Below are 54422 nucleotides of genomic sequence, written 5' to 3'. Positions count from 1 at the left end.
TAAATATATACATATATATAATAAAAATTACATTTAAGTTTACCAAAATGATCCAAGGTAGTAAAATTAAAGTATATTATAAATCTTAAAGAATTAATATTTATAAAGTAATCTCAACCAGATGTAAAAGCTCGATAAAACCAAATATGATATAGAGCTTATAATAAGAGCAAATAGTTAATAAAACATGTTAAAAAACACTTTAAAAAAGAGTTTCAAACATATTTAATCTGAAAAGGAAACACTTAATAAGTGGATAGTCCTTAATCCGCGGAGTTTCGAAGAAATACTTCCCTTCTCATCAGAGGGTAGGAATTAGCAAAATGCGGGATCGGATTTTGCATACAAAAGTATTTGATGAAACTGCAAGTAAGTCAAAGATCTTACTTGATAACAAAAAGTATTTCGGAAATTTAATTGTAATTTTTATTTTTATTTTATCTCAATATATATATATATATATATATATATATATATATATATATATATATATATATATATATATATATATATATATATATATGTTTTGAGAAAAATAGAAAAACCGAATGAAATTATTAAAATAATCAACGTTTCGTTCTTATTTCAAAGGACATCTTCAGGATATTGAAGTAAAAATGCAAGAAAAGAAAAAGTCATAGACCATACGAAAAAGAGAATAGTTTTTGAATCCTACCCATGTCGGGAAGGACACATGTGTGCGTAGGATTCAAAAACTATTCTCTTTTTCGTATGATCTATGACTTTTTCTTTTCTTGCATTTTTACTTCAATATCCTGAAGATGTCCTCTGAAATAAGAACGAAACGTTGATTATTTTAATAATTTCATTCGGTTTTTCTATTTTTCTCAAAACATACCGTAAACCTCCGCTGGTATGTACAGAAGGTCAGAAAAACATTGGCACCGTCGGTTTCAAGCCTTTTAGTTTTCAGAAAACAGCATGGCTGACGAGAGCCTAACATTATTTACCATTAACTGGTCCCCTTATGTTAGGCTTGAAACCGACGGTACCAATGTTGTTTTTGACCTTCTGTACAATTTTAAATATATATATATATATATATATATATATATATATATATATATATATATATATATATAAGAGCAAATAGTTAATAAAATATGTTAAAAAACACTTTGAAAAAGAGTTTCAAACATATTTAATCTGAAAAGGAAACACTAAATAAGTGGATAGTCCTTAATCCGCGGAGTTTCAAAGAAATACTTTCCTTCTCATCAGAGGATAGGAATTAGTAAAATGCGGGATTGGATTTTGCATACAAAAGTATTTGATGAAACTGCAAGTAAGTCAAAGATCTTACTTGATAACAAAAAGTGAAGCAGAGGGAATATATTGAAGAAAAATGTGATTTCACGTGAATGGAGAGTCTGGTGAAAGGTAAATTATCCAATGACTGTAAAATCCAAAAATGTAAATCCAAGAAAGTTAATTAAATTTCCATTCGCACAAGTAAAATCCAAGGAAATCACGTAATTGGAAGATGGTCCAAAATAATCCAAAAGGCCGAAATCTATGGAATAATTCACAAATATCTATAAGGAAAAGGGGGGAAATTCTAATAATATTAATAAAAGAAAAATAAGATATGCGTTTGACACGGCTGCCGAGACAAAAAGTAATTAAGAAAAATCAGTGAAAAAAAAGATAAAAAAAGTCAGTGAAGAAGAAGAAAAAAATTAAATGGTGATAGACTTAAATATAAAATAGAAAAGCAAATGTCAAAATGACCCAGACAAAATAACGTTAAAAGGCGCAAAAAATATAGGGCAAAAAAAGAGGACAGCTGATATGTAGATGTCATTACTTAAGAAAATGTCAGCAAGAGTTATTAAAAGACACTAAATGGAAATGAATAAATAAATAAATTAATTAATAAATATAATATAAAATAAAAAATAAAAACATTTATATTATTTATATATATATATATATATATATATATATATATATATATATATATATATATATATATATATATATATATAGATATTACTAAAATTATTTTAATACCTGCAAACACTAATGTTTCATTCGTTCGAGAATCGTCAGTGCAGGAAGTTACGATTACAGCCAGTTGGGTGATTCAGACCCGCCCATGAAGCCATTGCTGACTCCATTAGCATGGAATAGACCACATGGCCAATATTAACCGTGAGAAATACAGTTGAAATTAACATTTATATAAACATACATGTGAAGACAACGAGAGTGATCTTATGACTATAATATCATGATCTGCGAACGTGAGCTTAAGTGAGTAACATTACATTTCAACTTTAAAGTGCTCAACAATAAAAACTAAGTTCTTAAAATGGACTGACACAATTATTATGGGCAATGTTTAATCATTCTAATTTCACATACCCATCTTAGCAACCGTCAAATAATGTAACAGTTAGAATCCTAGGTAAAAAAAAAATCTTAGCTTTAGACAGTTGCTAGTTTTTTTATAGCTGAATTTATCACCAGTTTAATAGAAGTAGGGGCACGAGTGAAGGTAGGATTGTTGACTGTGCTTTCTGGATCCTCACCATTTTAATCTCCATCATTCCCGTCTTGAGTGCTGGCAACTATTTTGTCTTGTGTCTGATGTACTTTGTTAGTGGAGATGTTGCGCGTTTCATGTGTTGTCTCTCCTGCGGAAGGCATCTAAGTCAGGCCTTCTGGAACTGAACATATTTGGGTTAGAATGTTGGTTCTTAGTCGTCTTCATATGTGTGAGAAATTTTCCACGAACAACCACCATATTGTTTGTGGCCGCCAAGATTATACCTTCATGGAAACCAAACAGAAGGTGAACAGAGGATATTTCTCTAAATACAGAGACAACCTATTAGCTGAACCTATTCTAACCAAGGAAGATTTTCTACAAAGGTTCGGCATGTTATCATTCTGATTATTGGAACTAATCTTATTTCTTCTTGAGGCCCATGGGGCTCGCTTTATGCCTGAATATAGGCGCCATCATTCCAGCCGTGTCCTCTATCAACAACATGCATCCTTCTAAAGGAAAACGAACTAACATTCCCACAGAGAAATCAAACTAAAGGCTCCATGTGTATGGATAGCAAATTCAGCCAGTTTTTGCAAGGACTTACCGTGACCAAACAACTTTCATTTCTGATACATTGTGAATAAAATTTGAGTTTAAAGATATGACTTTGCTTGTGGAATTTCATTTGCTTTATGCAGGGAGGTAATTGGGCGTGTGTAAAAGAAATTTCTTACATATGAGCAGTTGGGTTTGTATTACTGTACACATAGATTCAAAAAAGTTGTCAAAAAACAAATATATAACAAATAAATGTTATCAAAGGCAAGATAAGTTACTTTTCTACCTAACTGGATATATTATTCGTGTTTTTATTCAATGTAACATGTTTATTCAGCTCGAAAAGCATACAGTGTTTACCGATGTATTGGAAAATTCAAGATGGCGCCCGACTCTCTCTTTAACACGATAAGTTCAGGAAAAGATGTTATAAATAATAAACTAGACAAAATACTGTTAGAAATTCGCTCAATATATGTTATCGTGACATAAGTTGACATATATTTGGTGTTTTTTTAATAGTATTTTGTCTAGTTTATTATTTATAACACCTTTTCCCAAATTTACCATGTTAAAGAGAGTGTCGGGCGCCATTTTGAATTTTCCAATACATCGATAAACACTGCATGTTTTTCGAGCTGAATAAACATGTTACATTGAACAAAAACACAAAAAAATGTATCCAGTTTGGTAGAAAAGTAACTTATATTTGATAATATTTATTTGTTATATATTTGTTTTTTGACAACTTTTTCGAATCTATGTGTACAGTAATACAAACCCGAGCAGTTCATTGGTATTGTTCTGCATGTGTTCAATAAAAGTATGGGTTCATTTTTCATCAGGTTTTTGTGATTTTCATGCAGGTCTCGTTGCTCCCTGACTTTGGGAATAACGCGGACTGTTTGTGACATGCTGGAGCCCCATTCAGATATGAACTTGATGAATTTCATGGAGGTGTACTGGGTTTGGGAGTCTGTTCTCAGGATAGCTGGTATTTCATGTTCGGCAAATATAGATTTCAGTATTTTTATCACAGTTTTCAAATTGACGGACGTTAGCAGTTTAACATCTGCATACCTGGTGAATTAATCGATAGCTATTGTGTAGGGTCGATATTTTAGTTGGAAAAGGTCAGAGGCGAATGTGGTCCAGGTCTTAGTGGTTGCTTCGTTATCATTCTGCTGGTTTGTTCTTAACTCTAGTGCACGTTGTGATGTTTTCCGCTGTGGCTTTTATTTGGTTGGATAGGTCTGGTGACGAGATTGATTGGCAGGCTCTTTTTCCATATCTAGTAGTCCCTTAATGGCCGATGTGAATTTTTTTAATTATGTATTATCTGTATAACATGAAGACCAGGATGAGTGTGCCAAAGATGAGCAGTCTGTTTTCAGCGGTGATGTAACCATGGTGAATCTAATATGGTTTTATTAAATTATGGATGTTGGTTTTGAGAGGCTATCCATTCCTTATGCAGTTAGAGATATATTTCCATATTTCGTCGACTTGTTGGCAATAATCAGTTGTTTTAGGTGTTTATCTCTGGCAAGTAGGGAGCTTATTATGACATCGACAAATGCTTCAGAGTCTTTTTTGAGGACTCTATACTATTTGGTTTGACCTTTCTCCTCTACAGTGGCTTTTGACAGGTCATCAGTTGTGTATAGGTCTTTGCCTGGGACATAACGAATAGTGTAGTCATAGCGCATTAGGCATATGTGAAGTCTCTTCATTCTTGCTGGTAGTCTGCTGATGTCTTTGCTAACCAGTAGAGGTACAAGTGGCTTGTGGTCCGTTTAAATTTGGCAATTTAGCTCAACGAGGTAGTCTGCGAATTCATCACATGCCCCTGTTATTGCCAAGGTTTGTTTTGTGTGTGTAGTGCATTTCGGTTTCTTACCTGGCCTGTGATGCACACACAGTAAGATGCATTTGGTTATTATCCTACATTTTTAATAGTACACTGCCAAGACCATGAGAGGATGCATTCACTGATACTGTGATTCTTCACCACAGGCTGTATTATGACAACACAGGCTCTGCAGGAAGACTAAAGTGTTTTTTAGAAATTTACCTGTAAAGTCTGATGTTTAAAACCTCTTTTTTTTTTTTTAAAACAACGTTGTTTTTTTTTTGTTCGTTTTTTTTTTTAAATGAAACCTTGGTCCTTGGTCATTTAATTGAAAAAAAAATTAGGGATTGAATTAAATTTTCGAGTAGTTATAAGCTTGGAAAGACAGGGGGTCGAATTATTCAATATTTTTTCTTGCATTCGTAAGGTCAGTTTCTGACACACCTAAGTGTTGCATTATTTTTACTATTAAATGAGGTGAAAACTTTTTATTTTCTGAAAAATGTTTTTAGTCATTTAAAATGTATTCATGCACTTTGTTAAACATCAACTAACTACGTGCATCTGCGCGCGCATGTACATTTCAGTAAGAAATCGATCACACATAGCATAAACAAAGGCGGTGAAATGGGCCAAAGTAGTCCCAGGTTCAAGGGGTTCATACCATGCAAAGGGTAAATTTGCGATGGGTTTGATTATCAGATTCATTGTCAGCGACCTCGAATACCTCGAGAAAAGCAAATTAGTGTGGTCAGTTCTGTTGTAGCGTCAGGTAATATTTACCAAAATATATAATATAACAACTTCCTCTTTCTTGCTTGGAACTCGTTTTCTTTCTCATTACTGGATTTTAATGTCAGAAAACATTCAGTCAAAAAATTGTGCGATCTAAATATTACATAGAATAGTTACATCAGAACTATAATGTCTTGTTCGTCAGCCCCAAAAGAATGAGAAAATATGTTACTGTGCAATTTTCTGCTTCCAACATGTTGATCGCAATAAAACAAAGAGATTCCAGGTAGAAAGATATCCAAAAATTAGGATTTTTTTTACACGGTGGTCACCACTTATCAAGGCCGGGAAGCCACTCAAGGATAAGGGTTATTGCAAGTACAGTACGTTAGTGTGGAGAGTTAATGAAGTGTTTACTTCAGGGGGCGGTTCATTAGCAATTTGTAAACGTTGAACTTGAAGACATCCAAGTTGTAGTCAGGTGGGAAGCAGGCAGACGGAACAGAGTTCCACAGGCGTGCAGTTCTAAGAAAGAAACTTTGTTCATGAAATCTACATTTTGATTTAGGCACAAAGAGTGGGGAAAGTTTTTCACAGTGGATTCAGCTAGACGGGTGTTTTTCGTGAAAGATTGGCGAGGGGGGACCAGAGATTGAAGTTCAGACGAGCACCTGCCATGGAAATAACGATAAAACAAGGATAGGCTCGCAACGTCTCTTCTGTGGGAGAGAGGTTGCAGGGTAGAGAAAAGGGCATTCCCCACTAAGCCACGAAGTCTATTTTGTACTCTGTCAAGGCAGGATAGGCTGTTTTTAGCAGCTCCTGCCAAGATATGGCAGCAGTATTCCATCCTTGGACGTACTTGGCTTTTATATAGATAGAGAATTGCATCAGTAGTAAGATATCTTCTGGAGCGGTAGAAGGATCCCACCATCTTTCCAGCAACCTTGGCAACAGACTTGATGTACGTGTTCCATTTAAGATCAGGAGTAAAGGACAAACCCAGAAGCTTGTCAAACATGGGGCTTCTCCTAGACGAGAGCCATCCATTTCAATAGATGCCAGGATTAATCGAATTTTAACAAGGGTCGTTGATAGTGCTCAATCAAATAGAGCAAATTATATTTTATTATTCTTTATGTAAATACAATAACATGACTTAAATTGTAATATGGTTAATATCATCGTCCGACACCATGCCAACTTTTTTCACACCTCCTTTCTCCTTTTTCTTCCCCTTAGTGTACTCATACCTCCCCTCTACATATCATTATATCACCTCTCTCTTCTTATCACTCTCTCTAACTTTTCCCTAAAAACTTCCTTTTTAAACCGTCCCGGAAATTTGATTTTTGTAATTTACTTAAACTCATAAGAACTATAATTTTGCTTCATGCCATTTCTTCTCTCCTCAAAATTTTAAAAGGTCTAGAAATTAAAAAGATTTTTTAAAATTTTTCTTGATGAAATCCCCCATGCTTCTGTTTATTCTCGAAAGACAAAGGATACCCCTTAGGGGCAGTAGCGTGTGTAAATGTAAGGCAAGGGTTGCGCAATCCCAAGCATACCTCTCCTGAATCGGCACTGTTTTAGTTCAGTGGCAAGAAGAAGACCAGGATGAATGAAAACACTGCGGAGATAAGCGGAGAGCACATACAGCACCTGAAAGTCCCAAATGGTCACCAATTTAGTACTGACCAGGTTCAACATTGCTTAACTTTGGTGATCCAGTGGGAACCGATGTGTCAACGTGATTATACCGTATAGCAAGATATGATTGTATTTACATAAAGAATAATATATATATATATATATATATATATATATATATATATATATATATATATATATATATATATATATATATATTAAAATTGAGTTTCACTCAAGTGTGAGAAAATTCAAGACAGCAATGCTTAAGATGTCGATCATGAACCCGTACTAATGTACGGGTTCATGATCATTGCAACTAAATTAATAATAGGTGGACAACTCTCATACGGTTGTATAACATTTTGTAATGTAATCCTTAAGTTAAAATCATTGTAACTTGCGCTCTCAAAGAATAAAATGTGATTCTCTTTCCTCTCTCTTTTACACAATAATGACTAACTTCAAAGTGCACTTGTTAAATTGTGTGGTGACCTAGTTAAAACATATTCGCTATGTTTGTAGGCATAGTAATTTTGTTTGCACATGTAAAATTAGAAGTTGGAATAACAATAATAGTTTATGTGTTTTCATTTATTTTTATTTTCACAAGCTCACATGCTTTAACTTATGCCGTGGTCATTCATTTCTAGTGTTCATGAATTCCAGTAATAGGTTGAAAGATCACCGCTGATGTATAAAGTAAGGTAACGCTGTAATAGTGAGTTATTTAGTAGGCGAACCTTTGTTGAAAACAGTGTGCTAACTTGGAATTTCATTTCATCTGGCGACTTCAGGCAGCATACGAAAACAGAATAGTACATCTTCACTTGAGGATATCTATTTCAGATCTACACAGTTATATGAGGTAAGCGATTATTACGCATATGGCAGGCCAAACAAGTAATCATAACATAAGATGCATACAAACAAAATAAATCCGTTATGCATCTGATAAGAATTTGACTTTTCCTTCAGACAATAAAATTTCCTAACTCGCTTTATCTTCCAAGTCTCCAAATGAAGTCGGTAATTACCTAATTGTTTATATTGTAAATATCATGTTGTCTATGTCATATTAAAAACCAACAAATGCTTTTATGGTAATTACCTAATTGTTTATATTGTAAATATCATGTTGTCTATGTCATAATAAAAACCAACAAATGTTTTTATGGTAATTACCTAATTGTTAATATCAGGAAAACCGTAATCAAAATTTCTCTGCTCATTTATATAAATTATAAGAGTTAATGTTCATTTGATTTCATATTTGGAAGAAAGTTCAGTGAGAACGATTGGAAATATTTAAATAATGTTTATAAAGATTGACAGACGATAATAAGTCAATGAATTGTGTGTTTGTGTATTCGTTAATGTTTGTGTGTGTGAAGTAGTGGAGAAAGATGTCGCAGAGATAAGCGCCAAGCGTTCAGTGACACCGATCAGTGGTCTTGGTTTAACTGTGCTCCATTGGTTTAATCTGGGTTTTTTTTTTTTAATAATTGAAGTGGCTCTCAGAAAAAACAAATTTCGAATAAATTCAGAAAGTTCTCTCATCGGTTCAAAATATAATTTTTATTTTTATTTAGGATACTGTATGCACAGATGATATGTGTACAAACGCGTACAAATGCATTTTGATTTTCGATGCTGTGGTGTCTATGTCATATTAAAAACTGTATAATATTTTTATGGTTGTCTTCCCAATTTTAGAATAAGGGCAGAGTAGTCATGATAACGCATGTGGCAGGTCAAACAACAAGTAATCATAACGTAAGATGCATACAAACAAAATAAATCCGTTATGCATCTGATAAGAATTTGAGAGGGAGTCCAGTCCAGCCAATTCATAAAACGTATTTCACTTTTCCTTCAGACAATAAAATTTCCTAACTCGCTTTACCTAATAAGTCTCCAAATGAAGTCGGTAATTGCCTAATTGTTTATATTGTAAATATCATGTTGTCTACGTGATATTAAAAACCGAAATATATTTTTATGTTTTACTTCGCAATCTTAGAATAAAGGCAGAGTAGTTACTTTTTCTTTAAAGGAATTTTCAGTTTTGTAAACATTTCCTCCACTTCAATATGCTTACTTGTTCATATTACAAATACAATTTTGTCTAAAACATGTTATAACAGAAAATAATTTCCATGTTTTAAAAGCTTCTTCTATTCTCCCAATTCTAATTGTTGCTTTAAATATTTTTCTCTTCAATCTATTTTTCAATCTTCTTCTTGACTTCAATGCTACTAGTTATTTCTTAGAGTGTAATATTTTCATTTTATATTAACCATTTCTGACATTTCAGCAAATAATATGCCTTCTTCAAAACGTCAATTTCCAAATAACATTATGAGTTCGGAATAATTATTTTTTCCTAACTAACCAATTCTGACAACAAATTTCACTAAGTAATATTCCTTCTTTCCATTGCGGCATGAGTTCGGAGTTATTACATTTTTCCTGCAACGATTTTAGTTTAATTTTCCTAAAGAATTTCACAAAAACATGCAATAAAATGTTTATGCAGAGCAAAAATAATTTTAATGGTTTAAAAAATGAACATAAAAACGCAGATTTAGTTTTTGCATTTAGCAAAACTGTAGAGTCGAAGAAAATGAAGGGAGGAAGCGCCCACGTGTCTGCGCGTCATGCCTTACCTTGGAACGCTCCTACGGTGTGCGTACGTGCATGGCCGAAACATGAAAGAAATTCCAAAATGGCGCCGTCCTCATCTTGTAGATTGTGCGATCATCACTGGGCCCCACGTGACCGTTCTTTGGCTGCTGATTGGCCGAGGACGAACGCCGGAAGGATAAAGGGAGTGTGGTTGGAACATGGGGGGGGGTCTTTTCTAGGATCGACGTCAGTGTGATCGTATCGGTGAACTGCTGCAGCTTTAAGAGTACCTTAGTGTGTGTGTGATTTTTTGGGACTTGCTCGTCTGCTGACTTTACAGGACTTTCTTTTCTGCTGATTCTACAGGACCTGCCCTTCTGCAGAACTTGGAACAAAACTTCAAGCCTCTTCTTTCTTTTCACACGTAGTCGCCTAAAAAGGTAGAATCCGACTTACTTGTGAAACGGCTTTACCTACCTAGTAGAAAAGGAAAATCAATGCGCTATAACTGAATTTCTCAAAAATGGCAAAATAGATCACTGATGTCATCTTTGTAAAAACTAATAAAAAAACCATAATTTATAAACCAATCATTGAATCAGCTGTAAATTAAGTATTTTTATTATTCTGTGAATGTGTTTAACAGGCTGGTATGTTCAAATCGATTTTTCAGTCGGGTAAGACTATTAATATCTGAAAGGAAAAAATCATATAGCAATAAAAAAAAACTGTATTTGTGGAGATATTGTATTTTTGCATTCAATTATAAAGTATGATCAGGATATGATTTCAGAATCATCTTTTCTTCTCAAAAAATGAGGTTCTGATATATAAGTACCAAAGTATGACTAAGAAATATTATTTCAAAAATCATCTTTTTGATTAAATATATTTAATTTCTGATAGAAAAGTATAAACGTACAATACAGAAATGATTTCAAAAGTCAGTTCTTTACAATATCTGTTTGCATACAACATATCAGATTTCATTGAAATAAAATTACACAAATACTAAACAAAAACATCGTTCTTTTTCTTCAGTCTTCTCAGTTTGCTCAAGCTGAGGATTGGGCCTCCTACCAGATACCAGGCATTAATCCACTAATATACTCCAACCTAGAGATCTTTTCAAGATTGAAATCGTCTCTTTAGCTGCAACTATTTGAATCTGTTTTGTACCAAGTTTTTCAAGCTATATTTGTCAAGTAATTTTTAAAAATATTTTAAAGAGTATAGTTGTTTCTATAAAGCCATTAGATTTCTTTTCATTTATTATTTTGTTATCTTTATTATTTTCATTTTTTGTAGTATTTGCTTGCATATGTCGTGACATAGGTTGTTTGCTTGTAAAAGTAGAACCACATAATTCATAAAATATGGTTTCCCTCTGTTTAATTTATAGGAACAGGCCTTTTTAATGTAACATGCATTTAAGCAAACCGCACACACATCCATGCATACACCTTTTAACCAACGCATCAGTTGTCGCCCCTGTGGTAATCTCCACTTTCCCCAACAGGTGGTGCTTCCTTTTTCCTCTTCCGTTTTCTCTCTGTCTTCTTTCTCTTTCCACTCGAGACATAGAGCTGACAACACGTGTTTGCCTTCAATTCAAACCTCAAATGTGAGTAGCATGCAAGTTACGTCCATGCCTCGACAGGGCATTCATCTTTTCTCAAGATAGGTTTCGTACAAACTCTTACACACACAATGAACTTCCAAGGTATGCTTCTACGAACTCTCACGTACATTCACACATGCATTCACACAACGAACGTTTATCTACATGCATGCTAGTTATAAACACACAAACACTCTGTAACGTTCATAACCTTTCTGTGTTGATAAATATCCTTTGTACATATGTAAATATATGATCCTGTTTCAGCGTGATTCATTTCAATGTCTTTAATGTACTCATAACATGTGCCATTATTGTTGATTGTGTTCTTTATTATGCTGTCCCAGCAACGATGACCTCCGACAATCCAGCTTATTGAACACACAGCCTACAACGAGGAGATCCAGCTATACAACCAGTATACTAACTGCACACCGGCTCCCCCACAAATTTTACTTCAGTTGAAGTTCTCAGAAATCAGGTGGTTTCTTTCTAGGACTAACCCATAGATATTCTGATATTCCATTAAAGTTATCCTTAACCACTCAAACACTGAGTAAATAAAGAAGTTATGAATATAGTTTTCTCTCTCTAATTGACTATATAAATAAATTATACTTTTCCTGTAGTTTTTGTCTAACTGGATTCCAGGACAACAATTCCCTTTGTTTGGTGGAGTATTCTGCTTTGTTTTCTTGACAAATTCTTGTACTGAGTGAGATTACACACTCGAATATAGTCAATGTTCAAGTTCTGGCTTTTTTTAAAAATCTTCTTCCTTTGAAGATTGCAACGCTGGGTATGGGGCAGCAAAACCAGCTGCCAACATTGATTTTTATTGAAACCAAGCAAGAGTTCTTTTTAGTATTCTCGTTGTTCCCTTAAGTGCAATTGTCTGGATCTCTTTTGCACTTGGTTCCCCAGGAATATTAGTTAGGTTGGACTTCAGGTTCTTCTTCATAAGCCCTGTGGCACCTATAACTGGTATGATTGATATCTAAGATTCCAGTTTCTTTTCATATCATACATGAGACCTTGATATTTGGTCTGTTTAAGCTCTGTTAAGACCTCCATCATTAGAAATACTCGCTTCAAACAAGGCTGCAACTCTCTCTGACTTATTCCATATAACTATATCAGGTTTCACAGCAGTAAGGTAAATGGCTGTAAGGATTACATGGTTTTAATGTATGGTATATAAGTTGATTCCAACTGTTCTTTCAGGTTAATTTTCCCAAGATTTTCTGCTACATTGGATGTTTAATTTTTTACAGATGGTCAAGTGGATGTATTTACATACTCCATCATGTCTCGTTGTGTAGTAGCCATCCCCTAAAAGAACCTGGCAACTTGATACTAGATGACTCACACTTTTCAATTCCGTGTGGCAGAATCTACATTTGTTGTCATTAGTTAGAACTGCCATCTTCTTGAATGCATTGGTCATAAATACCTGGTCTTAAGCAGCCATGATAATCATTTCCTGATCGTGGTGGAGGGATCCCCCTTTGAAACAATCAAAGGAACTTTCTTTGTCTATGTATTCCTGGGGACAGTGTGTGTTTTAATGTGTCTGTTTAAATGAGATTTGGTTGAAAACGCTGCTACACATACCTCACAAGAATATGGTTTCTCCCCAGTATGTGTTCGCATATGTTGCACCATATTTGATTTACTTGTAAAAGAAGAGCCACATACTTCACAAGAATATGGTTTCTCTCCAGTATGTGTTCGCATATGAATGACCAAGTTTTGTTTTTGTGTGAAAGAAGAGTCACATACTTCACAGGAATATGGTCTCTCTCCAGTATGTGTTCGCATATGTTGTGACATATGATGCTTCATTGTAAAAGAAGAGCCACATACTTCACAAAAATATGGTTTATCTCCTATATGTGTTCGCATATGAATGATCAAATTTTGTTTCATTGTAAAAGAATAAGTACACATTTCACAAGAATATGGTTTTTCTCCAGTATGTGTTCGCATATGTTGCAACTTAAATTGTTTACTTGTAAAAGACGAACCACATACTTCACAAGAATATGGTTTCTCTCCAGTATGCGTTTGAATATGTCTAAACATATTTTGTTTCTGTGTAAAAGAAGAGCCACATACTTCGCAAGAATATGGTTTCTCTCCAGTATGGGTTTGCATATGTCTAAACATGTTTTGTTTCTGTGTAAAAGAAGAGCCACATACTACACAAGAATATGGTTTCTCTCTAGTATGGGTTTGCATATGTCGCAACAAATTTCGTTTTTCTGTGAAAGAAGAATCACATACTTCACAAAAATATGGTTTCTTTCCAGTATGCATTTGGATATGTTGCAATATACTTCGTTTTATTGGAAAATATATAGGGTTGTCACAAAAATATTCTTCATGTATTATCATAAATTCGTTTTAGGACAGATAAAACTCGTATAGTTCCAAAGGATATGATTTCTTTTGTTTCCAGCTTTTCATTTTATGCAATGTCAATTTCTTTTTCTTTGTACTGATTTCTAGATATTCTGCAAGATTAAAAAAAATTTTTTTTTAATAATGTTCATTTTATACATGTTCGTAGCAAACAATATTATGATACTAATGAGTAGTTACATTTTTTTAATAAGTGATGAGCTGTTGCATTGTGTACTAAATGAAAAATTGAAATAATTATGCCAAATTTTGTAAGATTGATGATTGATTATATTTTAAATATAATGAAGATATTTGTTGCAAGATTTACCCATTGATAAAATTTATTATCTTTATAAATAATATTAAACTAAATATCGATAAAATCTTCATTAATAATTCTAAAATATAACAGAGTTGTTTTTTTTGTTTACAGGTTTTCATAGTTTATAAGGAAAGGAATTCTTCCAAATAAGTTTTTTTCTGAAGCATTAATACGTTATTGCTAGTCTTGATAAACAGTTATAATAATTCTGTTTATTTACAACACGTTTTGACTAATGTTTTTCTTAATGCATGTAAAAAAATTGAGCACTTTGGTTCAACAATTTAAATATTTAAAGAAAGTAAGAATATATTAAAGTCACCAAAATTATCAACAAATAATTAATATCTACAAAAGATAACCAAATCTAATTTATTTCATTATTTCATATCTTTAATTGTACTAAATAAGATTATTTTGTTGCAAATGTTTTTACGTCAATAAAAAGTAAAATGTTTTTTTATAAAAAAAAGCAATGTATACATATCTCAAATTTTAGTTCAATCCTTATTCACAAAACAACATTAAATGGAAGGTAAAAAATGTGATTATATATTTGAAAATGAAATATCAAAGGTGTTGAAATATTACTTCCGTATCTGCTAGTTAAAAACGAAAACAATATTTGAATGAAATTTAAAATATATTTTCTAGGAAAAAATCATAATTTATGTGGCTAGCATATGTGCATGCTTAAAGGGTCGGTTGCGTAACAAAAAAGAAAGAAAGGCTAGAATGGCGACAACCATATAATAATTTCTTAATATATAATAATATTAATTAGTTGACTGCTGGAAAACTGCTTCTGTCGTACCAGTGTTCAAAATTCTAGCGAAAGAACTGGCCCATTAAATTATCATTCCATTAGCCTCCTACTATTTTTGCCAAAGTATTTGAGTCCGTAATTAACTAAGCTCTAGTCCATCACCTTACAGCTGCTAAACTTCTGACAGACTGACAATATTTGTTTAGGCAAGCCTGTTCTACTGCAGATATCCTAACTGTAATCTCTGAACGTATATACCATACACTGGGCAATGCAGGGGAAGGTAGAGTGGTAGCCATAGATATATCTAAGGCTTTTGACAGGGTATATCACTGTGGTCTTCTCAGGAAAATCAGATCATATGGTATCACTGGATGAATACTTTATATAATTAAATCCTTAAGAGAATAATACATGCCCTAGACGATCGCACATCTAAACTATGCATATGATATAAATGCAGTTCTACCCTGTGACCTTTATTATTCCTAATATACATAAATGACCTCCCTGATAAAATTGTCTCTGAGATGGGTATATTTGCTGATGACACCATGCTCTATAACAGGCACAAGGGTAAAACAAAGGAACACATATCTAAGGAAATGGCAGAAGCACTTGAGGATGACCTCTAATCTGTAGTGGAATGAGGACATAAATGGATGGTCACATTCATTGCTATCAAGACTAAGCTTGTATCCTTTAATAATTACAAGAAACCTTCGCAACTACCAATTGCTATGGATAACGATAAACCACAAATAGCAATAGCTAATGATAAATTATCTGAAAGTACTATGTTCAAACTCCTTGACTTAACATTCACAGGGAACATGAGTTGGAACAGATACATTGAGAGCATTGCCAAGGTCGCTGTGAAAAAGGCGGGCTCTCTCTATCATGCTAGAAAGCTACTAATGCCTGAAAGTATCCCGAACCTCTATGAGGCCACCATTCGCCCATGTATGGAGTATTGTGGTCACATTTGGGCTGGTGTATCTGCTACTAGTCTCTCACTCCTGGACCTGGTTCAAAAGAGAGTCGCTAACCTGACAGGTCCTGAACTGTCATCTAAGCTTCAACCTCTATCCCACTGATGAAATGGAGAGATCCCTAGATGTAAGAAAGTCTTTGACTCCAGTAGTTTCTTCCCCAGAACTGCTAGACTTTGGAACTCCCTTTCAGGATTCTGTTTTCCCAAAGGTACTGACATGCAGAAGTTCAAGTATAATGTGAACAGACATTTTGCTGCTCATCTCCCTACATAGCATCCCTGCAACTTATGGCACTGATAGTAACCCCCTACATCAAAGTGACACTGTGCCTTGTTAGGGGTGAAAATGGAAAAACAATTTATGCAACTATCTTTGTATCCAATATTTGTTAGTAAAAGTTATACTTATTTACATCTAAATAAAGAAATAAATTGGATAAAATATTATATTTTTAAAATTTCAAATGGCTAAGGACCGCTATCCACTCATGGCTGACAGAACAAGATCATGCTACCCCTGTGATGTAAATAAAGGATTCTGCTTGAAATTCCGTCCAAATTCCCGAGTTCAACAATAACAAGCCCGAGTTCGACAAGATACACCTGAAAAAGGTTGGAGGTTACATCAACCGAAACGTTGTGAAAATGACACTCAAGATGAGAAACATAGTCCGATGAATCTAATAAATATAAATAACCAATCTTCATCTCAAAAATTCAGAAATTAAGACATTTGTTACCAAATCCAAATTCATCCAATATTTTCTCATGTGCAATCTATCAAGGCATTGATTATTATTTTAATACTCAACGCTCATATATTTATTTGTCTCCTTTTTTTTTTTTCATTTTTCTTAAACTTTTTCTTCTAGGGGATGGGACATCCAACCAGATGTCTGACATTTACCCCTATTTTAGTGAGTCCAACCAAGAGATCTTTTCAGGATTCTAGCCGTCCCTTTCAGTGCAATCGTTTGTATTTCACTTGCACTTGGTTCACCGGGTATGCTTGCTATGTACTTTTTAAAGTTCTTTTTCATAAGCCCAGTTGCTCCTATGATGACTGGTATAATTGAAACGTCTTTTAATTTCCAATTTCGTTTCATATCATACATAAGTCCTTGATACTTTGTTATCTTTTCCCTCTCAACTCTGTTAAGCCCTGTATCATTGGGTACACTGACCTCTATTACGGTCGTTTTTTTGTTTGCTCTGTCCCAAATCACTATATCTGGTTTAACAGCTGTGTTTTCAAGATATGTAGCAGTAGGGATTATGTAGTCATAGTGAATAGTGTAGTTGTCATTCCCAACTGTTCGTTCGGGTATATGTTCCCAGGAGTTTTTACTACACTGAATGTTGAGTTTCTTACATATCTTTCAGTGAAGGTATTTGCAAACTCCGTTATGGCGATCTGTATAATAACCGTCTCCAAGTAGGACTTTGCAACCAGAAATCAGGTGGCCCACACTCTCAACCTCAGTGCTACAGAACCTGCATTTATTATTGTTGCTTAGACCACACATCTTTTTGAAGGCGTTTGTCATGAGGCCCTGGTCTTGTGCAGCCAATATCAACATCTCTTGGTCGTAATGGAGGGATCCTCTTTTGAGCCAGTCCAGGGATTAGGTTCATTTTCAATTATGATTGTTTGCTGATATTTTCAAAACAATGGTGGAAGAAGTCATTTGATTTTTTGACGATGATGAAGACAAATATTGGCATTTTAGTGCAAAGCTTTTTTCTAAGAACTGTGCACCTGTAGAACTGTCTTCCGTTTTCCTGCTTTCCATCTGACTACAATATGGTCGTCTTCAAGTCCAATGTAAACAAGTTCTTGATGAGCCGTTCACCTATGTAATCCAATTTTACAATATTTACACTTCTAACGATTACTATGATATTGTCCCATTGACTACTGTACACTCTTTAACCCTTATCCTCGAGTGGCCTCTGGGCCTTGATAAGTGGTGATTTCTTTTGTAAAAAAAAAAGAAAAAACATGTAAAATTAAAAGGAAAAACGTTAAAATACAGGGGAAGTTAGTCTTTAGATGTTTTTGTTTTGTAAAATTTGAATAACGATTGGTACTGGTTAGTGGGTGGGGGTTAAAATCGCATTGGTTTATATATTTTTTCAAATCATCGTTAGTAGAAATCACATGATTTTTAAAAATTCTTTTTAAATTCTATTTTTTTATTAAAAACACAAAAAATCTTCAACTGTTGTTTATGACCACAAAGAATATAATAAAATATCGCATTTAAACATTCCCGGCAACTATTATCATTAAAATTACATGAAATATTGGTACTCTTGCATAATTTGACCTGAATTCTCATGAATTCCCGTCAAGTATGAATCGGGCGAGACCAGCCAGCAATCATCGGTGTCAGCTGAGCATTGTTCAAATGTTGAAATGCTAACTCTATTTTTTTTTTTTATTCATTTAATTTTTTTTTTCTGTCATGTTTTTAGTAATTTTTAAGGTGATATTAAGAGGGCGGAGGTGACTTTTTAAAAAATGAGGTGCAACAACAAATGCAAACACAAATGTTTACTTAAAAAAACGTGTGTAAAGGATGGTTTCTCCTGGAGATGTACAAATGGACAGTGCCACCAAAAGTACTGAACAAGTCTTGAAAATAAAAAAAAAAACAGAAAAAAAAATACGAAAAAGAAAAGAAAACAAAAAAACTTGTACTTACACCTAACAATTATACAGTTAAAAAATATTTTCTTGGTGAAAAAAACAAACTTTTTGTTGATATTTTGAAAAAGAAAAAAGTTAAATACTAAAATGAAATAAACATATTTTTATTTTTCAAGGTAGTTTTTTTGTTATTTTTGATTATTTGCATTTTAATTTTTTCCGGTTTGTTTTGTTTTTTTTTCTATTAGTCTGCATCTGTTATGACGCTCGCATGACACCGATGATTGCCGGTCTCGCCCAATCCATACTTGATGGGAATTCACGAGAATTCAGGTCAAATTATGCAAGAGTACCAAAATATTTTTTGTAATCCTAATATTTTATTTTTGTAAAAAATACTGAATAATCAATCCCTAATTCAATGATGATACTTTCTAGCAGCTCCTAGCCAGATGTGACAACAAACTTCCATCCTTAGACGTACCTATTTAACCTGAATCATAACCTCTCGTCTCCAAACCGTTTTTCTTATGCATTTTTGCCAGTTAGAGTTTGGGTTTGGGTATGTGCCATGTTTTTTTATTATCGATATTTATAGCAAATAAATAAATAAATAAATAAAAATGTAAAAAAAGAAATTATGCAAGAGTATCAAAATATTTTTTTTAATCCTAATATTTTATTTTTGTAAAAATACTGAATAATCAATCCCTAATTCAATGATGATACTGTTAATTCGATAAATTACTTTTGTTTACATCATATTGATTTTCTTAAACACAAACTTATTCGTAATACATAAAAAAATATTTTAAAGGAAAATTTTAGCTGTTAATATTACCGATTTTTTATTTTCATAAGATAGTAAAAGTAAATTAATCTGTTTTTATTACATAAAGAAATAATTTAGTAAAGGTGTTTTGTTTACAAAAAAAACAATATATTTTCATAAGGGTGTAAAAATTATATTCCGTTATCATCAATTAATAAATATTAAAAACGTCATGAAAACTTTAGGAGGGCAGCTATGTACTTGAAAAGGAAATAAAGTCACAATAGAAGGAAAAGTTTACCAAAAATTTTCAAGTAAATGGATAATCTTTAAATGAGCAGCTGTGCGCCTGAAAGGAGAGTAAATTAACAACAAAACAAACATGAGAATAGTGACATTTCATAGAATACTTTATTAAAAAAAATATTGGTTCATATATACGAGCAGTATCCCTCCTTATAATTTTTTTATTTTCATGGTTTTTAACATTTTTTCAGTGGATTAAATGGACACTAGTCTACTAGATTATAAAAAGAATAAAAAAGAAGTCAATGTTGAAATATTTGTAAGAATACTCAGTTTCTAACGCAACAGCGCAACACTGTATGAAATCGGTCACCATTTTAGAACCACACAACGTTTTAGGTCAATTTTTTCGAATTTAGCATTTTTAAAGCAGTTCGCACTTTTTCGATTATTTTATATACATTTTTTTTTTTTTACACGGTGATCACCACTTATCAAGGCCCGGAAGCCACTCAGGGATAAGGGTTATTGCAAGTACATTACGTTAGTGTGGGGATTTGATGAAGTGTTTACTTAAGGGGGCGGTTCATTAGGAATTTGTTAACATTGGACTTGAACACATCCAAGTTGTAGTCCGGTGGGAAGCAGGCAGACGGAACAGAGTTCCACAGGCGTGCAGTTCTAAGAAAGAAGCTTTGTTCATGGAATCCACGTTTTGTTCTAGGCACAGATAAAGAGTGGGAGAAATTTTTCACAGTGGATTCTGCTAGACGGGTGTTTTTCGTGAAAGATTGGCGAGGGGGGGGACCAGAGATTGGAGTTCAGACGAGCACCTTTAAGTTTCATCATACGATATTTACAAAGGCTTTTCCCAGAAAATTTTTTTTGTTTTGAATTTTTGCTTTTTAAATATGCAATTTTCAAGTTTAAATTAACAGGAACACTCTTTGGTATACTTACGTGTATGCACAGTTTCTAATTCAAGATGAGCAGTTGCCATGAAAATAACAATAGAGAAGAAACAGGCTTGCAACGCCTCTTCTGTGAGAGAGAGGTTGCAGGGAGGAAAAAATGGCATGCCCTATAATAGGTGTATCAGAATTTGGGGGGGGGATTTTTGACACCCCTAACACGAAACTGTGAATAAAATATAAAAAAATTCTCTTTTAAAAGTGGGTTGTTTATTTTCTTTATGGAATATACTTCAAAATACACTATTAAAGTTGTTTAAAAAATAGAAATATTATTTTTTTTTTTAAAAGAGTGTTTACAAAGTGCCGGCATGCCTTCATGCAGCCATTTTTTTACGTAATGAAATCAATTGAATTTTACGAGTTAATTTTTTTCAATTTTTAAACTTAAAAAATCTATCAAAATTTTTCTATTGGTTAAATTTTTACAATATTTTCAGTATCAATGTGAAATTTTATTCTCTTTCCAATAAACCGAATATAATATTTTAGACAAAGTGTTTTTAAATCCCACCGCCATTTTGAAATGTCTATTAACATTTTAATAATTAATTTATGTATCAAAGTTTTATATATCAGAAATTGAAGATAAAAGATAAATAAATAATATATTGTAAATTAAAACAAAAAAGAAGTGTTTTTTTTTGGAAATTTACCTGTAAAGTCCAAAGTGTAAAACTTTTCTTTTTTTTTTTAAACCACGTTAATTCTTTTTTTTTTTTTTTTTTGTTAATTGGAAGCCTATGTTCTGCTTATATTGTCCAGTAAGAAATGGACGATAACAACAATTTTTTCTATTTCATTCAATATTTTCTTTTTTTAGATATTTTTTTAAAAAATTTCACTCAACAAAAAAGAATAAAAATATAATAAATCAAAAATTTCTTGGAGAATAGGAAAAAAAAATTCCTGGAGTGTTTTTTTTTTTTAAAGGAATAATCTTATGAGGAAAATTTGACTATTTTAAAACTATTTCTATTAAAATATTCCTCCAGGTAAAAGGCTACACGCCTAACGCGAACGTGTAGTTTTTATGTCCTTTTGTTCATCCATCGTTCGAAACAAGGAGAAAGATTACTTCCGTTTTTTTTCGAAAAATGCTTCCATGATCACGCGTTTTTCAAATAATCATTTAAAAAATTCTTTTATTAAAAAAATAAATGGAATTTAAAATATAAGTATGGATAAATTCTTAACAATGAAGAATGGAACTACACATTGAATTGTTCTTTTTATAGGTAAGTGATTTTTTGGAATTTATATTGATTTTTTATACTCGAAAGAAGTAAAATTTCATTGATTTTCTTCAAATCTTTTTTTAAAGAAAGTCGATTAAAAAAAACAAATATTGAATAATCTGCTATTAAACCTGTTATTTCTTTTTAAATTTGGTCTTTGCTTCTTTAATTGAAAAAAAAATAGGGTTTGAATTACATTTTTCAAGTAGTTATAAGCTTGTAAATATAGGAGGTCGAATTATTCAATTTTTTTTTTCACGCATTCTAAAGATCGGTTTCTGACACTGCTACCTCTACCAGGCTACGAATTCTATTTTGAACCTTGTCAAGGCAGGATAAGATCTTTCTAGCAGCTCCTAGCCAGATGTGACAACAAACTTCCATCCTTAGACGTACCTATTTAACCTGAATCATAACCTCTCGTCTCCAAACCGTTTTTATTATGCATTTTTGCCAGTTAGAGTTTGGGTTTGGGTATGTGCCATGTTTTTTTATTATCGATATTCATAGCAACAAAAAAAAAAAAAATAATAATAATAAAATAAAACAAAAATAAAAAAATTAAAAAGAAATCTTTAAAAAAAATCTTTAAAAAAATACATAATTGGAGAGAATTATATAATACTACAATTCTTTGTTTATATGCAAACCTGGAATGTTGACGCATTTCTATATTAAAAACAAAGTGAAACATAATGGTTTGGACGCGCCCCAATAGTAAAAAAGAACACGTAAAAGCAATTAAATTCAAGTAATACTTACTTTTTGTTTGGCAATCTGCTTTTAACAAAGAAACGATTATCAGATGAGTTATTAAACCGGATAGAAGTCAACATATTAAAATGGCGACCGGAAAAGCAAGTTCGCATAAAATTATAATAATTATTTTCATTTTTTGCCATTTCAAGTTTTGATTTTATTTTTTATTATTACATATTGTGTTAAATTAAACATGATTTTATTGTTAAATATTTATTCATGATTTTTAAACAATAAAATGATAGTACCTAATTTATTAATGTAAAAAAAATCTGATCACTTTTAATATGAGTGGGGATAAAAAATGTCTGTGAGTTGAGTTGAAAAGATGATTTCTTTTATTGTGAAATTAAACAAGAGGAACTGCCGTGCAGGATGGTACATATTGCATCAGTTAATGTTAAATATTGGTTTTAATGAAATTTCGGGTTTGTATTACTATACACATAGATTCGAAAAAGTTGTCAAAAACACACACACACATATATATATATATATATATATATATATATATATATATATATATATATATATATTAGATAGGCATCACCACATTATCAAGGCCAAGAGGTAACCCAAGGAAAAGGGTTAAAGAGTGTGCAGTAGAAATTGGACAATATAGTAATCATTAGTAATGAAAATTTGGTAAATTTGATAACTTATATGGAACGGCTCATCAAGAACTTATTTACGTTAGACTTGAAGACAACCATATTGTAGTCAGCCGGAAAGCAGGAAAACGGAAGACAATTCCACAGACGTGCAGTTCTAAGGAAGAAGCTTTGTTCATGGAATCTACGTTTAGGTTTAGGCACAGATAAAGAGTGGGGGGAATTATTGATCGTGTTTTCAGCTAGACGAGTGTTTCTTGTGAAAGTCAGGCGAGGTGGGATCAAAGACTGAAGCTCAGTCAAACACTTTCCATGAAAATAACGATACATCAGAGACAAGCTCGCAACATCTCTTCTGTGAAATAGAGGTTGCAGGGAAGAGAAAAGGACATCTCCTACGAGGCTACAAAGTCTATTTTGAACTCTATCAAGGCGGGACAAGTCCTTTCTAGCAGCTCATGCCCAGATGTGGCAACAGTATTCCATCCTTGGACGTACCTGGCTCTTATATGGATAGAGAATTGCATCAGCAGTGAGATATCTACCGGATCGATAGAAAGATCCCACCATTTTTCCAGTGGCCTTGGCAACAGATTTGATGTACGTGTTCCATTTAAGATCAGGAGTAATGGTCAAGCCCAAAAGCTTGTCAAAACTTGAGGCCTCCTGAAGATGAGAGCCATTCATTTTAATTGATGCCAGATGTGGATCAGAATGTTGATGATGTAAAGAGAGAAGCCTGGTTTTAGATGCATTAAAAGTAATCAGCCACTCCTTTCCCCATTGTACTACGTGCTCAAGATCAGAGGAGAGAGAATTGGAGAGAACTTGGTCGTTTACTGTCTTAGATGTGCTACTATAAATGGTAGTGTCGTCAGCATAAATGTCTACAAATGATGTAAGGATGTGATTTGGAAGATCATTAATGTAGATCAGCAAAAGAGTTGGGCTCAGGATGGACCCCTGAGTGACTCCAGCATTAATACTGTGAGTTTCTGATTTTTGCCTCTCAACTACTACTCTTATGAACCTATCAGAAAGAAATGATTTAATAATTGAGAAGACATTTCCAGCTATACCATAGCTAGAGATCTTGTGAAGTAAACCTTTATGCCATACCCTATCAAAGGCCTTAGATATGTCAAGAGCAATTGCCCTAGAAAGGTTGCCTCCATCGAGAGATTGGCTAATCCTATGAGATATAACTGTAAGCACATCTGCTGTAGATCTAGCAGAACGGAAACCATATTGAGTGTCACTAAGAAGGTTATTTTGTTGAGATGATTGATTACTTCTGTATTTAACACAGATTCCAGCAACTTACTCATGACGCACAGGAGACTTATTGGCCTGTACTGAGAGGGGGATGAGCGATCACCTGAATTCTTAAATACAGGGCATACTGATGAAATTTTCCAGGGAGATGGGAAACTATTCTCCTTAAGACAATGTTTAAACAGTTTTGTAAGTATGTAAGTTCAGGTTGAAGTTTTTTGAGTACTATAATTGGAATACAATCAGGGCCAGTTGCTTCACTGGAATCAAGGTTTTTGATTAGCTTGGCAACATCACGTACAGATATACATATATCACATAGCATGTTTTCTGATACAGGAGGAAATATTGGGGGTTGGCAGCCTTGGTCGCAAAGGGTAGAATTAGCTGCAAAGTTCTTGGCAAAGAGTTTGGCTTTTTCTGATGCTGACGAGATTACCTCAGATCCATTGATAATAGTTGGGATGGAGCACACGCTTCTGTTCAGTATTCTGTTTGCTATTCGCCAAAACTGGTGGGAACCAAGCCGCTGCTCAGCTACTTTGGACTTAACGGATTGAGCATACAACTCTCTTGTGTTCTTTATTACTTTCTTACAATGGTTGCTGGCAGTCCTGAAAGCGGCTTTAGTTTCCATACATCTATTACATTGGAAGCAGTGGAAAAAGTAATTTCTGTGCGCAATGGCAGCAGCACATTCTGGAGAGAACCATGGCTGGCTGTTAGGTTTTTGCTGGAACTTTTTCGAGGGTATGAAACAGTCTATACCTACAATTAACCATTCCGTCAGGTCTGATACTATAGAGGACACATCTTTTTAAACATGGAACGCAGAGGTAGATCTGATATAAATGTACGGAAGCTATCCCAGTCAGCCTTAGTGTATCGATATACTGTACAATGGAGAGGTACGTCTGGGGACTTATTACATTTCATTTTTATCTTAATTGATACAACAGATTGGTCGGGTGATCCAAGAGGAGACAACAGAAGCTGAACATAGTTCAGGGCAAGTTGTGAGAAAAAGGTCTAGTAGGCTCGCATACTGGCCATCATTGTCGGCCACACGGGTGGGTTTATGAACAATCTGAGTGAGGTCATAGGCAATGGAGAAATCATGACAGAACCTCCCCTCATCATCGGTTTTGTTTGAGTGGGTCAACCATTCGACGTTGTGAACATTGAAGTCTCCACATACATGAATGTTAGCTGAAGGATAAGCAGATAGGACTTGGTCAATTTTCTCAGATACACTTTTAAAGATAGTAACTCCGCTGTTGTGGGGACACTAGAGAGTAAATATAAATGCAGTAGTGTTAGCTAAAGCAACCCGGAAGCACATATAGGGTAAGTTAGGATCTTTCCTGAAGATGTCCCTATCACATGGAAAGCCATCTTTAATATAAGCACATATTCCATGCCCATGGTGATCTTGGGGGTCAGATTTAGAAGTTAAGTTAGAGTATCCTTTAATTGCGAACTCTTCTAGGGAAATAGCCTGTCCAATGCCAGTTTCACTTAAAAATAAAAGGTCTGATTTAGTCTCCTGTAATTGGGTTTCAACCTCTGGAAGGTTAGAACGTAGACCGCTGATGTTGGAGAAGGAGACATGGTAGTAGGTTTAAAGGTTTCATTTTAACTGAATCATACCGTAGATGTTTTTTTTTCTTCTTCTTTCTTTCTTTTTTTCGTTTATGCATTTTAGGCCGTTAAGGGATTATGTTATGAGTACGTTATAATATGTTTGGTAACTGCAAGGTTTTCAAAATAAAAAAATTATTTTCCAATCGCTCGCAAAACAAAACAAAAAAGAAACTTTAAAACAAAACGAAACAATAAAAACCCAATTGGAGAAATTTCTATATTAGCATTGTTCGTTTATATGCAATCATGGAATGTTGATTAGGTAATAAATTGATTTTAACAAAGAAACGATTATAAGATGCATCAATTAAAACGAGTGTTTTCTTTGTCATATGCCGATTGGATATGTCAGATTTAAAACAATATCTGCCGTTATTTGTTCATAGCTGGTGATTGTTATATTAGAAAACTGAGTGTATGGAAGCAAGAAAATGACAAACGAAAAGGTTGAGTTTAAACTTTTTATTTAAAGTTAAAACGATTATGAAACAAACTGTTTGGTGTGTCAGGATAATTCGGTGGCGGGGCAGCGGTAAGAATGCTGGTTGGGTGTTAATATGAACTCGGCGACGATCTAAGTTATTATCAGGCTGAGGTGAGGGGCTAGCAGTGTCAGAAATTTCGTGAAAATAGTGAATAATTCCACCCCATCTTTCCAAGCTTATAACTCCTCGAAAAATGTAATTCAAGCCCTAATTTTTTTTTTCAATTAAAGGAGTAAGGACCAAGGTTTTATTTAAAAAAAAAAAAACAAAACAAAACAATGTGTTTTTTTTTTTTTAAAAAGGTTTTAAACTTCGGACTTTACAGGTAAATTTCTAAAAAACTGATTTTTTTTTTGTTTTAAATTTGAATATATTATTTATTGACCTTTTCTCTTCAATTTGTGATATATAAACCTATTAAACATAAATTAATTATTTACTTTTTAATAGACATTTCAAAATGAGAGGCGTAAATTATTCGACCCCCTATCTTTCTAAGCTTATAACTCCTCGAAAAATGTAATTCAAGCCCTAATTTTTTTTTCAATTAAAGGAGCAAGGACCAAGGTTTCATTAAAAAAAAAAAAAAAAGACAAAAAGAAAAAATGTGTTCTTATAAAATAAGGTTTTAAACTTCGGACTTTACAGGTAAATTTCTAAAAAACTGATTTTTTTTTTTGTTTTAAATTTGAATATATTATTTATTGACCTTTTCTCTTCAATTTGTGATATATAAACCTATTAAACATAAATTAATTATTTACTTTTTAATAGACATTTCAAAATGGGGGGGGCGTGAAAATGGGGGGGCGTGAATTTAAAAAAAACGTTTGTCTAAAATATTATATTCGGTTTATTGGAAAGAACATAAAATTTCACATTGACCCTGAAAATATCGTAAAAATAGAATCAATAGAAAAATTTTGATAGATTTTTAAAATTTAAAAATTTAAAAATATTGAGTTTAAAAATTGAAAAATATTGAGTTCGGAAAATTCATTACTGTTTTAAAAAAAAAATAAAAATATTTTTATTACTTTTAAAACAACTGTAATAGTTTATTTTGGAAGTATAATCCATAAAGAAAATAAATAACCCACTTTTAACAGAGAAATTACGAGATTTTTATATTGTATTCGCAGTTTCGTGTTAGGGGTGTCAAAAATTCCTACAAAAATTCTGATACTGCTAGTGAGGGGCGGTGATAGCAGGAATGTGGCTTGTGTGTTCTGGCGTCTGAAATACGTGTGCGGTGGCAGTGATGACAGGAATGTGGTTAGTGCTCTGGTGTCTGGGATATGGTTGTGGCAATGGCGAGAGAGGAGTAATCCTTATAGCAGGTGTGACTGTAGAGGGTTGGTGACAGTGGCTCCTGCTATTGGCGGGCAAAGCTGTCTGGTGTGCTGTGGTGATCTGGCTATGGCGGTGGCGGTAGAAGAGGGTAATCTTTACAGCTTGCTGTCCAGCATAACGAGTGAGATGGCGGCGGTGCGGAGGCGACAGTAATCTTAGTAGCTGTTGTCGCTGGTGAGGGGATAACGGCTGTTGGCTGGTGATCTGTGGTTATCTGCCGGATTTGCATTTGTTATGATGTTTGTGTTTTGTATTTTGATTTTACTTTTGATGTGGAGCTTTTTCTGGCGGTTTTCTTTGTTGAAGTGAGGTGGGAGTCATTCCGTTGATGCGTGTACATAAAAAAAAATGGGATTTGAAGTTGTCGTGTGTGTTTAGTGTGTTCGTTTGTGTTGTATCGATGAACGGGCTTTGTCTTAGCGTCACCATTATTATCACTGTTGCTGCTCCTGCTGGTTCTGGTTTATTCATGTGAATATGGAGGCATATGTGATATAACATGATTAGGACTATGACAACAGCATATTCTTTTCCTTGTTTTGATTCTCAGTTATATATCCATTGATATCTTATATGTTTTTATGACATAAGTATTATTTACTCAACAGGATATTTCACACATATCACGACAAGCAGTGATTGCTCACTGGCAACAACAAAAGATGTTTTTTGGAAGGATTAGTAACAATAAAATCTTCCTTTCTTGTTTCTAGAATTCCAGCATTCTTTACATTCTTCAATAAACATTGCATTTTTACATTATCCAAAAACAGCTTACCATTGATTTTTTGTTGTTAACAGACGTTGACGGAATTTTGGGGGCGTTATCAAAATCCGTTTTCCATAGAATTAAATTGAAAGAGAAATAAAATTTTAAAAAAAGCATATAAGCAAATTCTACGGAAACGGGAAACTAAAAAAAAGAGCAAATAACAGATAGACCCGAAAGGTAATTAAATTGATGCAAACTTTATTAAAAGAAAAGAAAATTTTTCAGGTTATTTAATGCCGAATCTAGTTATTTTGAGGAATGATTTTTAATGGAGTATATTTTTTTAAAGTCAGATTCTATTTAACCCACAGTTGGGACCCTAACAGGTACTACCACTCCGGGTCAGAGTGGACTTGGGAGCAATGGCAATTAAAGGGTGGCTCCACACTCCCCAGGGCCTGCAAGGTGGGGCCTCACCATCAGATATAGTTTTAGGTCATATCCAGGACTGTGCACAGTAATGAATTGTTTGATCAAAAGCAACAACTTTCTATGTAGGTTCAATTTCTTTTAGAGTTTTTATCTCCATGGTGGTGTAATATTTTTTGTTTTTGCGCTGAACTAACATTGTTTTGGGAATTGATGGAGTGTTTTTCTCATAATGTATTTATGTAAACGAGTTCTACTTCATGCGATATGTTGCAAGGAACAAGTCTTTTAAGGATGATGTTTATCACTGACTTGGTAGCTTTTGAGGTGTAGAGTTTTGGTAGTTGGAGTCTTTCCTCCATATTCATTAACTGCACTTCCTCATTATTGTATAAAACTTCTTCCTCTATGACCAAATTTTCATCATTGGTTGTTCAGTTGTTGACAGTAGTAGGGGGGAAGAAGAATGTGAATTGAACAGCTTGTCTGTGGTTGTTAATATACTGCTGATAGTAGTCGAAGTGAATTTATGGTGGAGCTTCATGAACCAAAACTGTTCATTTGGATCAACAAATGACAGATGATTAGGTTATAGCTGTATTTGTGATATAGCAACTGCAGGAAATGTAAAAGAACTTTGTAGTGTACACTTATAATTTAAATGAAAGCTGCTCTTCCTGACCCTATAGCAGCACTAAGCAAATTCTTGCTGTTATACATGTAACAAGTAAATTTTCCAGATTTAATGTTTCTTTTGCCTGGGCACGGATGGAAAATGTAATCTACTGTCATCCTACCCAGCGTGTGTCCGCAAATGTTTTGTCATATTTTGCTTTGTTGTGAAAGAAGAGCCACATAAGTCACAGCAATATGGTCTTTCTCCAGTGTGTGTTCGCATATGTCGTGACAAACTTGATTCCTGTGTAAAAGAAGAGCCACATACTTCACAAGAATATGGTTTTTCTCCAGTATGTGTTCGCATATGTCGTAACATATCTTGTTTCTGTGTAAAAGAAGATCCACATATTTCACAAGAATATAGTTTTTCACCGGTATGTGTTCGTACATGTAGCAGCATACTCTGTTTCCTTGCAAATGAAGAACCACATACTTCACAAGAATATGGTTTTTCTCCAGTATGTGTTCGCATATGTAGCAATATATTTTGTTTCCTTGTAAAAGAAGAGCCACAAACTTCACAAGAATATGGTTTCTCTCCAGTATGTGTGTGCATATGTCGCAACATATTTTGTTTCATTGTAAAAGAAGAGCCACATATTTTGCAAGAATATGGTCTTTCTCCACTATGAGTTAGCATATGTTGCAACATATGTTGTTTCTCTGTAAAAGAAGTGCCACATATTCCACATGAATATTGTTTCTCACCACAATGCATTTTCACATACTTGGTCTTATTTTACTTCAGTTGAAGATATCAGAAATCATGCACCTTTTTTCTAAAAACTAACACTTTATCCCTGTACAGGATATATAGACATTTGAATATGCATAGAAAAATTCTCTTTTACATCCCAAACACTGCGTTAGTAAAGTCGTTGGGAACACACTCCCCAATTATCTATCAAAGTATTTTATAATATATCTATCTTGTGGTATGATGGTATTTTTAGATTCTAGGACAATTAATCTCTACTGGTGAACTATCAAGCATCGTGCTGTCACTTAAGGTAACATAACTTTGAGAAAGTGCACAATTCCTCATAAAAGTTAGTGTTGATTAGCAATATGAAGGGTATATTATTTGAGCAGTGAATTCTATTTGATTGTAAATATTTCATCAGAGTGTAATTCTATGAGAACGTATCCCATGACAGATTTCGCTGACCAACCTCTGCTCAGACAATCGAGGATAGAGTCTAGAAAAACAAAAAAAAAGAAAAATGGACACAGAAAATGAAATTACAAAATTATATAGTTTGAAAAAAAAAATCACACACACGACATAGAAAAAGGGTCTGAAAAAGAAGAGACAGTAAGTAAATAAAAAACAAACAAAAACTCACACGCACAAAAGAAATGTTTAGATGTTATATAAAGTTTTTAACGAATTACAAAATGTCGCAAAATTTAAAAAAAAAAATAATTAAGTTTATAATTCTTTGTTGAAATAGAAATTCATTGCGTTATTCTAAAAAGAAAAAAAAATAGAAACCGAAACAGAAAGAAGGTTACATGCACTTTTGGCATTTATTTTAGTTTTGTTTAGGCGCTGAAGAACTAATAATGTAAACCTTTTTATTGTGTTAAATTGGAATTTGCTAAATGTATTAACTGTTTTTTGTACTCGGGTAACACAAACGCAGTAAGCTAGATAAAGAAATTTAAAACAGTATTGAAGTTTAACTTTAATTTTCTTAAACGTATAGGTCAGCATAGCGGATTAGATGTTTGTAGAGGGGTAGTACTATGTTAAATTTATGTTGATAATTATGTTATTGTTTTCGGGAGTGTTGACCGAAGTATGTTTTTATTATCACAATTTTTCCGATTCAAACAGATAGTTAGGAAGGCACAGTATTCCCATAAAAAAATTGTTCTCTGTGAGCTGAGGGTTCGAAAAGGGGACAGTTACAAATACTGACTCCAAGTATTATGGCTATTCGACACAGCGATTAAAACTGCATCTCTGGGTTCAGAACTGGCTGCGGATCAGTTTTGGGATGACAGTTTCAACACAGACATAGGCAAGCATAATGGCATGGAGTCAATGAATGGCAAATCACTCAGGGTAGTAGTAAAAGAGAAGGAATAAAGATGCCGCCAATATGTAACAATTCAATAGTAGAATGGTCCCTAAGAGATATACAACCTGTTGGTTGGTTGGTTGGTTGTATTTTGTTTTATGGCATATCCACCCTTTTCAGGTTATTTAATGGCTAATCCAGAGATTTTGAAAAACAATTTTTTTAATAGAATATATTTGTTTTTTTCAAGCCGGTTTCTATTTAACCCATAGTTGGGACCCTAACAGGTACTACCACTCCGGGTCCGAGTTGACCTGGGAGAAATGGCAATTAAAGGGTGGCTCCACACTCTCCAAAGCCCGCAAGCATGAATTGGAACAAAATCATTGCAAAACCTGCTGCAAGGAAAATTAGGTTCATCTACCATAATAAAACTACTCACACCTGCCAGTATCTTATACACAAACAAAGCTATCATTGATTTAAGTGGAATTCATTATTGAAATGAGTATTATTTATTAATTTTATTTATTGTGGACTATTATCCTCATCTTTCTTAGTTGTTGTTCCACAACGTTTTGGCCAACTATTCCTCTGGACTTCATCAGGTGGTAACCGCGATGGGATAGAAACACCGAATCCTCTGACTGCATTCTCAGTAATCACTAATCAAAACGCAATGAGAGGACAACAACAACTATGGATGGCAGTGATTACTGAGAATGCAGTTAAGAGATTCAGAGTTCCTACGATGTTGCGGTTACCACCTGATGAAAGCCAGAGGAATAGTTGGGAGAAACGCTGTAAAACAGCAACTAAGAAAGATGGGGATAATAGTTTGCAATAAATAAAATTGGTGCTTGTCTATAAATGGGCTGAAAAAAATTTTTCTAGAAGAAAAATCTGAAAAAAATCTTTATAATGTATGTACTTGTCACTGCATGAAGATGTCATATTCCAAAAATTACGTAAATCGATCAAGTAGTTTTTTTTATTTAAGAAAATCAAATATTATCAGACATTTTAGCAAAGATTTGCTTCACACAATCCTGTTTGAGACCTAACGACACCTAGCAGAAATATGGGATCAACAAGGGCAAACAATCGATTTTTTTCCTTCAATGTCGAAAAAACATTTTTATTCATTGCCAGATTTTTCAGGCATTCTTGCGTCATTGCCGTCCTCATATCGTTTTTTATTAATTTCAACTTGGAAAAACTTCTATTCACCAATGCAACAGTAATTGCATTTGTAAATACTATACGAAGGGTTATAGCTATACTCTAAATATACATGTAAATACATGTTGATATCATATACCTATATTAAAAATCCTATATTTTGTTTTATGCATAATTAGCATTATGTATATAATTTTTTATCTTATGATTCCTGTGCGAGGCCCCCAACAACCATAGGCAACCACCTAGTTTGCCTATGCCTAAGGGTGGCTCTGGCTTATCACATCGTTATATAATGCTGGTCTGTGTGCTGTTTTACAAGTATTTTAATAGAATGTGCTCTGGCGAAGTTTTAGGGTCTGTGCTTTTGGGGTACAACCTGAGAAAATAAATAATTCAACACGAGCTACTGAATAACGAACATGACTTCAATAAACGTAACAAAGAAAAGAAGGTTTATTCTGGCGAATGTTCACAGGGAGATATATTCCTGGTAAAAAAAACAAACATTCTGGCCACCTGGTGCAATCACGGTAGTTATTCCCAGAGGGAATCGTCAATACCAGATGAGATAGCACAGACGTGGAGAGAGAGAGAGAGAGAGCGAGGAAAAGGGTCTGATCTGCTTGGCATCTTTCTCGGTAAGAAAGAGTTTTTTCCTTCAAACCAGAAGCTGGCGGAGTTCCTTAAGGGAGAGAAGGGACCAATGCACCACACCCCTGATTGGTCAGTCTGTGGCCAAATCACAGAGGGGAGAGGCATTCATTTGTGAAAGAAAATGTTCCATTTGTTTCTGCTACAAAGTCATAACACTTGTGCAACTCTCAACGTGAATATCCCTAACATAATAGGCAGCAAACTCCCACCCTCTAAACTCGAACAACTAGACTTTGGAATTTCCTCCTTCCTTGCTTCCTTGACACCACTAGCATGCAATGATTTTCATGTAATGATGAAATACACCTTTCTGCTCAACTTTCTACATAGTACACCTTTGTAGGCTTCATCTTAAATAGTAGCCCCCTACATCACAGTGCATATAAGTTTTGTTTTGGGTGTATAAGTGTAAAAAAAAAAAATCATTAAAATTAGTTGATTTCCTGAATTTTGACAAATTTTTAAATGAAAAGTCAGATCAAAACGTTTATACAGTTTTAGGGATAGGCCATCTATTTTGCACGTACCTACTAAAACAATACCAGAAAAAAACTGCTCACTGACACATACACGTTAAACTCATTTCTTTGATAAGTTGTGTCGATTTTTTGTCAGCTGTTTTTACATAATACTTTATTTTATATATATATATATATATATATATATATATATATATATATATAAATATAAAATAAAATCCATTCACGTGAAATCGCCTTTTTCTTCACCCTATTCCCTATGCTTCACTTTTTGTTATCAAGTAAGATCTTTGACTTACTTGCAGTTTCATCAAATACTTTTGCATGCAAAATCCGATCCCGCGTGTTGCTTATTCCTACCCTCTGATGAGAAGGAAAATATTTCTTCGAAACTCTGTGGATTAAGGACTATCCACTTATTTAGTGTTTCCTGTTCAAATTAAATATGTTTTTAACTCTTTTTCAGAGTGTTTTTTAACATGTTGTATGAACTATTTGCTCTTATATATATATATATATATATATATATATATATATATATATATATATATATATATATATATATGTATATATATATATATCCTATAAAAACAGGAAATTTTTAGGGTTCAGTAATATGGTACATATCTTTCCATGATGCTTTAAATAGCACAGATTAACAATGTATTTTAACTGAATCGTACCGTATGTAATACATTTTTTTGTTTAGGTATTTTTGTCTGGTAGAGTTTATGTTAAAGTATGTAATAGCTACTCAATAGCTATCTCCACGACGTTGTGTAAAATGTTAGCATTGTACACATTAACAGCAACGTCATCATTTCGTGTTTGTATCAATTTCTATCGATGGTCATTCCTATTATAATTGTTAATGAAAGTAACTTTTTTTTGCTATGGATAAAAAACAATATTAGATTAACGAACTACATAGACGAGAGATAATAAAATAAAATTATTTTAACGTTGTCTGTTGACACTTATGTATCTAAAGATAATGTTGCTTACAGGCCTCCATACTTTTTGGAAAAAAGTCGCAAAAAAATACAGATAACCCTCTATCCATTTAGATAATAAAATCCAAACAATTTTTTATGCTGCTTTGGGATTTGCAATTTTTATTATCTCAAGAGTCATATATTAAAATATATGAATATATTTTTTTTTATTATTGGAAACCTGTTATAAAAAAACATTTGTTTAAACTTCATATTATACAATATTTTAATTTAATATCATTTAAAGTTTTTTAAAAATAATTATTTTTTAGAATTTTGTTTTTTTTTGTTGTATTTTAAATAATTATATTACCGAGAAAAAAAATTTTCAAGAAAAAAGTTTGTTTGTTTTTTTTAACTTGATAATATTGATTTTATGTCCAATTTTATTTACAACTTTAAGTTAAGTGGCATAAATAACGGGGTTTTATATAAACATAATTATTTTTTAATGATGTGATCTTTTCAGTTTTAAAAAATGTTGAAATTTTTGTTATAGTGCACTCATTGATCCATGCTGAAATAATAACGTTATTATTTAAAAAGCCATTCTTAACATGGGGAGGGTGTTTTGTACCTATTCTATAGTTTAACCTTACAATTGAATAAAAACATATCATAAAACTTTAATTAAACTTGGAAATGCGATTTAAAAAAATAGCGCGGATCAGTAAGTGCACTAGCACCCAAATTTTTATCGACTTACATTTATTTTGTTTAATTTTCATAACATGAAATATGGGGGGGGGTAGAACATCTAAAAAAATATTTACTCTAATATATTTAACAAAACCTACTTTTATTATGTAAGTTTATTTAATACTGAATAAATACCGAAAATTTCAGGAAGATATGACTATCATTTGATTTTTGCTAGATTTTTAAATCTACGGCTTAAAAAACGTCACTACATAGGAACGCTGTTTTAAAGCGTCGATAATGTAAACACAATTTTTGTCTCGCATTTTCATTATTTTCGTATGCTGTAAAAGTTTTTTAAAAAAATATTAGCAGTTTATTTGAAGCTTCTTCTTTTAAATGGTAAAAAAAAATTAGGATGATAATATTTAATTAAATTAGTTATATCGTGTTACATACAGTGGGTTAAAACTGTGGTGTGTGTGGTGCCCGTTGGAGGTACCTACTAAACAATGTATTTGCAATGTTTTCAATACAAACACCGTTTTCAAGGGGAAAAGAAAGAAAATAAAAAGATATTTTTAAAACCAAAACAAAAAAAATACTCGAATGGAGAAAATTCTTTTAAGATTATCAGTTATATACAATTGTAGGTTTTGTGAATACTTGCAAGAGACTAGATAGGCCTACAAAACTTAACACACTTGGTTTTTATCTGTTCAGGTATTCCCTTATACTAGAAGGATGATTAAAGTTGATCAGATTCTTTTTTTCAAGTTCACCAGGATCAGGAAAGGACCTTAACACGCTTCAGCAGTTATGCAGAAGACGAACTTGAAAAATTAAATCCAAAAAAAATGTAGGATATAACGGGCCAACTTACCAGAGTCTAGCAACCGGGGCTCTTCTAATTTCCAAAATGAACGATTGCTTTCTAGCTATGCTAACAGATAACAGTTCTTTTTTATTTCTTTTTTTATGGCGGCTTCAAATAACCAACAAGTTTTAGACCAATCAGAAAAAAGATTAATTATTCTATTTTTTTTATATACTTTAAAGTTTATTATCATTTATGTATAGATACATTTTTATTTTATATTTAATAAAAATATCAGAAATACGACACCACACAATAATGGAATGTTGACTGATATTCATATCAAAACAACAGTAATTATAATAGTTCGGACGCGCCCCAGTAATAAAAAAGAAGGGTTTGTATTACTGTACACATAGATTCGAAAAAGCTGTCAAAAAACAAATATATAACATATAAATGTTATCAAAGGAAAAATAAGTAAGTTTTCTACCAAACTGGATATAATTTTCATGTTTTTATTAAATGTAACATGTTTATTCAGCTCGAAAAGCATACAGTGCTTACCGATGTTTTGGAAAATTCAAAATGGCGCCCCACTCTCTTTAACACGGTAAGTTTGGGAAAAGGTGTTATACATAATAAACTAGACAAAATACTGTTAGAAATTCGCTCAATATATGTTACCGTGACATAAGTTGACATATATTCGGTGTTTTTTAAAATAGTATTTTGTCTAGTTTATTATTTATAACATTTTTCCCAAACGTACCATGTTAAAGAGAGAGCCGGGCGCCAATTTGTAATTTTTCAATACATCGGTAAACACTGCATGTTTTTTGAGCTGAATAAACATGTTACATTGAATAAAAACACAAAAGATATATCAAGTTTGGTAGAAAAGTAACTTATCTTGCCTTTGCTAACATTTATTTGTTATATATTTGTTTTTTGACAACTTTATCGAATCTATGTGTGTACAGTAATACAAACCCAAAAAAGAACATCTAAAAGCAATTCAATTCAAATAATACTTACTTTTTGTTTTGGTTTTTGTTTTTAACAAAGAAACTAAGTTAATTAAAATGGGACGAGTTTGACGGGTGGACATCAACATTTTAAAATGGCGACCGGAAAAGCAAGTTCGCATCAAATTATAATAATTATTTTCATTTATTGTGATTTCAAATTTGTTTTGTTTTTTTCCTGTTATATATTATGTTAAAAGAAAATTTGGCATACGTAGATATCGAAATACCCTGACCAATCACCGTAAAAAAATCGTCCGCGTATATCACACTTAAAAATCGAATTGGAAACTCGAAAACAAAATGAAACGAACTTATTTTTATTATACCAGAAAAGATGTATTTCTCTGTTGTTATTTTAGTAAGAACGAATTATTATTTCGTTATCTTTCTTATTAAAATAAAATTGTTAATTCTTTTATTTTTCCATGCATACCTATTTTCGCCTTCCTTCTTACTAAAATGTTTTGTTATCTTTCTTTATTAAAATGACATTATTAATTCTTTGGGCGACGCACACGAGTGCCTGCTATCCCACTAGCTAAATACGCATCAGCTCCGATGTTGAACGTTGTTCGATTGAGGGATAATTCATTATTTTTATAAGGAAAGAATTTTTGCGTGTGTGACCTAGTTTGTTTGATTTATTTTGGCTTGAAATTTGCGCATGATTTTTGTTATGGTTTTATCTGTTTGTTTTTTTGTTTGTTTGTTTTTGTTTTTTTTTGGATGGATATTCATTTTATTTATTTATTTATTTATTTTGCCGGAGTTTATGTAATTATAAACAGGAAAATTATGACCTTCACCTTCACCGAGGTGCACGTGCACTGCACTGCACGAGTGCACGAGTGCACGACTTATATGACCTTCACCCTTCACCGAGGTGCACATGCACGACTTGACACACACACAAAAAAAACAACTTCTTAATCAACTGCTAACGCACACGTCACTGTAACGTCCAATGACAACAACAACAACCTTCTCACTCGACCTGCCTTTTATACCACTCTCTCAATCCCTCCTCTTGCGCATGCGCCCGGAGATTCCTGACAACCTCGAGACTTCCGCTTATAAAAACCCAAGTTTTGTTATTGCGCATGCCTACACAAGGCACAAACACGTGGGCGTTTGTTTTGTTGGTAAATACTACACTCCCCCCCTGATCTGATGATCACATAGAGTGCACTCCGGGGGTGGCCTCTTAGTTCGCTGGCTTCTGCGAAGGGTGGTGTTTACAATCTCGGATTCAGGTTCTGGTTCTGGTTCTGGGTGTGGTTTTGGTTCTGGTTCTGATCCTGCCTGATCCGACGAACTACAACTACCACTCTCTTGCTCGGTGACCTCACTTATCAGCAGCTCATCATCTGATGATTCATCGCTCTCTGTAGTTGTGGGATGTAATTCACTAGCTGGGCGAAGATCGCGCACATGGTGTAGGGTTCCATCAACAAGGACTGACTGCTGGCTGACCACTCCAGATATTCGTCCTCGCTTGAACTTGGTGGTGCACCGGTTTCCAGGGGGTCTTACCCAAACTGGATCCACTACCTTGTATTTGTCATGACTCTCCTCGTCGATTCGCTGGACAGTGTCAATGCCCTTTATCCTAGCACGGTATGTGTGTATGGCATTGGCCGGTGCTGTTGTTAGTGTCTTCCCATCCTTTGGTGTGATGTTATACCAATACGTGGCCTCCGTAATGGTGCATTGCTTTCTGGCAGCAATTCTCTTGATGCTGCGATGGCTCCTCTCAGCAATGCCATTCCCTGATGGCACATGAGCACATCGCAGTCATAGTCGGACACCCCACTCATTTAACAACTGCCAAACTTGGTGGCTACAAAAAGCAGCATCACTGTCCGTCAATATCTCTTCTGGCGCACCTCACTCAGAAAAGATAGATGACAGTTGGCGGACAACATTCGCTGGGTCCTGCCTGGGCATTTGCCGCCACACCACAAAACGAGTGGGTCCACAGTCGATAAGGGTTAGAAAGGGCTTACCACTGTAATGGGTAATATCCATCGCTACTCGTTGCCATACATGCTCAACCTCCAATCGCCCCTTCTGCCATTGCTCAGGTGCAGGATCGATAGACTGACATGCCTCACAGTGCTTGATGATCTGCCTGACATCTGCCCTTGTCACTACCGGGTCCACATGCCTCGCAAAATACAGAGTTCTTTTGATAATTGGATGTCCACTCTGCACATGAATTCTTTGTATTTGGCATGAGCTAATCGCGCCAACTGCGCAAGATCGAGCAGCGAACTCCACGCCTGTCTTCACAGCTTCATACCATTTGTGAGGCACACAGGTTAGTTGGTCTGCACGATTAGTGTGATGCCACGAGCGTTACACTCACCGACAGATCATACTCCGATACCAGACTCTTCAGGGTGTTTAGCCTTTGCCGGATTAACATCTCACTGGCTGCCTTAGTGCGGACTCTCATTCATCCTGAAAGAGTGTCAGACATCCAGTGGTAGACGCAGAGAGAATCCGTGTACAAGTGCAACTTCTTTTACTGCCATTGCAGTGCTAGATTTAAACCCTTCACAACAGCATCCAGTTCCGCCAGGTTGATGTGTTGAGCATCATTCACAGGTCGCAGCCAGCACGCGTCTTCAATTACGTTTCCCCGTTGCTCCAATGACACTCCCAATGCCACAGAACTAGCATCAACCCACACATTCACAATGTCCCCATCGACACACCATTCTCCACGGGCAGGGTCCTTCTTGTCAACTCTCTCTAGAGTTTCCGTCATCATCAAAGTTAGAAGACCATCATCAGATACATCATCCCAACCTGTAGTTACTAAACTTGCCCTGCATTTGATGATGCCCACAGCTGCTCAGAGACAGCCACATGCTGGTAAGTGACCAATAAGTTTCCCACACAAGGAAAAAGTAGTCTGCCACGTAATAACATCAGGGATGTTTGGAATTTCACTGCCACGCCTCCATCGTAAGGTACCATCTTCTCCGCAGATGTCCAATCCTAATACCCGTGCTGCATCACTCAGACGTTCGGGATCCTTGCACTCCAACCCAAATCGAGCTAACTTTTCTGTGACGTGCGACGCAGATTGTATATCTTCATTGACGTACACATCGTCAATGTAGGCCGATGTTGTGTCCTCAGTGGTCTTTTCCTGGGACAACACTGCATTTACAATGGTCTTCATGATTTGCGGTGCCACATTCAGCCCAAAGCCAAGTCGAGTAACGCAGTATCTCTGACCCCAGAATCACACTGTCTGGAACGGCCACAATGTCTCATCCACTCGCACCTGCAAATAAGCCTTCCGCAATCTACTATAGACACATTGGAGCCCTTCTGGCACCATTCTCTCAGCTTGCTGGCGCACACATCAGCATCGGCAGTGTAGTCTCAATGTATCTATTGAGTTCACGATAGTCCAGCACCGGACGAACTTTTGATTTGTTATGCTGGACTACCGCCATTAAGGGAATCAGACCCTTGGGTGGTCCCAGCTTGTTGGGGTAGGGGATCAGCCATCCATCCCTGATCCATGTCTCAAGCTCCTTCTCGTATTCATTACGGGCCTTGTCGGGTATCGAGTATTCTGCAATGCTCTTCTTGAGTTCGGTTGGCGCCCTTCCTTCTGTCCACTTCCACGATGCAGTCCATGCTTTTTGGTGATGGTCGTAGTCCACCTTAAAATCAGGCCAATCAATGTGAACTGCAGCACACACTGAGGTTTCCAAAAACCGCACAGTCCCATCTCTTCTGATAACAACTCCCCCCAGTGCCTTAATGGCATCATATCCCAACAGTACATCAAATCCCAGCAAATCCCTTCGCATCACCAGCACATTAATGTCTGTGGCCACACCAGAGTCTGTGTGGACTTTGACAGTTCCGGCTCCACAGCAAGCTTGCGCATTGCCACCTATTGTGGTTACTTTGATGTTCTGCTTTTTCCAGTTTCGACACAACTTGGCACTCATGATGGTGTGTGAGCACCCAGAGTCGAGAAGAGCTGAACAAGGCACTTGGTCCACGTACACATTTATTGTCAGTTGCGCCTCAATTAAATCTTGTCCGGGGAACAGGGCGGCGCTGACGTCCTGCCCCCTGATGCATTTCCCGCACAATTTTGGGATAAATGTCCATAACTATCACATAGGAAACAGTGCAGGCTCCCCTGCCCCTTGTTAGTACAACTTCTTGCAAAATGGCCTCGCTGGCTGCAGCAGAAATATCTCCCATTGGTCGTGGGTCTCAAACTGGGACTCTTTTCAGCATTAGTCTTGGCTGCCTGCGCCATCATTACAACCGGTTCCCTCAGGTCCTCCTCATCTCTGATAATGGCTCGAGCGCATTCCAACAAATGTTCCATGGGCGTTACAGATACGCTGGTGGAAGCCCTCAACAGTTGCTTAACATGGGTGGGAAGGCCGGCCACAAATGCATACGCCAGTGTTTGCTCTGACACTCCATTGCCAAATAGAACTGCAAGTTTCTTCAGCTCCATGAAGAAGACGTCCACGGTTTCTCCTGGCATGAGCTTCCTAGAGGCAAATGTTTCGTAGGCCGTGCAGAGATCCATGGCAAATGCCTTGTATAAAGCATTTTTTATAGAGGTAACATCAGCCTTCTCCACGGCACTAAGTTGCTGATACACACTCAGGGTGCCTCCAGCCAATCTCAGGGGAATCACGGTATGCACTTCACAGAGGTTGCAGTTCAGCTCAACCCTTTCGACCCAGTCGACAACAGAAGTGGATCCATAAAATTCGGGTATCAGTTTTAAATCAAACTTTGCCCCAGCCATAGTTGTCCAGGAAAAGAGACAAAACGAAATAGCTTATGACTTCACTTTCACCGAGGTGCACGACTTATATGACCTTCACCTTCTCCGAGGTGCACGGCTTGACACAAAAAAAAGAACAATTTCTTAATCAACTGCTAACGCACGCGTCACTGTAACGTCCAATGACAACAACAACCTTCTCACTCGACCTGCCTTTTATACCACTCTCTCAATCCCTCCTCTTGCGCATGCGCCCAGAGATTCCTGACAACCTCGAGACTTCCGCTTATAAAAGCCCAAGCTTTGTTGTCCTGCATGCCTACACAAGGCACAAACACGTGGGCGTTTGTTTTGTTGGTAAGTACTACAAAAATTGGTAAAAGTCAAAATGGAATCCGCATTATTTTTAAATATTATTTTCAAGTTTAATTAAAGTTTTACGATACCTGCGTTATTTTTTATTTAGAAATAAAAAAAATAAAAATTTCAAGTTTGCTTGAACATTTTTTTTTGGGGGGGGGGTGGATTTAACAAACAAACAAAATGAAAGCAAAGCAAAGTAAATAAATAAAAAAAAATTGGTGCTTATGTTACCCTTTTTTTAATGGTTTAAGTGCCCCCCACTGTTTGAAGAGTTTCTAATTGTTTAGAAATATTTGAAACTTGTGCCCATACCCCCTCCCCTGGCACCAAAATTGAAAAATGTTGACAGTTAAAAGTCTTGTTCGGCTGTCACTGAAATTCTGACCCTATCCAGTCGGGTCACCCGGTCACATGCTTATTAGAGACAGTTTAAGTAGAACCCCCCCACTAATAAATACGGTAGCTGATAGGGATTTCACATGTAAAAAAATAAAAGGTATTTATCATGCAATTGTGCCATGCTGAAATAATGACATTATTTAGAAAGCCATTCTTAACATGGGAACGGGAGGGTGTTGGGAACCTATTCTGTACCTCAGAATTTAATAAAAACAGGTATCATAAAACTTTAATTAAACTTGAAAGTACTATTTACAAATAACGCGGATCAATAAGTGCACTAGCACCAAATAACATTTCACTGTGTTTCGATCTATGACATTTCATGAGAGGTACTACACACCTAATCTTTTTGATTATTTTTGTTTATCGCCACAAGTGCTAATTTTGACTCACCAATTTTCCTTTTAAAAACAATTAGAAACTCTTCAAATGTTGGGGGAGGCACTTAAACCGTTAAAAAAAATAACGGTATCATAAGTGCATAAGCACCCAATTTTTTGTTTGTTTGTTTTTTTTTTGTTTTTTTTTTTGCTTTGCTTTAACTATGTTTGTTTGTTAAATCCAGCTAAAAAAAAAAAAAAAAGTCAAGTTCGGCCGACATACACGAGTTACCCCACTAGCAAAATACGTTGATGTTGAATGTTATTCGATTGAGGGAGAATTCATTATTTTTATAAGGAAATAATTTTTGCGTGTGTGATCTCGTTTTTGTTTTATTTATTTTAGCTTGAAATTTGCGCATGATTTTTATTATTAAAAAAAAATACCAGATAAAAATCTGGTATTTTATTATTTTTTATTTTTATGGATGGATATTTTTTTGCCGGAGATTATGTAATTATTAACAAGAAAATTGGTGAAAGTAAAAACGGAATTCGCGTTATTTTTAAATATTATTTTCAAGTTTAATTAAAGTTTTACAACACCTGCGTTATTTTTTATTTAAAAATAAAAAAAAAAATAAAAATTTCAAGTTCGCTTGAACTTTAGGCCGACGTACACGAGTGCTACCCCACTAGCGTCGGCTCCAATGGTTGAAGGCCGAGACAGTTCTTTAGAGAGTGCCAATCCATGCTGAAAAGGCTTTCTCGGTCCAGTGATTTTTCATGGCTTTACAGAAAGAAACTACACAGGGAACTAGTCAAGTGGCTTTTGATGACCCGTTCTGTGGGCGCCTGGGATGGTCAAAGGAGAAGTGAATGAAGTTATGCACCAGGTTTGAGTCAGGTCAACAACTCTGAGTTTGTTTTTTTTTTTTACATGGTAGTCACTACTTATCAAGGCCCGGAAGCCACTCAGGGATAAGGGTTATTGCGTGTACAGTAATCAATGGGATAATATCGTAGTAATCGTTAGTAATGGAGATTTGATAAAGTGTCTTACTTAAGGGGGTAGTTTATCAGGAATTTGTTTATGTTGGACTTGAAGACATCCAAGTTGTAGTCAGGTGGGAAACAGGCAAACGGAAGAGAGTACCACAGGCGTGCACTTCTAAGAAAGAAGCTTTGTTCATGGAATCTACGTTTTTATTTAGGCATAGATAAAGAATGGGGAAAATTCTTTCTCGCCTGACGACATACCCAAAATGCATTGTGCCTCGGTGCTATGCAAAACAGTGCATAATGGTGTTGACGTCTGCTTGTCCCTGCTGTGATTTGTTTGAAGAGGAAACGACGCAGCATACTTTCTTTGAATGCCCTGAATTCTGACGGTATTTGCGTTTTGTCAATGGGGTGATGGCTAATATCGATCCCAAGCATCCTCATCTATTAAACGTTTCCTACATTATTGATTATGTCGGCCTGGGACAAGGAGAGATGGATGGGGCTTGTCGTAATCTTGGCTGTAGCACGGACAGTGGTACAGTAGCAGTGTCAGAAATTTCGTGAAAACTATTGAATAATTCCACCCGCTATCTTTCGAAGCTTATAACTCCTCGAAAAATGTAATTCAAGCCCTAATTTTTTTTCAGTTAAAGGAGCAAGGACCAAGGTTTCATTAAAAAAAAACCCCCAAAAAACGTGTTTTTTTTTAAAGGTTTTAAACTTCGGACTTTACAGGTAAATTTCTAAAAAAAACACTACTTTTTATTTTAAATTTGAATATATTATTTATTGATCTTTTATCTTCAATTTGTGATGTATAAAACTTCGGTGAGTAAATTAATTATTTACTTTTTAATAGACACTTGAAAATGGGGGGAGGGCGTGAATTTAAAAATAAAACGTTTGTCTAAAATATTATATTCGGTTTATTGGAAAGAGCATAAAATTTCAAATTGACCCTGAAAATATCGTAAAAATAGAATCAATAGAAAAATTTTGATAGATTTTTAAAGTTTAAAAATTGAAAAATATTGAGTTCGTAAAATTCATTACTGTTTTTTAAAAAATAAAAAAAATATTTCTTTTACTTTTAAAACAACTTTAATAGTTTATTTTGGAAGTATAATCCATAAAGAAAATAAACAACCCACTTTTAAAAGAGAAATTACGAGTTTTTTTTATATTTTATTCGCAGTTTCGTGTTAGATGTGTCAAAAATTCCTATAAAAATTCTGATACACCTAGTGGTGCAGACGTCACACCTGAGTGGGCCAAAGGATATAATCTTTTTCTAAGTATATGATTGCATTCTTCAAGCACCAGTTCAAGTTCAAACGTGATAGAAAAGCAGGTACTTGTACAGTTTAATCAAGACATTCAAAATTGAAAATATCGAAAAAGATTATATTGTACATATCGTTTTGGACTGAAGATCTGTGGAAAAAAAAATTCATTTAATTTGATCGAGTATTTTTTTTTTTTTTACAGCGGAAAAACACGTTCTTATGAGAGCGCATTGAAGTCAGCCATTATGGAATTTGTTGAACACTCCACGGGGAGATAACTCCACATAAAGGGCCGATATTCCCTTCCCATCTTTATTACTAGCTTTTCTTCCTAACAATCGAACCTTTTGCTCGGTATCATGACAAATTGTTTTTTCGCTGTAAAAAAAAAAAACAAAAAAAAACTACTTGATGAAATTAAGTGAAATTTTTTTTCAGAGAACTTCGTTCCATAATGGATACCTACAATATAACCTTTCTTCGATATTTTCATTTTTTACTGTCTTGATTAAACTGTACAAGTACCGAAAAAGATTACATTACTTACAGTTTGAAAGAAGGCGGATTAGAGTGGAAAGTTTTGTTTGTGAGAAGAGGAGTCAAGGACAAGTACATGTTCCCTGCCCGAGCATGGTGCACTCGGTTTGCGGTCTCCTTTGGGTAAGTTTTTTTTTTTTTTTTAAGTTTCTAGACTCTTAGGTAGTTGAATGAATGAGTTCCCACCTCGTTGTTAATAGAAATGCAATGAAATTCCGCACAGGACCAGACTTGCCTCCTCACTCTTTAGTAGCACAGTGTAATCATTATGCCGTTCCTCGTGTAAAAATGACCGTTCATTAGTTAACTGTGCCGAATTGTTTCCCTATCAAGATTAGATTATATGTGTCAATGCTTCATTCTTAGAATTTTTAAAATTAAATTTCACTTATTTTTTATATGTCGAATTTGTTTAAATAAAAATGAAACATGAAGATATAAAAATCAGGTTTATTTATTAATATTATTTGGATTAGTAAGACTGCTGTTACCATCCAAGATGAGGACAGTAATCCGAATAGTCCAAATAAAACATAAAAGAATGCGAAACTGAATATTTCAGATAAACAACTAAAATAAGAGGAGTAGAGTCAGTCAAATGACAAAAATAGATTTGAACCAAACTACATAGCTTTAAATTACAACTACATAATTAAATTATGAAACTTGAAACAAATCGATTCGATTTAACTTCCCTTTTTATTTCAGACTTAGTGTGGAGACAGTGGCTTACCGTTAAAGAGGCTACGCGTTTGTGCCTGCAGAGCACAAACTAAGAATCAAGATGGCGCCCGCATGCGTTTATGTGGAAAAAAAGTCTCGTGGAATCTCGGAGAATCTCGCACCCTGATTCCATAAATAGCGAGGAAAGAAAAGCGGGAAGTGAGACGATTTTGAGTCACGGAAACGAACGGACGTGTGTAAAAGAAGAGGTAGAAGAAAAGAGTGTGGTGAACGAAACAAACAACGACTAATTAGCCTCCAATGTAAGGATGTAAGGCCGTAGGGGTGACAGTGGGCAGCCCTGATGTAGCGACGAACGACTGCAAATGCTTTCCGTTGACTTGCATCATTTCTCGTGGCGAGCAGTATGGAACTGAGATCCATTTGCGAAAGTCTGATTTAAAACAGGTGGTCTCTAAAACAGATGCCAATATACAATATTCGACTCTATTAAAAGCTTTGGACTGATCCAATTTGATCCGCGTGGCTTTTGTGTCATCTGTTCCTTCTTCTGATATCGTATAGATCAAATACAAGTTGTTTTGAATCTATCTCCCCTTATCAGCATAATTTTCTTTACGTTTGATCAACTCTCTGATGACTCCCTGCTATTGCAGGATCTCGGCTAAAACTCTGTGTTTAGCTGTGTTATGTGCTTGTAATCAGCTATTTTCCCCGCCATACCTGTCCCGCTTCTTCAATTATGAATTAATATTATAAGAAAGAAGTAGCTGGCGGAACAGTCTCCACAAAAGGAAAGATGAAATAGAGAGAAAACTGGAGAAACCTCAGATCTGCGACACTATCGACGACATAACCCCAGCACCCACATATGAGGTGCCTGTGACCGGACATTTCACACAGAAAGAGAACTATGCCAACACCGAGGGATAGAGCATGGAGGCCCACACTATTCATCATCAAGATTGACAGATTGCATGGTGATGATGAATCTTGTATAATTTCTCTTCATATACAGCACAATCATGTTGACACACTAGTTCTTGCTAGATTCCTTAAGTTAAGAAACGTTGGATGATTGACCATTTGGGAAGGGAAGGCACTGTATGTACTATAAGGCACTGTATGGACTATGAGGTAAAAATACCAGGTTGGGAAACTGGCACAGTCTATCCTTCTTTCGAGGGTAGATGGGTCTTTCTTAAGCCGTGGTAGGCAACACATCTAGTGATGGCGTCATGATAAAAAATACCATTGATGGCTTTGGCAAAGCATAAAGTATTTCCAGCCATTAGAAAAAACGTGAAAGATTCTGCAGAATTTGTTTACGTTTCACCTGCGCCTACTGGCATTGGATGAAACATTTCTTTCTTTCTTTTTTCTTGTTGGAAAATATGAACTTATATTTATTGAATTCCATTTGTTGAATTGTAATGTCATTCATCATGTCCTCAACAATTGTGGAAACAATCAACTCGACAGAAGAACTTTATCTGGAATTGATGAATTTCACTTTGTTAATCAATGAACTCTTCACCAGTTCATTATACAAGCCGCCATTCTAGGCCTACTCATTTGGATAAGCAATAACCTGATATAACTACTCGAAAAATGTAATTCAAACCCTAATTTTTTTTTCAATTAAGGAGCAACGACCAAGGTTTCATTAAAAAAAAAAAAACAAAAAAAAAACAAAAAAAAAAAAACAACGTGATTTAAAAAAAAAGGGTTTTAAACTTCGGAGTTCAGGTAAATTTCTAAAAAACACTACTTTTTTTTGTTTTAAATTTGAATATATTATTTATTGATCTTTTATCTTCAATTTGTGATATATAAAACTTTGGTGAGTAAATTAATTATTTACTTTTAAATAGACACGTGAAAATGGGGGGGGGGGCGTGAATTAAAAAAAAATCCTTTGTCTAAAATATTATATTTGGTTTATTGGAAAGAGCATAAACTTTCACATTGACCCTGAAAAAAAGAACCAATAGAAAATTTTTGATAGATTTTTAAAGTTTAAAAATTAAAAAATACTGAACTCGTAAAATTCAATTGATTTCATTACGTAAAAAAAAATGTTTTTTTAAAAATAAAAAAAATATTTCTATTACTTTATATACAACTTTAATAGTTTATTTTGGAAATATAATCCATAAAGAAAATAAACAACCCACTTTTAAAAGAGAAATTACGAGTTTTTTTTTTTTTTTAATATTTTATTCGCAGTGACTTGCTAGGGGTGTGTCAAAAATTCCCCCAAAATTCTGATGGGTGTAAGCGTACCCCCAAACAACTTTAAAAGTTGACATTTCCAGACGGGACGCCACGGTGAGTTGGACTAATGTAAAGGGTTTGTATTACTGTACACATAGATTCGAAAAAGTTGTCAAAAAACAAATATATAACAAATAAATGTTATCAAAGGCACGATAAGTTACTTTTCTACCAAACTGGATATATTTTTCGTGTTTTTATTCAATGTAACATGTTTATTCAGCTCGAAAAGCATACAGTGTTTACCGATGTATTGGAAAATTCAAAATGGCGCCCGACACTCTCTTTAACACGGTAAGTTCAGGAAAAGATGTTATAAATAATAAACTAGACAAAATACTGTTAGAAATTCGCTCATTATATGTTACCGTGACATAAGTTGACATATATTCGGTGTTTTTTTAAATAGTATTTTGTCTAGTTTATTATTTATAACACATTTTCCCAAACTTACCATGTTAAAGAGAGTGTTGGGCGCCATTTTTGAATTTTCCAATACATCGGTAAACACTGCATGTTTTTCGAGCTGAATAAACATGTTACATTGAATAAAAACACAAAAATATATCCAGTTTGGTAGAAAAGTAACTTATCTTGCCTTTGATAACATTTATTTGTTATATATTTGTTTTTTGACAACTTTTTCGAATCTATGTGTACAGTAATACAAACCAAAATTGGGTTTTTATTTAAAAAAAAAAAAAAATTATTTTTTTTAATCATAAAATGTACCATTGTTGAATGTTATTCTTCCGATTAGTTTCGTTTTTGGGGAGCGGGGGGGGGGGGGCACAATAAAAAAATATTAAAACGGAACGAAATTTAAATTTCCGTTCCATTTATGCAGCAACCGTAAAACAGAGCCTTACCCGCAAGTTTTTTGTCTTTTTTTAATAAATTACATTAAAAACAATATTTAACATTAACTGATGTAATATTTATCTTCTTGTATAACCGTCCATCTTGTTCATTTTGCCAATAAAATAAATCACCTTTTCACACAAACTCACACAAAATATTTGCTTTTATTTTTATCCTCACTCATATTAAAAGTGATTACGCTTTGAGTTTTTTTTGTTTGTTTTTTTATATTATATTATAAAAAAATCATGAATATTTTTTTAACAATAATATGTAATAATAAAAAAAAATATATAAACCAGAACTTTAAATCACAAAAAATGAAAATAATTATTATAATTTTCTGCGAACTTGCTTTTCCGGTCGCTTTCTTAAAATGTTGACGTCCACCCGTCAAACTCTTCTCGTTATAATTAACTCATTCTATAATTGTTTCTTTGTTGAAAGTAGATTACCAAACAAAAAGTAAGTATTTATTAATCTAATTCTTTTTAGATGTTTTTTTTTTTGTTTTTTGGTAAATTTTCAGATTAAGTTCATCTCCACAATTTTCTTTTAAATGACGACTTTTAGAGTTTTCGACTATGCTGAATACGAACATCGCCTTGAAAATTTGCAGAAATAATTAGTTATCGAGATATAAAAAGTTGTATTATGCATTGTGTTCCTTGGCATGTTTATTACGCGCGTAGATTTGTTTATGGCGCACGAACGCGCGTAAAAACGATGGCCGCCAAAGAATACAATGCATAGTAAAACTTTTTATATTTCGATAACTAATTATTTATGCAAAATTTCAATGAATGCGATTTTCGTATCCAGCATAGTAGAAAACTTATAACAGTCGTCATTTAAAAGAAAATTGTGGAGGTGGACCTAATTTTTAAAAATACCGGGGTTTTTTTTGTTTGTTTGTTTTTTTTTTCGTTCAAACCATTATGTTTCGCGGGTTTGTACTGTACACATAGATTCGAAAATTTGTCACCCCCCCCAAAAAAAAACAAAACAAAACAAACAAATATATATAACAAATAAATGTTATCAAAGGCAAAATAAGTTACTTTTCTACCAAACTGGATATATTTTTTGTGTTTTATTCAATGTAACATGTTTATTCAGCTCGAAAACCACAGTGTTTACAGATGTGTTTAAAAATTCAAAATGGCGCTCGACTCTCTCTGTAACACGGTAAGTTTGGGAAAAGGTGTTATAAATAAAAAAAACTAGACAGAACAATATTAAAAACCCACCGAATATATGTCAACCTATGTCACGATAACATATATTGAGCAAGTTTCTAACGGTATTTTGTCTAGTTTTTTTAATTTATAACACCTTTTCCCACACTTAGCGTGTTAAAGAGAGAGTCGGGCGCCATTTTAAATTTTCCAATACATCGGTAAACTCTGTATATTTTTCGAGCTGAATAAACATGTTATATTGAATAAAAACAAACAAAAAAAATATATCCAGTTTGGTAGAAAAGTAACATCTTGCCTTTGATAATATTTATTTGGCCCTCTTGCAGTTTAAGGAAACTAAAATATGGAGACAACAAGTGGGGCATAAGTTGTGTTCACCGGTAATAAGAATGCCACCGGATTGGATTGGCGTCATTTTATAAATAACATGAAATATTGAAATTGACAATATTAGAAAACAGTATTTTTTTTTATTTTTTATTTTTTTTTTTACATAGGCATCACCACATTATCAAGGCCAAGAGGCCACTCAAGGATAAGGGTTAAAGAGTGTACATTAGAAATTGGACAATATAGTAATCATTAGTAATGAAAATTTGGTAAATTTAATAACTTATATGGAACGGCTCATCAAGAACTTATTTACATTAGACTTAAAGACAACCATATTGTAGTCAGCCGGAAAGCAGGAAAACGGAAGACAATTCCACAGGCGTGCAGTTCTAAGAAAGAAGCTCTGTTCATGGAATCTACGTTTAGGTTTAGGCACAGATAAAGAGTGGGGGGAATTATTGATAGTGTTTACAGCTAGACGAGTGTTTCTTGTGAAAGTTTGGCGAGGGGGGACCATAGATTGAAGCTCAGTCGAACACTTTCCATGAAACTAACGATACATCAGAGACAAACTCGCAACATCTCTTCTGTGAGATAGAGGTTGCAAGGAAGAGAAAAGGACATCTCCTACGAGGTTACGAAGTCTATTTGTAACTCTATCAAGGCAGGCCAAGTCCTTTCTAGCAGCTCCTGCCCAGATGTGGCAACAGTATTCCATCCTTGGACGTACCTGGCTCTTATATGGATAGAGAATTGCATCAGCAGTGAGATACATAATTTTTATTAAATACAGGAATTAAAAAAAAAGTGATTTTTAGCAGTTTAGCTCTTTTTTTATTGAATCACTCCCGCGTAATTTTATAAATAAAATGATAAACAAATAAAGATAACTAGAAATGAAATTAATGAAACGATATTGAAATATATATAAAAGTAATTATTGTAAAAGAGTTTTTAAAATGTTTAAGTCATATTTAAATAACACAATTCGATTGGCTATAAAAAGTGAATCATTTTAGTTTATTTTAAATTTAAAAAAAAAAATGGAAATGGAATTTGTTTGCAAAAAAAAAAAACTCAACTGTTTACTATTGTCAGTTTCAATATCGTTCCATTAATATTTCTAATTATCTTTATTTTTTTGTAAAAAAAGGTTTTCTACTATTGTCAATTTCAATACGGTTTCATTATTATCATTTTGTATTATGTTTATTTGTTTGTCATTTTATTTATAGAATTGCACGGAAGTGATTCAATAAAAAAATAAATAAAAAAAATCTAAACTGCTAAAAATATTTTTTTTAAATTCCTGCATTTAATAAAAATTATTTAATAAAATAAAATATTGTTTTCTAATCTTGTCAATTTCAATATTTCATTTTATTTATGAAATGACACCAATTTCACTATCCAATCAAATGCCATTCTTACTACCGGTGTAACATGACCTATGCCCCATTTTTTATCTCCATATTTTAGTTTCCTTAAACTGCAAGAGGGCCATTTATTGTTATATATTTGTTTTTTGACAACTTTTTCGAATCTATGTGTACAGTAATATAAACCCCAAATTCATCAATTCCACAGAAATAATACTTATTTAATGTAAGATATATTGAATGTTTGTTCACACAAATAATGTAATGTAAGATATATTGATTTTTTTTTGTTTTGTTTTAGCACAAAAATAATGAATATAATTGTAAAATATATTGAATGTTTTTCATAGAAATATAAATATTAAATCTAACATGATGTCCCACTTTTTATCCATATTTTAGTTTCCTTAAACTGCAAGAGGGCCATTTACTTGTTATATACTTGTTATTTTGACAACTTTTTCGAATCTATGTGTACAGTAATGCAAACTCTGTTTCGCTTTGATTTCAATATAGAAATGAGTCAACATTCAAATACAGTTTTTGAAGACAATTAGCGGAAACTAAGTTTTGCTAAATTGGCTGAAAATTTTCGAAGTGTTCAGAAAGGTTTTCCCTCTGTTTTGTAACGATTGGAATCCTCTGGTTTCTTTTATTAGCAACCTCAATTTTTTTTCTAATTGTCTTTGAAAACTATTTTCATTTATAATTAATTTTCTACCACATCTTTTTGGGGGACATTGTGACATAACCCTAACCCTAACCAGAGGAAGACTTACCTTTAAAACTTTGATTACAAGGATATTCGGGCACGCTATGACCGAATATTATAGTTAAATTTGTCGCCGCTAACTAATTAAGTAACTCTTTCCCCATATTAAGAATGGCGACTACTGAAAACAGTAGGGAATACATCGGATAATGAAGGTCTTAATATAATAACTACTTGTCAGTGAGAAATGTAACTACAATATTCGTACACACCAGACCTGAATACCCTAGAAATCAACTTTTAATGTTGTATCTTCATTTTAACCTCTATGTCACGTTGACCTTTTTCGGTAATTTTTGTCACGTTCATTACTGTGATATGACAATTAAGTTGATATGACATTGGTTTTACCTAAAATGCACTATTTTGAATTTTGTTGTTATAACAAAGAAGAACTATAAATTCTTTCCAATCATATATTTTCTGTTTTATTAATATTAACTCACAAGGAGCTTTCATGCAGGTCCTCAAAGATCTCTCCTTGACAATAACCTGTGCTGTTCCCTCGAAGC

At 34.0% G+C, this 54422-nt stretch overlaps 3 long non-coding RNA genes across 3 annotated transcripts in view; 1 reads left to right on the top strand and 2 right to left on the bottom strand.

Annotated features, from left to right (window-relative positions):
• Positions 1–10546: 10546 nt before the first annotated feature.
• Positions 10547–22778, bottom strand: LOC145269627 (uncharacterized). Its single transcript, XR_013865146.1, has 2 exons — positions 22693–22778; positions 10547–14078 (listed from the first exon to the last, which is right to left on the bottom strand). It is a non-coding gene; the product is annotated as an uncharacterized LOC145269627 (long non-coding RNA).
• A 6235-nt stretch (positions 22779–29013) lies between these two features.
• LOC145269626 (uncharacterized) lies at positions 29014–37837 on the bottom strand. The gene is made up of 2 exons (XR_013865145.1): positions 37711–37837; positions 29014–31075 (listed from the first exon to the last, which is right to left on the bottom strand). It is a non-coding gene; the product is annotated as an uncharacterized LOC145269626 (long non-coding RNA).
• A 12743-nt stretch (positions 37838–50580) lies between these two features.
• The window catches only part of LOC145269625 (uncharacterized), a 7855-nt gene continuing 4013 nt past the window's right edge, over positions 50581–54422 (top strand). Inside the window, exon 1 of the long non-coding RNA XR_013865144.1 lies at positions 50581–50689. This is a non-coding gene — a long non-coding RNA (uncharacterized LOC145269625). The remainder of the gene's footprint in view (positions 50690–54422) is intronic.

This window comes from Euprymna scolopes, chromosome 45 (genome assembly GCF_053919585.1).
Source record: "Euprymna scolopes isolate OS-2025 chromosome 45, ASM5391958v1, whole genome shotgun sequence".
NCBI classification, from domain to species: domain Eukaryota; kingdom Metazoa; phylum Mollusca; class Cephalopoda; order Sepiida; family Sepiolidae; genus Euprymna; species Euprymna scolopes.
The sequence above is the reverse complement of the archived record's forward strand: the minus strand, read 5'-3'. Positions and strand labels throughout refer to the sequence as shown.